Source organism: Urocitellus parryii, chromosome 10, assembly GCF_045843805.1.
Source record: "Urocitellus parryii isolate mUroPar1 chromosome 10, mUroPar1.hap1, whole genome shotgun sequence".
NCBI lineage: Eukaryota > Metazoa > Chordata > Mammalia > Rodentia > Sciuridae > Urocitellus > Urocitellus parryii.
Window position 1 is genome coordinate 8,607,353 of NC_135540.1, and position 72,089 is coordinate 8,679,441.

At 36.0% G+C, this 72,089-nt stretch overlaps 1 pseudogene; it reads right to left on the reverse strand.

Annotated features, from left to right (window-relative positions):
* Positions 1–5,116: 5,116 nt before the first annotated feature.
* On the reverse strand, positions 5,117–14,167 carry LOC113184259 (elongation factor 1-alpha 1 pseudogene; annotated as a pseudogene).
* Positions 14,168–72,089: the final 57,922 nt, after the last annotated feature.

Below are 72,089 nucleotides of genomic sequence, written 5' to 3' on the forward strand. Positions count from 1 at the left end.
TCGAGAATTTTCCTTGGTGATGCTCCTTTGTCTTCCTTTGCCATGGGTTTTTCTCTCCACCTCTCTTGAATGTGACTCTAAGTTCTAACTGTTCCTTTCCACCACTCTTGATGAAATTCAGCTCGCCCCTAAGTTGGCTGTTAATCTGCAAGTGCAATTCCCTGATTCCTACACCTTCCTTAACTCCTCCTTGCTAAAACCCTGAAAATATTCTACCTTTTCCCCAAGTTAGATGATTGCTCTGGAGTTTCTGATGCCTGGAATTAGTTTTGTCAGAGTTTTAACACCATGGGCTCCCGAGAAGTTCCCAGAAATCTCTAATACCTAATGCTTACATAAATCCTGGGACTGTGAGTGAAACACAGGAGGAGCAGGAATGAGACTGAGCACTGTGCAGCAGTGTCCGGCCAAGTCCACAGCGTCCAGCACATAGGACTGCTTTGGTGGTGGCTGGTGGCTGGTGCTATGCACATAGCCATGGATCTTGAAGGTCGGGAGTTTAAGAGAAGCTCAAGTGGTGTTTCTGTGTCTGCCTTAGGTTCCTGCTAAGGGAATGTCTTACTAAAGTCTGGTCTTTATTAGCCTTTTCTTGTTGCTGTTCCAGGAATTGAATTCACAAGTGCTTAACCACTGAGCCACATCCCAGTCCCTTTTTTAAAAAAAATTATTTTGAGACAGGGTCTTGCTGAGTTTCTTAGGGCCTCGCTAAGTTGCTGAGGCTGACCTGGTACTTGCCATCCTTCTGCCTCAGCCTCCTGAACTGCTGGGATCACATGTGCCACCATGCCTGGCTCTTGTTGGTCTCTGAGTATGTTCTAGAGAACAGGATTTTTATGGTGCCACTGTTTTCTTTATGTCTGCTCATCTGCTTTATATTTCTGGCTTATTCTTCCTTTCTTTTTTTAAGGTTCTTAGAGGTTGCCTGGGGGAAATGACACAGCTCTTTGCTTGCATAACAAATTGACTTGGAATAAAGCTAAGGTGGGATCTATATGATATTTCACTTCAGCTATCTGAGCAATTTTAATGATGCAGGATGGTTGCTGAATAATTGGATTAGCAGTGGCAATTAATATAAAAAATCATAGACCATGCTGTAGGGGATGTAAGGGCCTGTTTTGATTTAGTGGCCACGTATACATTTGACATTTATTGTAATGGTTTCCTCATAGCATCTTCTACCTTTCAACTCTGTCCCACTGCTTTTGATGTGATAAAGCCATCTCCTATTCAGTTATTTATGTGTGAACACAAGCTTTTCATTCAAATTGGGGCATTTTTATGAAAACAAGGAGGCTCTAGTCATAATTAGTCTGAACCAACAGATGTTAAACAGGATGAACCTGGGAACACAAGAACGGAGTGTCCTCTGACTGCCAACACATTCAAATCCTAATCCAGACCTTTGTTTAACCAGTTTAAGAGGCAGAAACTACAAGGCTGTTTCTAACAAGTGAAAATGTAATGTCATTAACTTCAAATTTAAAAAAAAAATGCTTTGTATTTAGGATAAGTAGCAGGGAGACTAACCACAGTCGAGGTGTGACGTCTTACACTGCAGGAAGGGCCAGAAGGGCCAGCCACCTGGTACAGGGTAGCAGTCTAGGTGAGAGTGGAAGGCTGTACTGGTCAAAGTTCCCTTTAAGTGAATAAAAAATTAATGGGCAGGTTCTGGCAGACTTTGTGTATTTCTAATAGGAACGTCAAATATGGGTAAAACTTGAGTGTGTCTGATAATCACCAACTAATATTAAACTGACCATTTAAATTATGTGAATACAAATAAATGGAGTCAGCATTCATAAAAGGCTAAAGGTGGAAATAAATGGTGACTACTTTGCTTGTTAGAGCATAGCTGGAATAACTGTTTCCATGAAAATGCAGAAACAGGTGTGACAGATGGGCCTCATTTTCTCACTTGCCTTCTACTTTTTCCCATTCTCTTTCCTTCCTTCCTTTATTTTTTCTTTTATTTATTTATTTATTAATTATTCTAATTTGTTACACAAGACAGCAGAATGCATTACAATTCATATTACACATACAGAACACAATTTTTCATATCTCTGGTTGTATACAAAGTATACACACACCATTCATGTCTTCACACATGTACTTAGGTAATGATGTCCAGCTCATTCCACCATCATTTCTACCCCCATGCACACTCCCTTCCCTCCCAACCCTTTTCCCTATCTATTTTGTTTGTCTATTCCTCCCATGCTCCCCCTCCCTACCCCACCATGTATCAGGCTCCTTATATCAGAGAAAACATTCGGCATTTGTTTTTGGGGGGGATTGGAATACTTCACTTAGCATTATCTTCTCCAACGCCATCCATTTACCTGCAAATGTCATGATTTTATTCTCTTTTAATGATGAATAAAATTCCATTGTGTATATATGCTGCATTTTTTTTAATCCATTCATCTACTGAAGGGCATCTAGGTTGGCTCCACAGTTTAGCTGTTGTGAATTGTGCTGCTATAAACATTGATGTGGCTGTGTCCCTGTAGCATGCTGTTTTTAAGTCCTTTGGGTATACACCAAGGAGAGGGATAGCTGGGTCAAATGGTGGTTCCATTCCCAGATTTCCAAGGAATCTCCATACTGCTTTCCATATTGGCTGCACCAATTTTCAGTCCCACCAGCAATGTATGAGTGTACCTTTTTCCCCACATCCTCACCAACACTTACTGTTGTTTGTGTTCTTAATAGCTGCCATTCTAACTGAAGTGAGATGAAATCTTAAAGTAGTTTTGATTTACATTTCTATAATTGCTGGAGATGTTGAACATTTTTTCATTTATTTGTTTATTGATTGTATATCATCTTCTGAGAGGTGTCTGTTCAGTTCCTTGGTGCACTTACTGATTGGGCTATTTATTGTTTTTGGTTTTTAGCTTTTTGAGTTCTTTATATACCCTACAGATTAGTGCTCTGATGTGTGAGTGATAAAAATTTGCTTCCAAGAGGTGTGTTCTCTTTTATTGTCAAAATGACCGTACTACCAAAAGCACTATACAGATTTAATACAATTAAATCAAAATCCCAATGACATTCCTCATAGAAATAGAAAAATCAGTCATGAAATTCATTTGGAAAAATAAGAGACCCAGAATAACTAAAGTAATCCTTAGCAAGAAGAGTGAAGCAGGTGACATCACTATGTCAGACCTTAAACTATACTACAGAGCAATAGTAACAAAAACAGCATGGTATTGACACCAAAATAGACTGGTAGACCAATGGTTCAGAATGGAGGACACAGAGACTAATCCACATAATTACAGTTATCTTATATTAGATAAAGGCACCAAAAACATACATTGGAGAAAAGACAGCATCTTCAACAAGTGTTGCTGGCAAAACTGAAAATCCATATGTAACAAAATGAAATTAAACCCCTATCTCTCACCATACACAAAACTCAACTCAAAGTGGATCAAAGATCTAGGAATTAAACCAGAGACACTGAGCCTATAAGAAGAAAAAGTAGGCCCTAATCTCAAACATGTTGGATTAGGCCCTAACTTCCTTAATGATACTCGTATAGCACAAGAATTTAAATCAAGAATCAATAAATGAGATGGATTCAAACCAAAAAGCTTCTTCTCAGCAAAATAAAAAATCAGTGAGGTGAATAGAGAGCCTACATCTTGGGAGCAATCCTTCTTTTCTTTTATTCTTTCCTTTTTTGTCATTTACCTCCCTAGTTGCATAAACTGACTGGGCAGAAAAACCACAAGTATTCCAAGAACAGTTCTTAGGAAATGGAGATCTGATAGTTCCTGTAGTTACTGCAGTTACTGAAACATCAAGCATGGGACATGATGGGCAAAAACCCCTCACCTGAGTTTCAGATGAATTCCAAATGTGTCACCTAAGCCACACCCACCAGCATATGAGCTGCTACCTGTGCCTAGAGAACCCTGACCCTGTTTCATCCTGGTCTTTCAGGTATCCCCAGATGCATATTAGCTTGCTAAAGCCTTTACCCTTCATTAATGACTGAGGTTCTGTTTTAAAACATTATGATAGGCTATCAGCCGTGTTTCCAATTAAACAGCTACTGGGACAGCCATTCTGAGATAGTGGAAGAAACTCCAACATTAATCTTTAGATGGGAACATCTGTTGAAGAGCACAGAGTTGATTTGTTTTTTACTCTACAGATTAAAAACAAGAGAAACATCATAGAGATAAAAGCTCAATTGTAAGGCTGATTGAATATAGAAATTTCTTTGGAAGCAGCCAACTTTCCTTTTCTGTGAATGTTGGAGATGAGGTTGAATGACTAATTTTCAAAAAATATTATTGAATTGCTGCATTAGGAATGAGACAAAGTTTTCATAGCCATCGACAGACTCATTTCTCGCCTATTATGTTCCTGTCATGTGATGAACGCAGGGTATTTTTTTTTTAAATAAGGACTTACTACTTCCTTTGAGAATGTTTACACACTTTTTCATTAATCAAGGAATAATTATTAAACATTTGCATGTATATAAATTTGGTGAGGAAGTTGTTCTCATTTACCACTAAAGAATTTTATAATGAGACACAAAACTCACAACTACATTCATTCTTGGGATATGATTTATGAATAAACATTACTTGAGGCACACAAAGACTGGTGACATCTGAGTCAGTGAAATTTTGTCTGTCTCTCCTTGTTTTTTGAGAGATGACAAAAGAGCAATCCTTTGGAGCTTTATAATGTTAAAAATTATCTAGACGTATTTTCCCCGGGGAACAACTGTGTTAGAACCCACTCTAATTCTCAGTCCTCGAAATCTATTTGCTCTTTTTTCAGGCTAGATGATTGTGCATCCCTGGTGGACTATTAACCTAGTAAAACAAATTACTGTAGATGAAACACTATGATTATTTCATTTAAGATTCCATATATATACTTTTTAATGAATTCCCATTCATTAGAAAACACTAATAACTCAAAACTGCCACAAACCAAAACAAATGGTCCACAAAGCATTTTCCTTTTCTTCTGAAGGTTTTACAATGCACTACAATCATTGACCAGTCTTTCTCTATTAAACTTAAGTGGCCAATTGAGATAAATCATTCTGAGTCTGTTCTTCTACCACTGATGAAGACTAGGGTGGCGGGGTTAGGGGTAATATCCCTTTAGCCTTCTGAGCTCTCTGGGCAGACTTGGGGACCTTGCCATCTCCAGCAACTCTACTGACCACTGCTTTGGTGACACCCACAGCAACTGTCTGCCTCATATCCTGACTCAGAGGATGGTGGACAGAGAAGCCCTCAACACACTTGAGCTTTTCTGGAACATATTGATGATGGCAGAATCACCAGATTTTAAGAATTTAGGACCATCTTCCAGCTTCTCACCAGAAGGGTGATTAGTTTTTTCTTTCGGCTCAGCAAACTTACGAGCAATGTGAGTTGTGTGACAACTCAGGACAGGGGCGTAGCCAGCACTGATATGGCCTGGGTGGGTCAGGATAATCACCTGAGCAGTGAGACCAGCTGCGTCCATTGATGGGTAATTTTTGCCATCACCAGCAACTTTGCCACGACAAACATCTTTGACGGATATGTTCTTGACATGGAAGCCCATGGTGTCGCCAGGAAGAGCTTCATGGTGCATTTCAACAGACTGTGCTTCAGTTGTAACATCAATGGAGCACAGGTGACCACCATGCCCATTGGCTTGAGAACACCAGTCTCCACTGGGTCCACAGGGACAGTACCAATGCCACCAATTTTGTAGATATCCTAGAGGAGCAGGTGCAAATGCTTGTCAGTTGGAGGAGTAGGTGGCAGGAAGCAATCTAAAGCTTTGGGCAGTGTGGTTCCACTGGACACTGCCATCTTTATGGGTGACTTTCCATCCGTTGACAAAAGGCACATTAGCACTTGGCTCCAACAGGTTGTCACCATTCCAACAAGAAAGTACATTTTTAAATTCTTGTTTTCACCCCATCCACCACTCCCCTTATATTTTAATAAAAGCTTAAAAGCATATGTGTGGTTTGAAATCAGGCTCTGTTCCCCATGGGGGACCAAGTTAATGTTGCAGCTAACATATCTGTCTCTTTGCACATACTCTTTTCCTCATCAAGAATGCCTGTTCTGGTCTTGCTTTGCCTTTTCTATTGCAGTTCATTTTCCACCCCTGAAGTTTTCTTAGACAATGTCACTGACCTTTTATGTCATATAATTTGTGATCTTTTTTTGCCCATTTAGCGTCATATCCTATGCTGGTAGGTTAGCTCTAGTGCTCCATGTTCTCTTTGCATTTGTACATTATTTCCTCTACTAAATGATAGGTTTGCTTGTTTTGTTGTTCCAGGGCCTATAGCTTTTATTTCAATGCATTTCCCCATAGGGATAAGTACCTGCCTTGACCATGTGAACACTGGGTAAGTGCTTGAAGACTAATTTATTTGAATATGATGGATAGGTCAAGTTGACTGAACTGGGAACAGGCAGGTTAGATGAGCCAGACTGAAATAATAAATTTGTATTGATAAATGAATGCACTGGATGGGTCAGATATTTGGCTGTGTTTTTGAGGAAATTCCCCTCCCCCTAGAGATCATTCGGGTCATACCACAGACATGTGCTCTTTCTGTCTACACGGCTGAATGAGCCCATGTGACTGGCACAGTCTATCTTTAGCTGAATCCGTATGTTATCTCCTCAATTCTAAATTATTAGTACTGTTAAGAGACACCAAAGATTGAAAAATATCTTTTGTGAGGAAGGAAGGTAAATAAAAAAGGGGAAAAAAGGAAGAGAGACATGATATATATGTAGTAATTTTAAATTAAAAAAAATGATTGTTGAACCCTATTAGTTGATATCTCCACAAATAGAACTCTAAAGTTTCCATCATAAATTATTACTATAGCTTATTTTCACTAGTAGTCCTTTCCTATATTAAAGTTTCCTAATTTTTAAATAAAAGAATTTATACTTTTCAGATAATAAAAATTTTCATTTTGAAAGTAGACATTAGAATCTGTACAGTATTTCCTCAGATTCAGCTATCATTTTGTCCAGGTTTAGAATTCTACATGACTTCAAAAGAGAAGAGAACTTCTTTATATTACTTACACTCTCCCTAGAGAGTCTATTTGTAGCATTTAACTTAGTAGGTCTTTTTAAAAAATATTCCCTTATAATCTATATTAATTTAAACAATCTCTCAAATAATGGTACAGTTATATATAAAACCTATGAAAACAGCCCTTCTGGCTGTCACAAATATTACTTTTAAGTTTTATGTTCTATAGAATATTATTTGAGCAAAATTTTCAGTTTTATACATAATGTGAAAAGAGGAGCTGGTCTGGTGTCACCACCGGGCACATGAGTCAGAAGGTGCAAACCCAGGCTTGCAAGACTTTATGAAGGCACTGACCCACTTACAAGGGCAGAGTCTTATTACCAAGACTTCCCACCCCATTCGTGGGGGATAAGTTCCCATCTATAAATTTCCAGAAAGGATATCTTCAATCACAGTAATGAATTTGCAAAATTTACCTCTAGTTCTATCTTTACATTTATCTATCTATCTATCTATCTATCTATCTATCTATCTATCTATCTATCTATCTATCTGTCTATCACCTATATAGATGCTTTCTGGACCTTAACAGTCAGGAACAACCTGATCTATCTCCCGCCCCTATTTTTGGACTTTTGGCTTTTGTATTCCAAAAGTCACATTTTTTTTTAGATTGTGTTCTTTGCTCTGTCATTAAGAAGTACAGGCTTGTTTGTAGTAGAGTTAAATCTACAACCTATATTTATCTTTAAAGATAACCATTGGTTTATCATCCTTAGCAACTTAGTGAGACCCTCAGAATCTAGTGAGACCCTGTTTCAAAATGAAAAATAAAATGGGCTGGGGATGTAGCTCAGTCATAAAGTTTCCCGGGGTTCAATCCCCAATACCAAAATTTATAAAATAAGTCAAAAAATAAAAGTAGATTAAAATAAAACAACCGTTGAAATATATTGCAACGTCTAAAGAAATCTTTATGTTCAAGATAACTTTCTGTAGTGATTTTTTTCTCTTTGTTATAGAGTTAATGCCATTTCTTGTTCCACTAGAAAAAAGTCTCAATCCATATATTTATTTTTCATATGTAAGAATTTTGCAATGACATATTACTAAACCAGGTTTCCTGACAGTGCAAAGAAAACGTGGTGTTTGATCATTACCAAGTGTGTTCTGAGGATCAATCTAGATTTAGGGCAGTGCCGCAGCAGAAAACAGATGTTCTTTTTATTACTCAACTTTATTAACAGAACTGTCCTACAGGTTTGTCTCTAAAACATTCGGATCTCTCTTTAATCAGCAAAACAAAATATCAATACTTTAGTCATTTGTCATAGAATTCAATATTGGATTGACTTTGAATCATTACTTGCCAAAGGCTTAACTGAGGCATTTGATGTCTGGGTCTGTCACACGTGTTAAGTACACATTTCTTTAGGCTCTGTACTGACTGAAAGCAGTAAGCAAAGTGAAGGGACTATTGGATTTAATTTCCACGAGAAATGTTTTAATCATCACACTGTCTAATACATATGCAAGTCAGATTAAAACTTGGGCCATTCCTGGGATGAGGAAAGAGGAAGGAGAGGTATTCTATGCTTTATACAATTATCTGCTAAATATCAAAAGGTCTCTTTGAGTCAGGTGTTAGTATGCTCATTTACAAAGGAGTCAATTAAGACTCTGAAATCTTTAAAACTTTAAACACACATTACAGTGAGCCATGATAGGCAGAAGGGCTCCTCACAGGTGCAAGTACCCAGAGCCCTGGAACCTGTGATTATATTACACAGCCAACGGGGCGCTGCAGATGTAATTGAGGTCACAGAACTTTAAAGAAGGAGATTAATCCAGAATTATTCTGGTAGGCACAATGTAGTGAACTCTTAAAAACAAAAGCTGTTCTCTGCCTGGAGACAAGAGAGATGTAACACATGGAGAAGACACTTCAAGTGTCACCACATCATGACACTCTTTTGTGCTTATTAATGGAATCCTGTATATTTTCTACTATACTATAACTTCTAGGTATCATGATTTTACCTTTATAAAATTAAAATGATTTAATTGAGAAGGGAGCACCTTATTTAAAACTTTATGATCTCTAGTGTTAGATAAATTTTCAGATAAAATGGATGCAAATATTTGTTAAAAATGTTACTGTTCTTGCTTTTGCTAAAAAAAAAAAATCATTAAAATAAATGGATTTTTAAAAATCCTAGCCATGATTTTGCAATAATTTACAAAAGATAATACTATTGATTAATAAGAGTTATATATGTGTGTGTATAGTACATATATAAACATATATACACATACACACATCTATTTATGTGTGTATTGACAGAGTGAAGGAGAGTTCAAAGAAACAATGCAGATTTCCTCACAAGATAGAAATTTTATCAGATACCCATGCTCTGAATCCTCTCAGGGTGACACAAAAGATGATCCTATTTCATTTGCCCACACACTTGGCTTATATCACAGGAAAGCAACCTCAAAAGTATGACACTGAGTGCTTACGTAGGGGCTGCTGGCAATCTGGCCCTCCTTCCCTCAGGTGAGACAGACTTACCTCACCATAAAGTTAACAAATCTTCTCCAGGGAGTGGAGGACAATGTCCTCCTTCTTATTTATTAGTATAATAATAATATGCAGCACATGTCACTGGGAAGATGCACTCCAAGTCTCTAACTTACCAGGCCTTGCGATCTAAACATCTTCCTCAGTTAAAAGGCTTGGACCATGTGTAATCATGAAATATTCAAGGAAATCATATTTCAACCCACAGTCATCTTGAAAATGAGTGAACATACCTGGTTATTTTAGCTGAACTCACTAATCAGATCTCCACAATTATTTATACCCCTGCAATATTGTTTATTCTGATTCAAGTCCTTTGCCAAATCTCTATGTCCAGGTTGATTATTGGCTTTAGATTTTTAGCAGGCCACTTTTTTTTTTTTTTTACAATACCACCATGATATAATTGGGTTTTCACTACTGTTAGATTTAGGGAAAGGCTTCAAAACCAGGTTGTTGGGTATTTTGAGGTCCTTCCTGCATTCCTGATTCAAATCTACCTTCCTTCCAGAAGCAGTGTGGTCACTTTCTGAAGTGGTATTTACTCCAATATAAATATGGGCATGGACTAAAAGATGATCAGAAATTCTACAAAGTGACTTCACAAATCTCCCGGCGGATTAATCCCTATGTTACTGTTATTGTTTGACTTTGTAAGACTGGGGGCAAAGAGGAACAATGATAAACAGAATCATCTCTAACATGTTTGAGATTTCATATTTACCTACCCATGAAAGTTTCCCTTGTATCCCAAACTTAAAGAAGTTAGGGAATTTAATCTGTTTGAGCTATATGGAGAAACAAATTACATATATGTGTATGTGTGTACATCCATGTGTACACCCATACACATATAGGGGTTATGTGTATATATATGCACATATATTTACAGATACATATATATTTCTCTAGCATATGTATAGAAAAATTTGTTTCAAAGAATTAGGTTGATAAACAGAATCATCTCCATCACCATGGAGGCTCAAAGGCTGGAAACTCTTTGGCATGAGATGAAGCCATAACCTTCAGGCAGAATTTCTTCTTCCTCATGGGAATCTAAGTTGTGTTCTTAAGACTTTTTTCAATTGATTGGATGAGGCCCATCTTCATTGCAAAGAGGATCTCCTTTACTTAAAGTCCACCAATTGCAAAACACAACATGGTAGCACCAGGATTAATGTTTGACTGGATAACTGAGTAGTTGCCTAGCCCAGATGATAGCTGAAAAGTATTAATCAGACCATGGCTTGGGATCTGGATAGAAGACCTGATTGATACACGATTTACTTTATGTCTAAATTCCTGGTACTGTGATATTATACAGCGTTTTTGTTGAGATTGCATGGTCTGTAGCATTAGAGTGCTGGAAGCAGGTGACCCTGTCTGTCCTTTCCCTTTTATTTTTGTTTCCACACTTAGGTTCCCAGATATCACCCCCCCCTGAAAAAAAATACCATGTCTGCTAAGTAAGAAGCTAACAATAGGAGATATTACCTTGTTAAGAAGTGAAAGTTCATTAGTCCTTATGTACCATATATTTTTTAAAAATAATTAAACTCCTTATTTTTTAGGATTTTCATTGATAAATTATAATTATACACAATGACTCACTGTGATACATTCGTATACACACACACAGCATAGTCTCTTTCATTCTCCTATACTCCCCTTTTCTCTTTCTTCTTCTCCCCCTGCCCAAACCCCTTTCCCTACTCTACTGGTCTCCGTTCTATTTTCACAAGTTCCCTTTCACCTCTTTTCTTTTTTTCTCTCTAGCTTCTGCATATGAGAGAGCTCAGGATGATAAACCACACGTTCAGAAAGGCTGTTCCACCTGTGTAGCAATTGGGGAGAAATGCACATATACCTAATGTTTCTGTGGTACAGTGAAGGTGAGTAAAAATCAGGAGACTAATCCTTACAAGAACACTATACCAGTTCTTAGACAACAATTTTATACTTAAAAAAAAAACATGTGACTCTTCTTTATTGACAGACAACATAATATTTAAAATGGAAAGATCAGAATCTCAAGAGTCCTTAAAAGCTTTGAACCCAGAAACCTACTATTAGAGATGACACAATATTTTTGTAGAATAAATGATTTCATATTATTTCTAGGATTCATATATTTAAATCACAAGAGAGGATAATTTTATTAGCATATACTCCATTTTACTTAATATTATGAATCACAGTATTTGTTCCAGACAAGAGTTGATGTAGCTCTATTTTATATATACTTATAGCTTTCCACTGTCCTTGTACTGCTAATTTTAATAATTCAAATATAATCTCTCCTTTATCACAGTCTTTTATTCTTTTAATATTATTCAATCTTAGAAGTAGTCATCTTTCCGAAATTTTAGTAACTTTATAATTTTATAATTTTATTGGAAGCTTGGTTATTGCTCATAAAATTCAGAATCTCTCATAAATAGTCCACAGCATGGCTAATATATATATTAAAAGAGGTGCACTCAGACTAGGAAACTTGTAATTTGTAACAATCCTATGAAAGCCAATAATTTATAAAGACATTTTATTACATGAAATAAACTTTAAAAATTCAAAAAAATAAATAAATAACTTTTTCAAAAAGTATACCTAAGGGCAATGTAAATGAAAAAAAAATTAAATATCAATTACCTTGTAATAAAAAGAGTAAAAGAGCTTTTTAAACACTAATCACTCCCAAAATGAAGTTATTTTTAAAATGCTGATGCAATTCACTTTTTTTTCTGATGTTGATGGGCTCCTGTCCTACTGGACCACATTCCTTCATGCTATTTAATATAGTCAAATGATTTAAAAAATTCAATCGACTGCAATGATGAAATGCCCATGGTTGATGCTTGGCCACTCCTTTTTGAGCTCTGAGAATCTTCTATCAGGCAGAAAATGGGGGGAAACCTACCCTTGGCATTTGAATTGTTATGTAATGGCAGTAAATATTTCACTAGCTATTTTCTTGTGATTGCTAATCTGTTATAGGAGAAAGCACTTGGGAATATAATAGAAAGACTATCTGTCCTATCATTAGGATGTGTTTTAAGGGGCTGGAATTATTAACCCATTGGCAAGTCTCTACTCAGGATTTGAGCCCTAATTTGCAGTCTAATGATGGACAAAATCCATTGAAGGGGGCTGGGATGGTCATAATACATTGAGGAGACAGAAAAATTAAGGCCTGCAAGACACACCAGGCTCCCCTCATATTTTTTTTTCTGAATGGCTTCAATATTTGTATTCCAGATACCTCAAATAAGTGCCATTTTTGTAATGTAGATGGTTAACGCTCTTTTCTCTCCCTAAAATCCTGAGAGTTACATAATTATCACATCTTTCAGAAGTGCTCCTGAGACAGAGATTCCTGTGTAAATAAGTGAATTATACAGGGATTTCTCCCAGATGTGCAGGTCATACGACAGGAAAATTAAAGCGAGAGTCTTGCATCAGTTAACACCTGTTGCCCAAACAGACAGAGCCAAAAGTCATGCCACAGTCTATCAATCTAAAACAAAGGTAACTTATTAGCCCATGATTGGGGCAGGGAGTGGGTAGTAGTTTCGTCTGGGCTCAGAGGAGTGGTTATTTTGCTGGGCTCCATCTTTTTCTGATTGGACTAGGGTGTGCTTACATGTTTGAAAGTCTTGTATATTGGCTGGTTGTCTGGACCAAGTGTCTCCAGCAAAGTAGTTCAGCTTTATTAAATGCACAGTGTTTGTAAGGTCCTCAGGAAGAACAGCAGAGGGCAGGTTTCTAAGCACAAGTATGTGATGTTTTCCAGTGCCCATGGATCACAGAAAGTTACATAACCAAGCCAGAGCCAGTGCGTATAGTGATTATTCAAGGTCATGGACACAAGGAGAAGCAAATCATTTAAGTTCATTATTGCTATAATCTACTGTATGTAAAACACAAAGAGCAGCAAAAAGTAGTTCCAACCTCAGCTAAAGAGAAACTTGGAAGTACAGGTTACAAATCAGAGGTGTCTGGTCCTTATGCAAGAGAATAGGTCTCTAGATTCCTGTGGCGGCTAAGCAATGGCCTAGGGGCTGGTCTCCTGGTTCCTGCATCTATCCTCTACAACCAGCAATACGAGTCCTGGGGTGCTGGCTCCTGGAAGAAAAAATGCACTTTAGATGCAGAGAGGGCTTTAAGAGGAGACAAAGGAGTAGGAGACACTAAGAGCAAAAAGGCAACTGCATGAATCTGGACTAAGCAACTACATTGTCTGCCACAGCATCCCTTGACATTGGTCAGACTCCATAATGTTTATCAGGTAATGGACTAGCTGACATGAAGTCTTTAAGATGTTGATTTTCTGAAAGAAGCACACAAAACACAAAGAAGGATTAGCAAGGATAAGTCCCATAAATGATTCTTAGCATAACTCATGTTCAGCATCTCATCCCTGTGCATCTCTTCCCCATGTTCAGCATCTCTTCCCCAGTCCGGAGTACCACTTCCTTTAGCTATCCATTCTGCAGGACCATATGTGTTGCCTACTGGCGTGACCCAGACATTCATTTCTGAGGAGTCTGTGATCCTCAGTATCGTTCTTCAGTCAGGGTATAATTGTTGTGATTCTTGCTTCAAACTAGGCATGATGATATTGAGAAAGGTCCTGAATGATGGACATATTCCTCCATTCTTCTGTTACACAGTTACAAGCCTATCCCATCAAGAGGATCAGTGTCAATCGTCTCACCCAGAACAAGTCTTCTCTTTGCCTTTTATTTTCTAAGCACCATATAACAAGGTGGCAGCTGTAACTTTTGACTTAGTGCAACTTATATAGTGTTTCCTGGTCAAAGTATCCTCCCTCTGTAAACCAAGATCTCTCAATATAAAGGACCAGAAGGTGTGAAACTAGAAATCACAAGTGCTTCTATGTCAGTCACTGGGAGTAGGGGGGAGCAGAGCCATTTATTTGCACTTTTGGTGTCCAAATCCCCTGTCCCACCTGCTGTTGATACAGGTCCTAGATGGTTGGCACAAGGTCCATGTCACATCTTGAAGGGCAGAACCTGATTCCCACACAGGAATATCTACAAACTGGTGCCTTTCAGCACTCTTTAGGGAATGTAGTTTCTAAAAATAGTGATGTTATAAATGAAGGTACCAATGAATCTTTGGTAATATGTCCATCATTTCTATTCTCTTGGTTTAAATTTCGTTAATTTTTTTTGAGAGATGCTCTGCAGGATGAATCTTTCAATAAACAAGAGTCTATGTCCACAGACATTGGTGTGGCAAAGATAGTGCGAGAAAAGCCATCGCGGAGGGTCCTGATGAAAGCTCAGGTTTTACCAAGATTCACGTGGGAAGGTTGATCTAGCTGCCATTCTGAACTGGCTGATAATTAGAGTAATGAAATTCTACCTTATCTCTGAATTAAATACGGCCACCTGTATTTCTGTCATCTTATTTTCACTTTAGACACTAGTGAGTCCAGTAGTGTTACAGTATCTCCTACAGTCATCACCACTCTAACAAAAATAGTCGTGACTGCTGTCTGATGAATTCTTTATCATCTTTGAAAGTAACGTGCCTTCTGGCTCTCTGCAGGATATAATCTTTGGGGTGGGGGTGGGTAGTGATTTTGAATCACTGTCAAATTCACCTCCATGAACCCCAGGGATACCTTCTCAATGCTGTGACAGGGCAAATACAACACCTCCACTTTATGTTATCTAAACCATATGCTATGGTTTGGATAGGAGGTGCCCCCAAAAGCTCATGTGAAGACAGTGCAAAAATTTTTGGAATGAGATAATTAGATTATGAGAATTGTAACCTAATTGGTAGATTAATCCACTGATTTGGATTAACTGGGTAGTTACTGTACGTAGGTAGGTACACTGGAGGGGGTGGATCACTAGGGTGTGCCTTGGGGTTCATATTTTGCCTTGGTGAGCAGAGCTCTCTCTCTCTCTCTCTCTCTCTCTCTCTCTCTCTCTCTCTCTCTCTCTCTCTCTCTCTCCCTCTCTCTCTCCCTTGTCCTCTCCATGTATTTCTGCCATGATTTTCTGCCTCACCTCAGGTACCAGAGTTTTGGAGTCAGTCAATCATGGACTGAATCTATGAAAACTTGAACCAAAGTAAACTTTTCTTCATCTACACTGTTCTTGCCAGGTCATTTTGTCACAGTGGTGAGAAAGCTGAGTAAAGCACTGGCACTGCCAGAGTTGGGGTGCCATCAGAGCAGTATAGTAAGACTTGATGTAGGTGCTACGTCCTAGCATTGCCCTGAGTTCACGGGAAGCCATCCCCAAACCCAGACGCTCTGCCCTCTCCAGATTCCTGGACTGTTTCTAGAAAACCAGTTCCCTCAAGGTCTGTCCTGGACATGATTCTGACAGGTGGCATTCAGGCATGAGCAACGGGACTTGAGCCATGGGAACATGAGACTGGGGGCATGTTGCCGTGGACTGGGCCTACTGTGCTCACCCCTACATGCTTTCTTTTGCAGGGCACATTGTCCAAGGCTGCTTTGGTCCTCTAGACTTAAGCCAATAGATGTAAGTTTCATTCCTAAGCAAACAACCTGTTACCTGCTAATTACTCCATAGAGTGTGGGGTGTTCTTTTCTGATGCTTACATGGATGATACTTAGGTACTCAGGGAGACAGGATAATTAGGGACAAAGCCCCCAATCATATAATCTGTAAGAACAAATTCTGAATTCCAATTCCAGTGGGTGAGCCAGAATTCCTTTGGAAGGTGCTGTTGAATTGGATGAGGGCTAGAAATTCACAGTAGGATAAAAATGGACTCTCATTCCCTAGTGTCTTATTGAATGGAACATCATTTTTATTACAAGTGGGAATTTAAAATCCACTTGCTCATATAAATGGTATTTTAATTATTTAAAAAATCGATCTAGTGCTACAATTGCCTATTCATATGACAAATGCATAATCTATTTGAAATATTTTATACCCTATTGAAAATTGTAAATTTTTGTAATAATGCTCTTTAATAATTTTAATGCATTGCAGATATTTCTGTTGATTGGTTCATTGCTTAACTGTGGTTTTTCAAAATTCTTTCAAAAGAAAATGTGTCTGAATGCCCAACAAATCGTTCATAAAGGAGTCTTATGAACGTCACCAATCCTGTTACATCTCTCTTGCTGTCAACAGAGAATTTGCCTCTTGTCCTTCATTGACTCCAGCCAGTGAATTTAAACAGTTGAAACAATAGATTCTGAATATCTTTCATTAATAAAATCTAATTTTTAATGAAACTTTGTAAGGTACCTTACATCTTGTTGATAAATATCTTTATGGAAGACATTAAGAAATTAAAAACTCAATTTGAGCATCCTAAAAACACTTATTTAATTTTTTATTCCCTATATTCAATATTAGTATTATCTAGGATGAATATAATAAGAGGACTTGATGATGTTCATGTTGCTAATACAAGGCAACACTTCTGGAAAGACACAAGAGCAGTGCCACCCAAGACAGACCATAACTGAAGAGTGTCCACTGCAGCAGGAGAGACCACGCACAGGCCTTGAGGTGAAACATCCAGTTGCTTACATCATTTGACCATATTTGCTCCATTACAAAGTAAATAATATGATACTATAGAATTGTGTAGAAGACTTAGTGGGTCTACATAAAGGACATGGTATGATAGCTCACAAGTAGAATAAACACCTTATGAAAGTTCTTGCTCTGCATGTAAGGTCCATACAAACTACACACTGCCACAAGCCATCCGTGGGCGTGTGTGTGAGCTATGTGCATTTGCGAGATATGAAGGGACTGGTGTGACATTGCTGCCTGATTGGGCTGTGTGAGGCACACGTGTACCTTTTCTCTTGCTCTGTCTGTGATCCCACATTGTACCTGAGATGGGTGTGGCTTTCGAAAATGTCAATCAACCTGCTGACCACAAGACATCACCAAGCAAGACTCCACCCCTTAAAACCCAATCCCTTGCCTTAGTTGGGTGGGATATTCTATGAATGGGTTTTCCCCAATAAATAGGGGAATTTCAGGTGTGCTTGCTCTTTTGCTTCTTGCCTCCCTTGCTCCCCTGACTTCCAGCGTGAGAGCTGACACCTGAAGTCTCAGAGCCGCCCCTGACCACCCCCAAAATAATTTCTGTGTTTGTGTGTGGTTTTTTAGTTGTCAGCCTGGCCCATTAGTGACAGCACACTACCTTGAACATATCAGTCCCTCTTCCGTGTGTGCTCACACACATACACACACAAACCCTATTCTCATACTACTACTACTAATAAAGCATATGGTCACACTGGCAAAGCTTTTAATTGTGTTGAGATATTGAAAAAAACAGGCTTTCATTTTTAAAATCACATATTGAGATATTTTTGTCACTATTCGTCTCGAAGAAAGAAGAAAGAAAATGTGACAATCTGAGGACTGTGTGATCTTGTGTCTCAGTATTACCCAGGTTGCAGCAATAAAGAAAACAGAGCTCTGTCATGGGTGGTCTGACATTGAACAAACCTCCCTGGCTTCTGTGTGTTTGCCTCTCAGTCTCTCTTATGTGTCTTGTACCTTATATGCATTTTTTTCTCTATTGTTATGTAAAAAACATGAGCCATAAACTTAGTGGGTTAATTAACAAGAATTTTTTTTTTTTTTTAATGGGCTCACGTTGTTTCTATAGTTTACAAGTCTAGATGGTGGGCTTGCACCAGGTTCTCTGGAATGGACTCAAATTAACTTTTCATACCCCATGTGTCCTTGGTCAAGCTATATTCCCACTGGACGGTCTGGGGAAGAAACTGCTTATAAACTAATTCTGATTGTTAGCATTCAACAATTTTATTATGCTATTTTTCATCGCCTGGAGACTTGAGTACTTGGGTTTTCTGTTTACTCGCTTGCTGACTACCTGGCCCACTCTAAGGTCCTCCTTGCATTTTTGAGAAATGGCTCCTCCAACTTCAAAACCAATAACCAGGGCTGGGGCTGTAGCTCAGCAGCAGGGCACTTACCTAGCATGCATGAGGCACTAGGTTCTATCCTCAGCATCACATAAAAATCAACAAATAAAATAAAGGAATTCTGTCCATCTACAACTACAAAAAGATAAAAAAAAAAAAAGACAAAAACCCAGCAACCAAACACCTCCCTCACTCCCTCATATTAGATCTCTCAAATGCAGCTAGCTCTCTGATTCCATATCATCCCTTTTTGATGTGATAAAATTCTGTGCAGTGGGCTTGTTCCCAAGAGATTTGGGGATATGGTGAGTAGAATATTGTATCAGTGAAAAATAAGATAAAATAAATTTGCAGTCATGCAGCCCAAGACTTGCATCCTGTATGAACCACAGTGGATAAGTCTTTGTGGTTCACTCAGTCACAAAAGTGGAAAAACGTTATCTTCCATCAAATCTGAGAGTAACATTTAATTTACCACCAAAAAAACAACAAAAAATAAAGAGAAAAAAAATAATCAGCAAAGCATAGCATTCTACAAATTTTAAATGCCTATGCTCTGGATCCATTCAATATTAGTTAAATAAGAAAATGTCTCCTCTGTCTTCCCGGCTTAAAGAATAACTTACATACCCTTTACAAATTAGTTAATGTTGTCGTTCTCACCCTGAACTTTGTGGAATTTGAGTTGTTAAGTATGATTGTTATGAGTCTGGTTGCTACTTTTTTGGGTCTAAGATCATTTTCCCAAGAAATCGGAAAAATACTCCAATTGATCCTCTTTTCAATTTGTGGTTGTTGAGACAACTTTTAAGATCCACTGGAGGCAGGTTCCTGCCATGACAGAGCAGTGAAAGGTAGTGAGGGCAGGCAGTGACACTGGCTGCTGCCTGGTGACTTCTCCACTGGTTCCCTGAACACGCGCCTCTTTTCACTTTAACAGGAAGGTCTGTGCGGCTCTATTCAGGCCACTAGATAGAAGCACTTTCCACAGCTGGGCAGGTGCCACCCCTCTGCTTCATCACAGTAAGCTCCCTGGAGTCAGGGCCATTGCCACAAAGGATTCACTCTCTTTGTGTGGAACAAATGGAGCTTCATTGTCTGATAGAGGCTAGGCCACGGGGGGTTTGAAGCATCGCTGTGTAATCTTTAGCATCTGCTTGGAATTAGTATGGTAAGCTTTATCAAAAACAAACCAGCTACGGAGTTGGAGGTCTATGTCACCAGAATCGATTGATGAGGAATTATAAGTAGTAGATATATAGCTCAATCAATGTCTAATTTCTCATTAATTTTTTTTTTGGGGGGGACGGCAGTGTTGTTGAACGGCAGATAAAAAATTAAATAAGTCAAACTTTGTTTCTTCTGTGCCTTTTAATTAAAAAAATAGAGAGACTTTGGTGCTTCACTCTGGGACTCTCATTACATCATGCAGATGTTACAGAGGTAGAACATTAACGTGATTGCACAGGAAATAAAAATGATAGGTATTAGCTTTATATTATAACTCTTAGCAATATTGAATTTCCTTCTCAATCTAAATATGTGGTCATGAGTTTTAAAACATTTGCCCTCCGTGTGAGTTCAGATGTACCTACTTTCCTGTAGGGGATATTAAGGAAAGTTCTACTCTTATTCTTTGAAAATGATTCAAATTATTTTTTAGAAGTGGGTTCACACAGGTGGCAGGGAGATGGGAATGCTAGCTATTATCTACATCACACTTAGATGTGGAGGATTCAGGGACAAATCGGGTACTCATCTTATTCAATGGAAAGATGCTTAAGCCAGAATATTATGGTCTTTTCCATCTTATTGAGCACAATTATGGGCTCCAGACCTCAAAAAACCTAATTTCCTTGATTTGTACCTCTTTGTACTGGGCCGTTCTGACACTTTTCTGGCAGTATTTGCTCTGGCTCTTTGGATTCGTGACTAAGACAAACCTGATGGTGCTTTTAAAGATGCTACTTACATTTCTCTCCCTGTGCCTCCCTTATAAAATACTGCATTTTCTTATTTATTGTCAGAAAGTTTAGCGCTGGCTGAATCTAATGTTAAAGTGTCCTTTAACATTTTTCACAAATGGTGAGTATTATATCATTTTTTTTTCCTTACTGACTTTCAGCTGAATTCAGATCCACAAAGTAAATTGCATCTAACTTTGCATGGAAGCAAATCAGATCGCTTCCTGTGGTTGCTCATTCTGCTTTGATCCCTTTCCTACCAAGAAAGCGCACTAAACTCACTTTTGACGGGCTTGGGGAAGAGCTTCACAAGTACTCAAGTTATATCAAAACAAAGAGAGTATTTTGCATACTGTGTGCTCTTTTAAATGAATTTGATCACACAAAATAAACCTGACAGGAAAACTTGTCAACAATTACCTCCAGCAAATCAATTACTATTAGGTAACTCATACATACTGCAAGTTCTTTTAACTCCATTAGAAATGGCTGCTTACACATCAGCCATCACTGATGATCTATTTCTTCTTTAGAGTATGCTTTTTCTTCTTAAAATTCTAGGAATAGTGAAGATGTGTTACTCACAATATTAGTATTTGTCCCGTAATTCTAAAATGACAATGGGCATCACTGAATTGAAGTTTATAAAGCAACATCTAACCTTCGGCACTTTTTATGCTATGGATTCTATATATTTTTTAAAGATTGTATTTTTTTAGATTCAGTATTTATCTGCCTATATTTATATGGCTTAGAGTGAAGAACTTTTATTGAGAAAACATTATATGCATTGACCTTCATTTGGGCTATCAAACACACAAGTCACTCAATTCAAAGGTATTCTATTGTTTCCGCAAAGATGTGCTCAGATACCATAGAAGGTAAATTACTAGGAAAAACATGTTGTGTATCCAAGAGCTTCGGGGAAATCTTGGTAATTGCGTTCATTGACAAGAAGATTTAAAATGTATCTAACAAGTTGATCCATGGAAGTTCCCACTTAATGGGACAAAGATGTTTTACTCATTTAAAAAATACCAAGCTAGGCATGGTAGCACACATCTGTAATCCCAGTTACTTGGAAGCTGAGGCTGGAGGATCACAAGTTGCAGGCCAGCCTGGGAAATTTACTGAAAGCTTCTCTCAAAATAAAATCTAATCAGAGCTGGGGATACAGTTCAGTTGTGGACTTCTTTTCTTGCATGTGCAAGGCCCTGGGTTTGTTCCTCATTATCAAAAATGTGTAAAAAGTCAATATACTTGAACAATGTTGAGCATTTTGTAGATATATGACTTCAACAACTATTCATATACCTTAATAAAAACATATTCTCTTCAAAACTCTTGGAATATCTCCTAAATCTAATGTAAATTTCCTAGACTGTTCCTAAATATTTCTTTACCTAGGAGAAAAACACATTGATGAAAATACATTTTTTACTCACAAAAGTTTATATCATGAATTTAAATTTAAATTTAAAGAGAAATTTAGGGCTCAGAAAGACCCATTACAAAAGAGAAAAAGATCAAGCCATTTTATAAACTAAATTGATATCATTAGCCAAAAGTCATTAAAGAGAGTTAAAGTTTAAAATTTCTTTAGAAATCATCTCATGCAATTAGATAAAAACAACTGAAAAAGAGCAAGAAAGTCCCCAGACTCGAGGTTTGCTAAAAATAGCAGCATCTGTGGGCTGCACACAGATGACTTGGGCTCTATGTATTTTCTTGTAATTTCAGCTAATACCATCCTCTACCAAATTAAAGCAGTACCCATTTATGATTTTTCTACTAAAATATCAAAAGAACACAAACAGTGTTACATCATTTAAGAAACTTCCATTTGGTTATTAGAAATAAAAAGGTATTTATTTTTAATTGTTTTATTTGAGAGATCATTATTGCACGTTCATGGGGTACAATGTAACAATTCCATACATGTATGTAACGTGTAATAGTCAAATCAGAATAATTTGCATTTTCTCCTCTTTATGGTGTCTTCATGACTCTTCTGGAACCTCATAAAATATAGAATCTGAGAATTTAGCAAAATAGAGCTGTACCTGGATTCACTCAAATGATCTTTGGGAAGCTAGAACTTACTCTAACTGTATTGTGGATGCTGTTTTTCAATCTCCTTCCACTCACCCTTTTCTAATATCTAGAAAAATATTGATTGACTCTCTTTTTTTTCCCGAGGTCAAATTTTTAGCTTTCACCTAAGAGTGAAAATACAGAGCATCTATCTTTCTGTGTCTGGTTTATTTTACTTAACATGATGTCTTGCAGTTTCTACAGTTCATTCTTCTTATGGCTGAATAATATTCCAGTGTTTTAACTGTGCCTGATACTGGAAGCTCCGAAAATAGCGAATGGAAGCGTTCGAGATGTTGTACAACATTATTTGCAACAAATTTGAGGACCACAACTGCAACCTATGTCAATTATAAAGTTATGACCAATTCTATGAACCTGTGAGATTTCTGGGCAAAACTATCATGAGGATATTGGTGATCATGTCTTCCTTTTCCAATTTATCTTTGAAATGAGCCGGTTACTTCCAAGTATACACTACTTTTAGAAACTGTGTGCTTTTAAGTTTCTGCATACTTAGGGCTTTCTGAAATTTTACTGGACTTGGTTTAAAACACAAGCCTTGGAAATTACTGAATAGATAGTAAGAGACCATCTGCAGAAACGCACCTGTTCAGAGATATTGGTTTACATTCCAATCAGGGAACACACCCGAGACAGAGTCAGCTTTGCAAACTGAGAAACTCCTCTTAACTTCCCTCTGGAAACATTTATTTGTATTTTAAAGGGTAACATAGCAGGATTATTTTCTCTTCTATTCATAAAAAGAAATTATTTCTATGAGGTTCCTGTCATTCTCTCAGAAGTGGAGGAGGGATGGCCAGCTCTATCTTGTAAATTCTCAGATTCTGCTTCCGGGATCCTCTCTTGTGGTGTGACCCACATTCCTGCAATGTTGTCCATCTGGCTCTCATCACATCACCCCAGAAATTGAACATTTAGGGCATGAGGAACTAATGTGGTTCTTACTCTAAGTAATAATTAATCTTTCTCTGTTCCAGATTTCTTATGCATACTTTCAGATTAATATGAATAAATATAGATGTAAAAAAAAAGCTGAGCTACTGCATTAGGACCAGCAATATAGCAGTGTCTGACCCACAGATGGAAATCTTTAAGGGATTTTTATGAATATGTTAACAATGGAATTGGGCTAATGGAGAGTTGAATGGAAAGATCCAGATGCCCAAGATTCATGCTTCATGCTATTCCACTCCTGCTTTCTGTCCACACACACACAATATAAGTAGAAGGAGCAGAATAAGACAAATCAGTGGAAGAGAACCATTGATAGCCCACAGACTAGCAAAAGCCAAGTGAAGGACAAAGCAAGCACCAGCATGCATACCCTCCTTCTACCTGGTGTGGTTGGAGCTGCGTCTCTGGGGTCTGCAACCCGCACAGGGGTTGCCCCAACAGAATGGTAGAAGGTGCGTTCATCAGTGATTTACTCATACAGTCAGCACAGAAATAGCACCCTACCTTGACTCTGCTAACTGAGACTGTTTTTCTTGCTTTTCAGGACAGAAAATATTCAACTGGTTAATTCACATTTGCAATAAATCTAAATCTAAACATCTTGCTCCTTAATTCCAGTTACACCTGGAAAAACAGGCATTCAAGTTTTGTGCAATGACTCACAATAACCTATGCTAGTACCCATCTCAAACACTCTCAAGGACCTATCCTTTAAACATGAGCAAATCTGAAAACTTCAAGAACTTTAAAATTTTGGACTGGAGTCAAAGAGAATGAGGGAAAAATGTCTATGTACATATAATTGCAAATACAAGAATTCACTTCAGCAAGATGATCTAACTCAAGTGTCGATAACCTGAAAATACATTTGAACATTTATTGAATATTGATGACAATGCAAAGGATATTTTTTAAGTGTTGTAAAATATTTGCAAAGTTACTTTTGGAATTTCATGGGAAAAAAAACACCTTAGAGGTAGTTTTTTTTTTTTTTGCTATTTTTGCAAACTTTATAAAACTGTTCAAATTCTTTTAAAAAGTAAAATTAAAAAATTCTCTCTTTTTTCATATGTGCCTTTTCTGTTTTATTATCAACAATTTATTCATTCAAAACTAGTTTATTGAGGGTACAGTGGTATTAGGTGTTGCCACAGGTTCTTTTACAAACATTAATATCAGTACTCATTTTTCTTTCCATTTACTCTTCCTATGAGTTAACATAATCTGGAAGTTGGCTGCTGGATATACTTATTAAATCTGAAACAAAAATTTCAAGTTTCATCAAATTCTTGGACAGTCTAATATTTCCCAATTAATTTGGTCCATCCCTTTTGAGGACTTCAAAATGGAGGAAGAGTGCCACTGGTTTAGTCCCATTGGCATTCTGGATGTAGATTATGGGTTATTGAGGAGGTAGTTGGCAGAATGTCTGGCCTCTAATCCAACTCTAATTTTCTTCCTGAAAACTTCTTGGTCAGAAGGGAGATTCAGGACTCGTAAGCAATTGCCTTCTGATATCTGATCCCTGTAGTCTGATCATTTTCACTGTGCGGTTCTCCTCTAAGATTTCTCACTGTAGAGGTTGGGCCATGAGAGTGTTTGTAGCAAGTCTTTACCATAAACTGTGCTGCACTGTCTTAATTCAGTGGTTTGAAAATAGATTTCTCCTCCATCATTTCAAGTCTTTCTTCATTTGGTAATGTACAATAGCAATCCAATACCACTTCAATTTGGACTTTGGGAACAGAGCAAAAGCTCAGAAGTGCAAACCCAACTACCACACAACTTGTTTTACATCTAAACGTGAGTACGAGTTCATTCTGCTACATAATTTCTGAAAAACAAAAAACATTTTTTTCCAGAGTTATTTAATTTAATGAGCTTACATTATGTAAAGCTTAAATTCATATCTGACTCACCTATTCCTGTATTATACTTCTGCTCATCTATTGTAATTTTGATCTAATCAATATCTTCCAAGTGCTGGTGGTTTTAAGACTGTGTTATTTAAAGTCTGATGAATAATGCTTCAAATTTTTTAATGAGTTTAAAACCCTAGCAGGGTAATTTGCTTAATTGTGGTTGGAGATTCTTCCCAGAAGAATCAAGGCACCATTTTCGCTCAGTCCTGGGGCTATGAGCACATCCAAGTTTCACTAACAGGTGTGGAGGTTGGAGCTGGGGGGCGGGGGATAAAAGGGCTCTTTTCTTTTTTGAATCAGCAGTGCTGGTGTGTATTCATATCCTTATGTCCCTGAATGCTTTCTGTAAGTTGTTTGTTGTTTAGGTTCTTAATCTGTAAAATGAAGCCAATGCTAAAGTTTGCTAATAGGGTTATTTAAAAGAATAAGTGAATTAATGCTTGTTAAGGTATTTAGTATTATGCCGGCACATTCCTAACACCTAATTATTATGATTTCAACAAAGTATGCAGTGTCAATGTTTACTTAGCATTTATTTTCTGATTTAAGACTTTTAGTTAACACTAAAAGTTAATTATTGTTAATAAACAATAGTCATAGAGATCTGTAATGCTAACTTTTGCCAAGATATCTCTATATTTAACCATTAGATGGATGTTTCCACTTGCACTGTTGTTTTTGTCAGCCTTGATTATTTTGTTTCCATGTGTGTTTATCTGTAAACACAGGTTTTTCCTCAGAATTTCCCAATTTTCACAAATTAGGCTGTGCTCTATACTTGATTATTCTGTGATAGTAATGAGAGATATCTTCACACAGTGAAAAGAACATGGCTTATTAAGTAAAAAGTGTGCAGGTGTGGGAAAGTCTACCTTTGTACCCACAAGGCAAGGAGACCAATTCTTCCTAACGGGTGATAAGACAGCATTTTGAACATTTTTGGGTGGAGGGATGGTTCAGGGGATTGAATACAGGGACACTTCACCAAAGAGCCACATCCCTAATCCTCTTTTTCTTTTGAGACTGGGTATTATTAAGTTGCTGAGGCTGGCCTCAAATTTGTGATCCTGTTGGGTGACTGAGATTATAGGTGTGCTCCATCATGCCTGGCTACATTAAGTATAATTTTAAAAATAAGTTTATATATCTTTCAGATTATATCTGTACATTACATTTTTATTACTTTTAGATAAAATCAGATACAATTCTTATTAGACACAGATCTCAAAATATATATTACTTCAGGAATGAATTTGACATTCAACTAAATTTAAATTTGTCAGTTTCATACAATACTATAAGGCACACTACTCCCTAAAAAAGAAAATAGTCTGCAGGCTATTTGTGTAAATAAAGTTTTATTGAAACATAGACAAGTTCATTAGTTTGCATATTGGTTATGGCTGCTTTTTCTCCATAATGTTATATTTAAGTCTTTATAACAGTGACTATGTGGCATATCTGTAGAAAATATTTATTCTCTGTTCTTAAAAATAATGTTACTGAATCATGTAATAGAAAACATATTCATTTTACAGGATGAGATTATAAGTGTATCTCTACCATATTTTTTGTTAGAGTCTGTAAACAAGTCTGGATGGCGCCTGGCAAAATACCAGAGGGAATGGTTTGTGAAGTAATGACAGCGAGCCATTAAGTGTGGAGATTTCTTATTGGTTGACTGCTGTATTGAGTTTATGTTAATTAAGATAAGCTGTGTGGAATGTATAAATACCCCTCCTGTCCTGCAACAAAGGGCTCCCCCTCCTGCTGTATCAACGTACACAAGTTGTTTGTGTCCCCCCCCCCCCCCGGCTATTTTGCAATTTTTAAAATGTTTAAATTGCTCACTTTAAATTATAAATAATTGATTTTTATTGTATAAAATTTCTGGTGTTTTTGTTAATTTTTTTTCTTTCCAAAGAATGAGAGTTGTTGCTATTTCAAATGAGTTTTTTGTGGTTGTCATATTTTTCCTTTTGGGCACCAGGGATTGAACTCAGGGGCACTTGACCACTGAGCCACATCTCCAGCCCTATTTTGTGTTTTATTTAAAGACAGGGTCTCACTGAGTTGCATAGCATCTTGCTGTTGCTGAGGCTGGCTTTGAACTCACTGTCCTCCTATTTCAGCCTCCTAGCTGTTGGGAATACAGGCATGTGCCACCACACCTGGCTCAAATGAGGCTTTGACAGAAAAGTTTACTTTGTTCCACATACAGTATGTGCTATAAAATTGTTTTTTGTACAAAATATCAAAAGTAAAAGAGAGGTTAAGTTTTTCAGTTATTCTATTTCATAGCATTATGAAGCTTTTATTTGAACATCAAAGTTTTGGATATGCATGTATATGTGGAATAATAGGCATATATACATAGGAGCCTATCATAGCTTTCATGCTGTTTTTGTGGTTTTGCATAGAGCACAGTAATGTGCACATGTGTATAAGAAGTACCCATTCCTTCTGCATGTGCCATTATATTAAAAGAAATTGTCTATCTTTAGTTATTATCTACTTATGAACCCTTGCTCATTTTTTTTTTAAATCATGTAATGTCATTGTAGAAAATACAATAGGAGATTTATGCCATATTTTGAGGTTGATTGTGACAATGTGGTTGTCTACCTAATATGCCTTCTTCCATGTTGTTGGCAATATTTGTGGAATCCCATTTTCACCCCTGGGAGGAAACAACACTCTGCTTGCCAGGGAGGTGAGCTCAGGTAACCAAGCTGACAGTTGCAGGCAGACATATTCCTGGACCAGGTGGCATGTTCAGAAGGGATGAGTCCATTTGAATGGATAGGCTAGGACAGGAGCTTTGCTGGCAGAACTAGAGGTAACGTTTCCCACTCCCCTGAAATAACTAGAAGAAGCTCACATTTAGCATCCTGGAAAGTTGTGGTCTGCAGAAGGAAAGCCAGAGAGGAAAGTGGACCTGGGAGGAAGTCCGTGTGGAATGTGGAGGGAGGTGCATTGGAGTCCCTGCTGACTTTACTAGATCCTGGATCAAACAAAACCAAACATCTTTCTGACTTTTCATCTTAAACGAGCCAACTAGAACTTATCAGTTTTGTCTTATTTATTTTGTTTTGTTTTGTAGTGCTGGAAATCCAACCCAGGGTCTTCCAGGTGCTCCGTAACCTCTCTGCACCCAAGCTACATCCTCAGCCCACACTATTGGTTTTAACATGTTTATCATAACTTCTGTTTTCCATTCAGATGTCCCAAAGTACTACCTACGATGTGCCTGATGATCTCATATTCAGATTTTTTTTAAAAAAAACAGTCTTTATCTGTTTTATTTCTTAAATTCCCCAAGCTTTGAAAAATAAACTTGAGATAAACTTAGACTTTGTCTGGTACATTGGTCCAAAATGCAAAGTTATAAATTAGAGATAAATTACAAATTCACTCATGTTTGCAGAAGCCTTTATTAATCCTGTATTATCATTAAGTCAATGTATCACTGAAGGGAATTCTTTAGAAAGGAAATAAGACTTTATTCATGAATGAAGTTCTCACCAGAACAAATGCCATTACTATGATTTGGATAAGTGTCCTCCAAGGTCCTCAAGCTAAAGGCCTTTTCCCCAGCCTGTGCTGTTAGTAAGAGGTGGTAGAACCTTTAAAAGGACGTCTTCCAGTCAAATAGGGGTGTGTGTTCTTGAAGAATATAGTGGGGTCCCTCCTCTTCCTGTTCTCAATTCCCAGCTATGGAAGGTGAATGCCTTGATCTTCCAGGTGTTCAACATGATGTACACCACAGGCCTAAGGCAATGGTCAGTTGGTCATGAACTGTGACCAAAATAAACATGTGCACATTACTGTGCTCTATGCACAAACACAAAAACAACATGAAAGCCATGATAGGCTCATATATATATATATATATATATATATATATATATATATATACATGCCAATTATTCCACATATACATGCATATCCAAAACTTTGATGTTCAAATAAAAGCTTCATAATGCTATGAAATAGAATAACAGAAAAACTTAACCTCTTTTTTACTTTTGATATTTGTGTTTTTGTACAATTTTATAGCACATACCTCACAGTAACATAAATCTAACGGAAATTTTGTACAATTGAGGAATAGGCAGATCAATGTTAGCATAGAGAGCAAGGGTTAGATCTGATTGGTTTGAGTTTCCTCCTGGTGCCATATGCAAAATGAGGAAAAAAAAATCTCCACCTCCATTTACTAACGAGAAACTTCAAGAATATAACTTATGTAAACTCTAAAGAAGCAGAATTAGTAATCCCGGTCTTTCTTATTGCATCTCACTTCTCCATTCCTGCTATCAGTAAGTTACTTCTAGTTAGAGGTCATCATGCCCTTCTGCTTACCAAAGTGTTAAATACTTTCCAGTTAAGGGCTTTCCAAAGCTACAGTATTTGCATTTTAATAAGGAACTATTGAAGATTGAAAAACCTTTAGAACTTTAAGGAAAACAATTCTAATACTGAAAGAAGAGGCTCTTGCAATTTAATTCACAGTAAAACAAAATTCAGGATGTGGTTAAGTGCATAATTTAACCTTGTGCAATGCCAATCCTGTGTGACTAAAAGGAAAATGAAGGACTTAGTAATACTTCCAAGTTGACTTTATTTCAGTCTCTTCCTAGATCAAGTTTTCAGAAAAATTTTCTTCCCCAAACCAGTTTATTAAAATTTTACTCCAGCCAAGTTCTTCAGACTAAATTATATATTTGTAGACACAGAAAATAACAATCATGTCTCCACCCAGAGCAAATCATGCTCTCGTTTTCTCTGCTGGTCGAGTGTGCAGAATACACGGTGCCCCGTCAGTGATCTGAACAAATATCACAATCAGTACCCTGGTGAAGGGCACCTGGCACTGACTTGTCTTTCAAATAGAGATTGCTAACTGTCTGAAAGGAGCACTCCCACCATCATCTTCTCCCAAAAATAATTCAAGTACTAAATAATTTAAATGTGAATGCCTTGCATATGTTTGGTCTTATCTTTAAAAAAAAAAAAAGAAAAGCTGTATAAATTCCATATAGGTTTTAAGGAAATGAATCAGATGACAAGATGTAAAGAGGTACTACAAACATCACAGAAAGAGAAATAGGATTCAAGTGAATGTTGGACTTTAAAAAGGAATAAAGATGGACAATAATAATAAAAATGGGTTCATGTAAACCAGGCAAACAGTGAAGTCTGCTTTGCAAAGTCTGCTCATAAACTGAAGAGGAAACTAAGTATAGAATAGAATGATTTTATAAGATATATAATTGAATCTCCTTTTTAAACATTAAAATGATTCTAAAAGGTGCTTAAATGAGAGCATCCAACTGTTATTTAGGGGATAGATTTCACTAATATAATACCCAGACAAGATCCAGATCCAATAGTAATTCAACATCACTTATTACTGTGAACAGCTTAGGGCTCTGTTGCTTAGAAATATTTAAATAAAGCAATTGCTTACAGGTTAAGAAACAAAATTTTTCTTAGTAACTGGCCAGAAACCACGAGGAAAACATAGCAGACAAGTTTGGTAAGACTGGCCTTATCTAAGTCACCAGGAATGAGATGACTTTAGCAAACTATTGGATCCTATCCATGTCCTTCCAGTGAACTAGACAATTATTTTTTTCATCTAAAGGTTTAAAGTAATTTTTGGTTGACAAATCATTTTCTACCCATACAAAGGAAATATCTAATTTTCAGAACATTATATAGAGCTGAAAGTGTTCAAACAGAGATCACTGGTCACATTCTAAGTTTGTCCATGTCACATACCTACCTTCTGCAATTGTAGAATCTTATTTTTCTTACTGCACTCTATGATTTTTTTTTTAAATTCCATAGTTAAATCTGAGGTTTTTAAGTATAGTTTGTTAACAATTCAAATAGTAAAAATCAGTTATGTCAATTAATTTAGTGTCAATTTTCTAGGAAAAACATCTTACTTTAAAAATATTTCTGGGGCTGGGGATGTGGCTCAAGCAGTAGCGCACTCGCCTGGCACGCACGGGACGCTGGGTTAGATGCTCATCACCACATAAAAATAAAATACCAATGTTGTGTCCACCGGAAACTAAAAAATAAATATTAAAAATTCTCTCTCCCCCCCTTCTCTCTCTCTCTCTTTAAAAATAATATATTTCTGATCCCCATCTGATTCAAAGGTATGATATGTCAAAGTCATTGTACTGTCATGTGTAACTAATTAAAACAAAAAAAATTTCTGATTATGTAGATGAGCTTGTCGATCAATCTGTATTATTTAAAGATTCTGATAAAAATAAAGATGAATAATAAACGGCCATACGTTTTGCTGTGGGCATTTATAGCAAGATTTTTTTATCCCAGTCTTTAGAATTATTTTCTTTTAAAAGGAAGCTGATTCCATTTTCACCTATATTCTTTCTAGGGATTTCTTTTTTATAAATCTTATATTGAATAGTATTTTCCAATTTTACTAGAGTAATACTATTGTGTCACAGGCAAGCTGTTACTTAAGTAAATTACAAAATAAAAATAATCCCTCATAGGCCATTTGAATTTAAAATTCTGAATTCAGTCATCATATTACTGACTCAATGACAGTATTCTGAGCCAATCCATTATTTAATTATGAATCTATTCTGGACAGAGCCTCTGTCAGTGCCTTCAGCACCCTGAGATTCTTGCGTAGTAGCCAAGTTGAGAAAGAGGACTTTCCATTAGATTTAGTATGTCACTGACCGAACTGGATTTTGATTGTTTAGGCATTTCCTTGAGTTCCTTGTAAAAGTCCAGTGTGCCAGCAACGATTTCTTCTTGTTCTCTAACAGATTCGTTATTCTTGGTACCAATGCTAAAACATAGTAGGTCTCTAAAAAATCTTTGTTAAATAAATGAACTAATTTTCCCCCAACAAGGTGAAAAATAGAGGAGTAAAAGGCAAACTCTGTAGTACAGAGCAGACATGTTCAATCACACCTATTCTAGACAGGTCAGGAGCAAAGAGAAAAAAGCAAAACCCAAGACACAGGCAAGAGAAAATACTGTATGATGTGTCACTTAATGGTGTCAGGAAGAAACAAAACCAACAATCCTCTCATTTTTAGAGGCTCTGGTGTGTGTGTGTGTGTGTGTGTGTGTGTGTGTGTGTGTGTGTGTCTGTGGCAGGGGTTGCTTGGGTAACTTAATCTGGGGTTTCCTACATGCTAAGCACGTGCTCTGTCCCTGAGCTCCATGTCTAGCTCAGAGTTAAAGATTAAAATTAGGACGGGAAAGATGCATATAGGCAGTTTTAGTGGTCAATAATCCTCAAGTCTTAATTGGATAGTAGGTTCATGATCAGTTTGCTATTTTTCAAAACTTGCATATATGCTTTATTTTGCATGTGCCAACCATTGCAGATAATAAACTATTCTTAAGAAATATATAAAGTATTCAAGTATCTTATGCCTTAAAAAGATTAATTAGATTGAGAGCATATACACAATGTATACCCCATGTCAACCTGAAACGTTTCTCATTAGGGAGAAAATCATTGTCAGAAGGTGGCAGTGTAGCACTTCCTTTCTTGAATGAAAAGAAAAAGCTGATTTATTATCAAAAGGTAGCCCCTTCCAGATGCAGGCCTCAAGGCCACATTCAGTCCTGAAGCTCACTTCTCATTGCTGGAGATGTCTCATTAGGAGATCAACTGTTTAAAATGCACTGCTAACGTGAAATTTTTAATTGAGAAATAATGTGCATATTAAATTAATCTTAGGAACATCTATCTAGAATTCCTCTTTCCACTTTATGATGTTTAGCATTGTTAACTATTGTAGACACTATTTCTGTCTGTAGATAATAAATTGTTTATAGAATACAAATGGCAATTTATATGTTAAGTATTTGTTAAATTCTGTTTAAGTATTCTTTGTTGTCATAATGTATAGTTTTAGGATAAACCAAATCTATATCCTTAGTCACTAATTATTAAATTAAATTAAAATCTTTGGCAAACTTTGAAACTAAATTGATTAGGGGAAAAATCCACAAGGAAGAGAACAGAGAAGTCAAGTTTGGTTTCCTAATTGGTAGAGAGTGGGGCATGTTTGGTGGTAACACTCATATGAACAACAATTGGCTCCTCTCTTTATCTTGTAAATCAACTTTGCACTTGCATTAACAGAAAAAAAAAAGGAAAATGCAAAATTTTATACTATCTCTTAATATTTATTAAAATAACTAGATTTGTTGAAAATACGATCACATAGACATGACTAGAGATTGCAATTTTAATTTATAAGAAAATAAATCACATTTTTATTGCATTTAATTACGGTATATGTATTCACACTTAAACAACTCTCCAATTGATACCTACACTAATTTTTAAAACTTCAAAAGCAAATTCAGTTTCAATATGGCATTAGACATTCTGGTCTCAAGAACATACAATTTATAGTGAAGTAATTATAATATATTGATATTAAAAATACACAATACATCATTAAATTTTTAATAACATGTATTTCTGTTTGTTAAAATTTAAAATGACAGAGGTTTTTACATAAATTGTTCTTAAGGCAAGTCATGAACATTTTTTAAAATGTAGATTGCATAGAGCATAAAATGGATTTGCCAAATATGCATATTGATCAAATTCTAATTATTCTTATATAATAGCCTTGTAATGAATGAAAATGGGAGGAATCCTTCTTTTATTTCGTTTGTTATTTTATTTCTTGTTAGAGTTCTACTAATGGGCCATTTTTATGGAGATGGTCAGAGAGAAAATATACTCCATGCCCTTTGAGAGTAATGCTTATGAAATAATTAAGAAACACAGTAAAACAAGAAATTATGCACTGGGTTTCCAATGGGGAATCAGGAGCAGTGGGGAAATGAATCAGGAAAGAAAGACATGTGTGTGAAGTATGCTTCCTCAGATCCAGTACGAGTCAAGTCTCTCACTAAGGCTTGATGACCACCTACACTTTGTTTTATTCTTATTTTGCTGAAGATCAGAGACACCACAAAGGAAAATTCATTTCCAGAAAGGAAAATGGGATGTGGACTTCAGGAGGCCAGCACTTTGTTTTCACTCTGCACTGCTCTTGTCTGATGTGGAGTTCTTCCTTTTTTTTTAAGCTAGCAGGACATGCTACATCAAATATGGGAACATTGATATGCAAGGTGCAGCCTAGCAGCTAGTGATACATGAAAAACAAGACAGCAAAGTTCCTCTTCCAAGAGGTTCTCTAAATTGGCCCAAGAGATTTTTCAAGTCTGAGATAGCCTTGTCTACTCTCCACCAGAAAACGTGCAAAATGATTCTTCTAACTTTTCTGTTCCACCTGCCACCTGTCAGTCATATTTCAAGAGTTTCATAAGTCATTTTTTTTCCACTGATACAGATTTGTGAAATCATTTTGCAGAAACACATGTAACAGCAGCACAGAACACTGGCTAGTTGAAAGGCAAATGCAAAGCTCAGCTTCAGCAGGGATGTGATGTTTAGTTTGTTCTTTTCCTTGACATTTGAAATATTGGTCTAAAGAAAATGAGGGGCGGGGGGGTTCTCTTAGCAAACAACAGCAATGTTAGAGAAAGATTTCATCTCTTGGTGATGAAAATATTATATTCATGCTTAATGCCATCTGTTCACAGTCTTATTTACTCAAAGCTCTCCAGAGGCAGCTCTGTATCTATAACATGTCCTTCAGTGCTGGATTTTGGTCGACTTTTTCAATTGCCAGCTTTGAGAAACCAGTCTGATGCAGCAGACACGGAGGAACATAAATTTGACGGATAAGGTTGATATTACTTATGCTCAAAATTTGGCCTACAATTCTCTACCGTGTGGATCCCACCGAAAATAGATGTTATAGACAGTTTTTTTGTGTGTCCCTCTAAAATCCACACCCCCAGTGTGACTGTATTGGGATATGGGGCCCTTGAGAGGCAATGAGGTCACAAGGCTGGAGCCCTCATGAATGGATTAGTGCCCTTGAAAGAGGACAACAAAGAGGTGACTCTGTCACGTGTGCATCCCAGGAGAATCTGACAGCCTGTGAGTAAGAGAGATCCCTCAGCAGAACTTGGCTCTGTTGGCACACTGGCCTGAGATCCAGAGTCCAGAACAGTGAGAAATAAATTTCTGGGGTTTGTAAGCCACAGCATCTATTGTCATCAACACAGTAGCCCCCAGTGACTGGGACAATAAAGTGTTCTCATGAATTTCGAGATTTTTCTCCAATAATATGCATAATTATAACATTAAGATGTCATAATAAAACTTTTTAGTAACTTTGAATCATGGCTGTGTTGTAATGTGGTTCAGTCACAGTCAATCAAGTATTTTTTTCTTCAGATAACTTTGAACTGTAAGATTCAGCATAAGTCACCCAGAATTTTAAAGGAGTGCTGTGATACTTTCATTTTGGTGTTGATTTGGTTTATAATAGCTAATGTGATGGTGGTGCATTTTACCAATTGTCCTATTAGATTGATTCATTTATTCATATTTCATTGCAGAAGAGATGACATCACTAATGATACTGAAAAAAAACAATGAAGATCACCTTCTTTCTTCTTATTTATTTCATAGACATTTGAAGATGAAGTTCTACCTTTTAAACCAATACATTACTATTGTGCACATACACACACCTCTCTTTCATATACCAATTCTTGTTTTGTTCTCTTCGTGATTATACATATTCTAGTTTCTGGCTTTTAAGAGATTATAAGGCAAGTAAGACCCATATTCCTTCTGAAAATATTTTTGTATGCAACTGCATTTCTGTAAATACTCTGTAATTTCCATGATTTTTCAAAATTGCTTTTGTATTGGGAAATGGCATTTTTGTACTGTTCTAAAACATTTAAATTTTCTGAGAAACTTTGAATGCTGACTTTGATTAAGTTATTGCTGAGATTGTTTTGTAATCATAGGGCATTTTAACCCAATTTTAAAATTATGGAACAATTTCAGTTTCAGTTGTATTTATGTAAAGTTTCAATCTTACACAAAGTCAGGACTGTCAAGGGTAGGTAGCATGATTCTGATCTCGAGTGGAGTCATGAGTTCCAAACTGAGGCTTAATGATCCCTGTGGTGGTCTGTCTATGACTTTGCAAAGATGTCCAAACCTTCATCCCCAGAAACCTGTGAATATATTATTTGATGTGGCAAGCAGGACTTTAAATACATGATTAAATTAAAAATCTTGAGACCCAGAGCTAATTCAAGTAGGGCCAATGTAATTGTGAGGGTCTCTGTAAGAGAGACCAGATAGTCAAAGTCAGAGCAGAAGGTAAGGTGACAGAAAGGGTTCCACAGTGATCCTGCTAGGAACATGCAATGCCGGTTCCTATAGAAGGTGGAAAAGATAAGGAAATGCTTCCTTCCTTAAAGCCTCCAGAAAGAACACACTCCTGGTACTTTAATTCAGGCCACCGAGACACATCAAAAACTCTACCCCTCCCGAGTCATAAGATTAAAAACTTCCTGTTGCTTTAAGTCAAAACATTTGCAGAAATTTGTTATACCAGCAACAGGAAACCAATATAATTACCTCCAAATTCAATCTACACATGGTTCATGAATGATGTTTAGCCATATAGAGCCCCTTTCTCTTTTCTCTTCCTGTACATATTTTATTCTAATTCTAAGCTTAAGAATAAATTTTTCTGTGATTGTTATGGCTGACAGCATCCTACACAAAATAACTCCTAAAATGCTACTTATTCATCAGATACAGAGTGAAAGAACAATTAAATGCCAATAGTCACTACTAACCATCTAAAATAAATAAGGTGGATTTACCTGTTACATTTGTAGATGGAATTCTTAGTTATTCAGTGTATTAAAAATACTTCTTATTAGCAGTGGAGAGGATGTAAGTAAATTTGTTCTTAACCTGACAATAGACTTTCTGAACTGGGAATTGAACCCAGAACCAGTTCACCACTGGGCAATACCCCTTGTCATTTTAATTAATTTATTTATTTTAAATTTTGAGACAGGGTCTCATTAAGTTGCTGGGGCTGGCCTCAAACTTTGTGATCTCAGTGCCCCAACCTTGAGTTTCTGGGATTACAGGTATAGGACATTGCACCTGTGAATATACTTGAAAAGTTTGAAAAGGTATGAAAAGCATGAAGAGCTCCCCGGGTACCACGTGTTCACTGTCTCTACAATACAATGTGAAGAACAAACACTTCCCTGGCTTGATTTAGAAATTATGAACTCTGTGATGATGTAAAAGGGATGTGCATTCAGTAGAAACCACACTGAGTTTTTAATTATGATGTTCTTGGCTAGTGATATGCAGGTTGTCACAATGTTGGGCGGTGGCAGGAAACCAATTACCTGGTGAGCCTAGAGACCTGAGGGCAAGGAAACAGCACTCCACAGTGCACTGTGGCTAGCAGGCCTTTGGAGACAGGCATTCAAAAAGTCACACAAGATACTCAACACTGCATTATAAAAGGGGTTTTGTCTCTTATGATTTTGAACAACTGTAGGCCAAGTGTTCTGAACATTTTGAGGTGGCCTAGGCTAAGCTGTGATGTTCTGTAGGTCAGATGCAATAAGTGCACTTTCCACTCGAGTTATTTTCAGCTTATGGTAGATTCATTGGGATATATCCCCAGGTAAGTCCTGTGTTGACTCTGTGAAGGCAATACTCCTCTACAGGGACTGTTTCTCTTATTGGAAGGTTCCTTCTCTCTCTCTTTTCATGAATACTGAGGTTTGGATCTGTTTTCCTTATAGAGGAAATCCAGAAAAGCAACATATATTGAGAAGAATATCTTTAAACATAGGATAGTACTTTCAAAGAAATTTCCCAGTAGTTTTTAAGTTTTTGCTTATTTTGTTTTTGTTTTGATTTTTGTTTTATTCTCATAATCCCTTCCTTTTTTTTTTTTTTGTTATTGGTGATTTAAGCCAGTAAGTCTTTACCAGTGAGCTATACATCCTCAGACATTTTTACTCTTATTCTATTATAATTATTATTTTTTATTTTGAGACAGGGTTTCACTAAGTTGCTTGAAGTTCCCCTTATAATACAGACATGGTTATCATAAGGTAAGACTGAGCTAATTTGGATATTGTTTCTTGCACTTTTAAATGACTCCTACTCTGAACTTTCTTAGTTATAAATAGTATAAAATATTGTGGTTACCACAGCCTCATTTACTTTAACACTTCATTCCTCGGACCCTACTGTCTCTGTGAAAATGTCCCCTGTCCCCGTACGAACAAACAAAACAGAAGTCTAAAATATACAAGGGAAAAGGCAAGTTTTTCATGCTACCTCTTTTGGTGTACACATGCTCTGGAATTTGGCCATACTGTGGACTAATTTCCAAGCTATACGTCTCCCTGTAGCTTTCTATCCACAGTCCTCAGTTCTCAATTGTCTTTGGAATAAGATTTTCATTGCATTTATGTTACTAAAATCAAGAACTAAAAACACACACACAAACACAAACACACGCAATGAGTTCACCCCAAACAACTTCCAAACAACATTCTGCTCTCGTGGTCTCTACATCTGTTAATGGCGTCTCATGGAGTTTGTATCTATCTTTCCTGTCCTCTGGAATGCATCTCATCCCTGGCTGTGTGCCATTCATTGTGTGTGTTTTTTTGTTTTGTTTTGTTTTGTTTTGTTTTGTTTTCCTCTTTCACAGAACACTTTTGATGTCTTTGGCCTGGATGTGTGTGCCTTAGGTGGTTTTCTAAAGTCTGATCATTCTAGGTGTTGAGGATAGTTTAATCTCAAGACCCTAGTGTTCTGATGAGCTCAGGTCACTACTTGGCATTTAGTTATATTTGGATTTTTAACAAATATGCCAAATAAAATATGATCAAAACACTGTATTTTTTTCGCAAGCTTGCTTCTTTTTCATTTTCTATCAGAATTAGTTACTAATATTCATGGAAGTACTCGAGTCAAAATTCTGATACTTATTGTTGATTCTTTCCTCTTACTAGACACTATGTCTGATCTATCTCCAAATTTTCTTGGCTTTCCCTGGTAGTTTATTTACTCCTCTCCACCTTTTCCCTTTCCCCCAGGGTTCATGCCACTATGGTCTCTTACCTAGATCATATTAAGAACCTCCTTTTCTGTGCTCCCTGCACACACCACTACCTTAAAAGTATTTATCCATACAGTAATCAGTACGATATTTAAAAAATCAAATCATATTATATCACACCTGTGATTACAAATCTGGTGAATTCTCATCATTCAAATACAAATTTAAAAGCCTACCATGGGCTGAAAGGATCTAGATGAACTGACTTCCATACACTTATCCAGAATAATTTCCTGTATCACTCTGTCTTTCACTCAGTTCTCTCTCTCTTCCAGTTTCTCATTTCCTCTGGGAAGGGTTTTGCTATTACTAATTCTTCTAGGAATCATCTTCTCCTTCTGATATTTACATGACATTTTCTTCTAGTTATAGGAATGAAACACATGTTGTCAAAGAAGTCATTCTCTATCACTCCATATGAAATATCTACTTCACTTTTATGCAATTTAGAATGCATTGAGTACAATCTGGCTTTCCTTCAAGGATGCATACCAGAGAAAGGCAGGTTCACCTCTGGTTCATGGTTCATCCTGAATTTCAGCACCTAGGACATTTCAATGCCTTAAAGGCACACAGGAGTTATTTAGTAAAAGAGAAAGAAAAATTATATTTAATTAATTGAGTAAGCATTAAATAATAATCAAATTTCTGTTATAGGCATAATAATACTGAATTATCGTCTGATTTTATTCTAATTTTCTTTCTGACTCTGAAATATGTTCTTTGAATGGAATAATTTAAAGGAGGAAGTGCTCTGAACAAAAATTACTCATTTAATTTGCTGGATATATAGTTTGTTTTGAATAAATGCATTCACATAAAAATCAGTATCTTGAGACGAAGGTCATTCATAGGTGCACTTATAAAATTAAGAATTTGAATACAGAGTTATAAAAAATTGTGCTGTGAATTATGATTGTAATGCATTCCACTATTGTCATGTATGTAAGAAAAAAAAAAAAAACTAATAGCGCATTGTACCCATGCCCTGAATTAAATAATTTGTGGTTAGGATTAAACCACTCAACACAAATTAATCACAGTTTGGTAAATGCTACATTTCTACTTCACATGCAGATAGGTGATCTTAAAGGAAGGTTAATGGCAAGAATGTGTCAGTTTCATCTCTGCTACTTGACACTATTGGACCAAAGTGTTAGATACAATTCTAGAAAACATTCATTGTATGTTGTATAATCCAAGCCAATATTTTAATGTAGCATTTGTATTTATGTATCTGCTTTCTTAACCCACAGGTTAGTGGTCCAATTGATAAAAGAAGGAAAAAAATAAATTCTTCATTAATTAAAATTAAAAGAATTTGGAATTGAAACATTGAGTATCAAATCTCAATTCGCTATTAAGAGTCTAGCCTAAATATCAAATTAGTTTGTCAGCACCAGAGACTTGAAGTAAGAGAAAAGTGTGTAGTCACAAGAATGGAAAAAGAGTGTAGTTACATGAATGAATGTCATGCATTTTGTTTTTCAATGTTGGTAAATATATATACTGTTCAAAGCTTAATGATTACCTGTGAGTAACTCTGAGTCAAACAAGATAATAATTTTGATCATAGAAAAAGAACTATTTTAACAGATGTTATTAAAAATAATCTATTTTATTTTATGTAGATATATAGATATACCTAAATATGAGAATATATATGGCAGATTACTTTACAGACACTGGTTAATTCAGAGTTGTATTTCTTGACTTATTTTTTGGCTTAGTTCTAATTCAGTTGAGCTGCAAATACTCAACTATTTATATTGATATTTTTAGTCACTTAATTAAAATAACAAGTGCAGAAAATTTAAATTAATGTCTCAAATCGATGAATGTTAAAATCTCCCAAAGTGAAAAAATTCATACATTCAACAGCTATACTAATGAATAATAATAAAATCAATTCTAAACAAAGAAATTGGATGTTAAAATTTTAATCATCATTGAAAATAGACTTAGCATGTATATTCTGTGAATATTCAGAATGCGCTACTCTCTAGAATCTATTAGAATGATTTAAGGTTAACTCAGACAAACATGTTCTACCTTATGATTTATAGGAACAACTTGTCCTATGTATTTCAATCTTCTCATCAACAAAATGTGGATACTGACTATACCCACTTCATGAAGTTATTATTGTTTTAATTAAAGAAGTCAGTGTGCCAATTTGTTTAAATAGTGCCTGGTATAGAGTATGTTTTTAATAGTTTTCTGCAAGAAATATATATTCCTCCCAGTCTATTAATTAAATATTTTCATTCCTAAGAATGATTAAAATGTTTGTCATTACCATGTTCACTAGTGTAATTTTTTTCATTTTTCACATTCCAAAGATTTATCCTGAAACTAGAGCTAAAGAAGTATAACATTTTCACTGAAATCTTTTTTGAGGGATCTGGGTTCTTTCATCAGGATGGGAACTGCATAGCTTCTTGTCACTGTGACCAACTTGAAGGATGAAAGATTTCTCACAATATCAGAGGTTTCAGTCCAGGTCAGCTGACTCTGTTGCCTGAGGTGAAGCACAATGCCACAGCAGAAAGGAGTGGTGGAGATCTGTTTAACTTACAGTAGTCAGAAAACAGAGGGGGGGAGGTGGAGACAAAGAGAGAGAGAGAGAAAGGCCAGAGACTAGAAAGACCCTTCCAGCCTTCCTCCAGCTAGTCCTGCATTCCAGGAGTCTGTTCAATCATGGATGCATTAATCCACTAATCAGGTCAGAGCTCTCATAATCCAATCACTTCCCCAAAGCCTATAATCTGAACATTGCTATATTGGAGACCAATCCTTTATTAGGGACATGAGCCTTTGGGGATACTTCATATCCACACTGTAACAGGGACTTTGCAAAAATCACCACACGGTATTTTCTAAGCATTGAATTGGGTATGTAACTATGTTAACATTTTCATAAGTTCCTCTCCATCTATTCTCCAAAGATTAAATGTGTAAAATCCAAGGAACATATGAATAGACCAAATATATTGGATCAAGGAAAGTGTAGAGAAAAAGACCGTAGTTTCAAATGCATATTATTTTTCCAGCAATATGAAATTAGGTTAAATGTAAAATGTAGATTCTAATGTTTATAGTCCAAAATCTAGTTAATATCTGCTTTAGTTCCCTTTGAAATCATTATATTCTAAATCCCATTTAGCTTTCTTAACATTTTCTTCTGGTTTCAGATCAATTCTGCATAGTTCATTTCTAATAACTTTTCCCCAGTATTATTGAATGAATGTTTTCTGAAGCACAGCTTTGTGCTCTGGTTATTCCAGACTTTGGCCTGTACCTCAAGGTGGCAATATGTGTCTTTTTGCATTTTCCCCATTTGTATGTCATTATATACAATGTATAAGACGCTTTTAAGTGACTCAGCATTTCTGCATTGTTATTTTGTATTGAATCAAATTAATCACACTTGAATAACTTTTAAAAACTATGCCTCAAGAGGTGTCAAACTACTAAATATTTTTCTATTATAAGGACTGAGAATTGTTCACTGCAGAGAATAAAGTACCACTTTTGCATATATTACACAAACATTTTATGCTTCGTAAAACCACAATAAATTTTCTTGCTGATTACTCATGTAATCTAAGGATCTCCTGCTGTTTTATAGAGAGTCTTATTAATTTCATTCAAGTAGTAAAATTAGCACCTGTAGAGAACCCTTTATGATTTCTTAACTTTTATCATGCTAGTAATAACCTACTTCATTTATCATGGAACAGCTGCTTTTCTTTATCTATCTAGCTTTGATGTTCTTTGCATTTTCTTGTTTTTTAAAGAAAGGAGTATTGCATGCAGAAACCTTAGCATTCCACTCAATCAGCTTTAAATAATCCGGGCTCTGAACTGAGCTAAGTATTCCAGATATTAAAAGAGAAAATCTTCTTTTCCTTTGATGGATAGCAGAGGTGGTTAAAACTTAACACACCTGTGGAAGGACTTACTAAATAGTAAACTCTTGGCTTGAACAAGTTAATGAACCCTTTTTTGCCAATGAGTGAAAGAAATGGAGGCAATAAATATCACTATTTAGTTTATTTAGCATGTCCCTTAGGAACATCTCATATTCAATTGGTTTGTGTGTATTGGTTGTGAACCTTTTTTGGAGTGAGCCAAAATATGCTCTGAGACATGTTTGTTGCTTATTTCATGCTGCATTCTAACCAAGCGCAGTAGCAAGGGTATGAGCATGGATTCCAGTCTTCAACCTGGATCTACAGGAGCACTGAGCAAAGGGTCCGTCAGCTGGATTTGGGTTTAGAATGGGCTGTAGGGCAAAGAAGGAGATGCAGAGTTACCAAAGGCTGTTACCAGACACACGCTAGAGTCTGCCAGCTAGTCGGGAGTCCAAGAGGGCAGTCCTTAGTTTGTTCAGCTTGACTTCCTTCAAGACAGAATTGAAACCCAAGGCTAAGGATAAGGCTAGTTTCTTTCCAACAAGAAGCATTTTATTTCTGCACAAGTGGAAGTTGCCTCAGAGAAACCAATGGAAATTCCATTTTTTTTGGTGGCCTTCCAAGTAAAGATTTGTTTTGTTTGCTTTTTTTCTCCTTGTTGCTTCCTCTGTATCTTCCTTTCTCTTTATATTTCTTTGAATTTTCTTTTGATTTCATTCAAACTGTGTCATTTCTTTAGGCTGCAGTGGTGAAGTGGTATGCATGTAGAACACACCTGAAAATTTCGTTGAAGAAAATTCATTCTGAGACTTGTTAAAGCAACAAAGATGGCTGTGTTGAAGACTGGACGGGGGAAAGCCACAGGCAATAGGGGAGAGAGGTGGGCTCCAGCTCCATTCACAGCAAGGAAACGGGCAGGTTCAGGACCAAACACAGCGGGGGAAGGGAGAAGGGTGGGTGGAAAACTGCTAAGAGGAAACATCAAGGATAGAAGGAACTTTGCTAAACCAATGTGTAAGGATTCTTGCTGACACAGGCCAGAGTGATCAGATAGGAAAGCTGGAGGACAAAGGTTTGATTGGACAGAGTTGATGAGATAGCAAGGATGGTGAATTATCAAAATCAAAATAGGATTTAGCAGGAGTTTTACTGCAGCAGGGTTATTCAGGCCCAGTAAGGATGAAAGCCAAAGCCAAGAATTTGTCAAAAGAGAGAGAGAGAGAGAGAGAGAGAGAGAGAGAGAGAGAGAGAGAGAAAAGAAGAAGAAGAAGAAGGAGGAGGAGGAGAGGAGGAGGAGGAGGAGGAGGAGGAGGAGGAGGAGGAGGAGGAAGAGGAGGAGGAGGAGAGAAAGAAAGAAAGAAAGAAAGAAAGAAAGAAAGAAAGAAAGAAAGAAAGAAAGAAAACAAGCTAGCTCTGAAAATTCCTTCCTAAAGGTTGTTCAAGGAGAAAGTCTTTGTCAATCAGCCTCCTTGTTCAAGGAAAGAAGACACATTGCATTTTTGAAGGTCTAGCTGAACCTTTTAGGATAATCAGGAAAGGTATAGAGGTGTAGATGTTCAAAGATTCCTAAGTAGTTGACAGAGCAGCAGCTCTGGGCCCAGAGATTACAATCTGTCCTCCACCATCAGCTTGCAGGCTTCTTTAGATCCTATGGGGAAAGCCTCCCAATAAGGATCTGGGCAGGACACCAAGTCAGGGAAGTGGGGAAACATGAAAATGCTTCTTGGGATTCATAGTGAGATATTGGGGAGAGCTACCAAAGTTGAAAATTTGGTAAGAACTGACAAAATATCTAAGATGGTAGTATCTAGCCCAATTACTTGAAGACAAAAGATAGCACTATAATGACAAAGGGTATGCTGTGGTTTTCCATTGAAGCATAACATTTCTTTCTATGGTCACCTCCTTTTTTGATAATCTGTTTTATAAACTAAGTATTGCATTATTAGGTTTGGCCTGTTTATATACATGCAGCAAAAATTGTTATTGATCCAATTAGCCTTTTAAAACTTGCTTTGCTGGAACTTTTCATAAAAAAATGGTTATACTTTAAGTGTCTCTTGAGGCTAGATACCAAGCCATGAACTTGCTACCAGTCTTCTGCAATAATAACAGATTTGGGCAAACTCTCCTGAAGTTTACTCAAATATCCTCAGTTCCCTAAACCTTCCAGGAAGTGAACTTTCTTACTCATGTATGAGGCCCAGAACTATGATAGGTAATAGACCAGTATATTCAAGGCTTTGTCAGCCTTATTTCTATATAGCCCATCTTATTTACTTATAAATCAACCAGTTACACCTGTTCTGTGTATATCATTCTCAAATATGACACACAGAGTCTGAGCCTTAGTTATATAATCAGTGTATCCAAAGATGTCTCATTATATTGGAAAGATTCTTATTGATCTGATGCAAGTAATTATGTTACCATGAAAATATGGAAACCTAGAAGTCCTAATTTTGGAAGAATTAATCAAGGAGATAAAGATTTGATTTATATTTACAAAAGTATAATTTACTAAGTTCCTGTAAACCAGGGTAGCTTAAGGATGAGAGAAAGGAATTTCTTAAATGTGGAAAAAAATCAGCAAGCGCAAGTCATGAGATGAGACAATCACTATTTGTCAGATTATACTTAATTCTTGTTTTGCTTGAACTTGGATAGCAGTTTAGTGAATACCTCAGTTTCTCCATTAATGTTCTGGACATACTTAGCCCAGTGATATAGTCTCAAAGCCACCTAAGCAATTCCATCAGAAGCCTGTATCACAGATACCTGTCATGGTCCTTTCCCTGTGTCTTAGAGACAGTCTTTTATATTAAAGATGAAGCACTCTGGCCTGGAACTGATTGCAAGTTCTTTCAGGGGGAAAAAAAAGAAAGAAAAAAGTAAAATAAAATTCATTTAGAATAATAGCTATAAAATAGCCATGGCAGAGATCTAATGAGAGTTTATTTAACAAGGAAATGTAGTTAACTCCTGAGGCACACAACATTTTAAATTATAGTTAGATTTGCTATCATTATCAGGAATATCATAGGTGGGTATTGGTAAATTTCTAGGAAGTTAGCACAATTTACAAAATATTTATACAGATTGTCATGTACTGCTTAACAACAGAATATGATCTGAAAAACACATTTGTAGGTGAGTCTACCATCGTGCCAACATCACAGAGGGCACTTACACAAGATAAAATGACCACAGCATCACTTGGTTGTACAATCTCATGGACCACCATCATATCTGTCCCAGTCACCAGAACAGTGGTATGCTGCATGACTGTATGAACAACAGTTATCCACTTCTGTGCTTGAAATGTGTCCCCCAAAGTGGATGTGTTGGAAACTTAATCCCAGTGTGACATTGTTGAGCTGTAGGGTTTATAAGAGGTGGGTAGATCTCATAAATGGATTGTCAGTATCAGAGGAGCTGTTTCTTTGTCATAGGAGTTTGTTCATTAGCATGAGTAGGCTTGTTACAAAAGCAAGTTTGACACTCCCTCTCGCATTCTCCCTTGTTTTCCCTTTCACTTTTAAATATGGGATGGTGTAGCACAAGGACTCTTGCCAGATGCCAGTGCCATGCTCCTGGGCTCCCAACCTCCAGAGCCATGGGCCAAATAAACCCCTCTTCTTCATAAATTAATCAGTCCTGTGTACTCTGTTATAGCAGCAGGACATGAACTAGTACACACACATACACATACACCCACCAACCCCCCCCTCATAGACACATATAAACTGTGAAAAGATGAAGCAGCTTTTCTTATTAGATAGTAATTTTAATACAATTGAACATATCAAATAAACCTAATTATTTTTTAACAATTTTGTTTTTACCAAGTGAAAGAACAAATTCCTTGAAATTTTAGGTGCCCTCTGGGAAATCTCAGTGTCAGTTCAGGATCAAGATTTTATTTGATTTGATGTTGAAAAGGCAGAGTTATTAAAACTGTCAAAAGCTTTCAACACTTGACAGAACAAATTCTTAGGTTATATGAAACAAAACTTTACTACTTATTTAACCAAATTGATGGAGGATGAATTCAAAAGTTACCATAAGAGGCATCAGAACTGTAAAATTCCTTAGCTTTTACTTTAAAATGTTAGAAGACTCATTCTCTTAAGTAATCAAAGATGTGGAAAGTTTAACATAAAGCAAAGGGAAATCTAAGACACGGAATCTTCATTTCCCAGGCAAATTCCTTCAAATTATTTGAATATCAGCAATATTTTCTTATATATTTCTTACATGTAAGAAAATAGTTTACAATATCTTAAAAGCAGACCAACAATTGAGCAAAATGTGACTTACAAAGAAAAACCAAACTCCAGTTTTATATGAATGTACTTTTTATATTAAAGTTCGTTTTAGGGACTGGGATGTAGATCACTGGTAGAACAGATACTTCACATATACCAGGCTCTGCATTCAATTCCTAAACCAGAAAAAAAAGCTATAAATTAATTGATCAATCAATCCAATATTTTTTTATCTTGTTTGTTTATTGAACAAATCACTGAATATACATTCGATACAGTTTGACCTTATTAGGTGACTGACATTATTACCTACAAAGGGGTCGTCAAGAATCCATCCAGTAATGGGACCTGGAAGCCAGAGGGTGAATTTCTGAGCTTTTTAGATATGCTGACCAGTCCCAAGCTGATGGTAACAACAGATGATTCTTTCTTCTTTTTTTTTAAATTTATATATGACAATGGAATACATTACACTTCTTATTACACATAAAGAGCGCCATTTTTCATATCTCTGGTTGTATACAAAGTATACTCACACCAATTCATGTCTTCATACCTGTACTTTGGATAATAATGATCATCACATTTCACCATCATTAATTACCCCATGCCCCTTCTTTACCCTCCCACCCCTCTGCCCTATCTAGAATGTGTCTATTCCTCCCATGCTTCTTCTCTCTATCCTAATATGAATCAGCTTCCTTATATCAAAGAAAACATTAGGCCTTTGGTTTTTTGGGATTGGCTAGCTTCACTTAGCATTATCTTCTCTAACTCCATCCATTTACCTGCAAATGCCATGACTTTATTCTCTTTTATTGATGAGTAATATTCCATTGTGTATATATGCTGCATTTTTTTTTTATCCACACATCCACAAAGAGCATCTAGGTTGGTTCCACAGTTTAGCTATTGTGAATTGTGCTGCTATAAACATCGATGTGGCTGTGTCCCTGTAGTATGCTGTTTTTAAGTCCTTTGGGTATAGACAGAGGAGAGGGATAGCTGGGTCAAATAGTGGTTTTATTCCCAATTTCCCAAGGAATCTCCATACTGCTTTCCATATTGGCTGTACCAATCTGCAGTCCCACCAGCAGTGTATGAGTGTGCCTTTTTCCCTACATCCTTGCTAACAATTATTGTTGTTTGTATGCATAATAGCTGCCATTCTGACTGGAGTGAGATGAAATGTTAGAAGTGGTTTTGATTCACATTTCTCTAATTGCTAGTGATGATGAACATTTTTTCATATATTTAATCATACATCCTCTTCTGAGAAGTGTCTGTTCAAGTCCTTGGCTCATTTATTGATTGAGTTATTTGTTTTTTTTTTTTTTTTGGTGTTCAGTTTTTTGAGTTCTTTATATACCCTAGAGACTAGTGCTCTATCTGATGTGTGAGGGGTCAAAATTTGTTCCCAAGATGTAGGCTATCTATTCACCTCACAGATTGTTTCTTTTGCTGAGAAGAAACCTTTTAGTTTGAGTCCATCCCATTTATTGATTCTTGATTTTAATTCTTGTGCCACAGGAGTTCTTATTAAGGAAGTTGGGGCCTAATCTCACACAATGGAGATTAGGGCCTATTTTTTCTTCTATTAGATGGAGGGTCTCTGTTTGTATTCCCAAATCCTTGATCCATTTTAAGTTGAGTTTTGTGCATAGTGAGAGATAGGGGTTTAATATCATTTTGTTGCATATGGATTTCCAGTTTTCCCAGAACCATTTGTTGAAGAAGCTATCTTTTCTCCAATACATGTTTTTAGCACCTTTGTCTAATATAAGATAATTGTAGTTTTGTGGGTTACCCAGTGGTACAGAATGGAGGACGCAGAAACTAAGCCAAAAAATGACAATCAATCCATTAATCTTAGTCAACTTTGAACACACAAGTTAAGATACCATTCCCAAGATCCATTTCTCCAAATTTCAACAATGATTTCTATTCAAAATTGTTCCATATGTCCTCTTATAGAACAATGTTCCATTTTACTTGAAGAAAAATCATTCTCTTTCCCCTTAACAAAATCACATCCTATAGAGTTTTCATGCAAAACAATTTCCCTTGTAGCCTTTTTATTTTAATAGTTTAATTTGTACACATTAATTATAGTTTTTAACTATTAGTAACATTCTTGCTATTTGTCTTTCACATATCAGAATTCTACATCAGACTAGAAAATTCAATGAAGATACTATTTTATGATTTTTATAGGGATATACTCTCTCAAAGTAAAATTTTTCAATGTGGCAGAAATAATATTCTTATTAACACACTTCAATGTATTTGGTCCCTTGTACTGTATAAACATAAGAAGCCAAAAGTATACAATCTTAAAATTATGCTTGGCAATTAATGCTTCAGTAGTTTATCTTACTTAGAAATCATTTTGAGGTTTAATGAATATCTATTACTTAATTTAGCATAAGCCTAGGGTTACAAGTTACAAAAATATTTTGGAAACTATTTTGAAGCAGAACATTTATAACATTTAAGAAAGCTAGCTATCATTTCAGTTTTTTCCCCCATATTTATAGCGCATCCTTATTAAGCAAGTAACACAAAGGCAAAAACCCAGACATAGGGTTATTTGTTTGCTGTTTATTCCTGCACTTGATATGCTGATATGCTGATATGCATAAGTGACTCTCTTATTAACTGCATCTTTACCTATATACTGCTTTTAGGTTGAATTTACATTTTTTATGATCTTGAACATGTGGTAGATGTAATGTTTGAATAGTAAACTCAAGTAGAATAAAATTGTTTGCTTTTATCACATTTGATGTTGATAATTCAAAAGATTTATCCAATTTTATTGAACCAATAATACTAAACTAGTTTTATTTTCCAAAAACATATGCAATTCATATGAATTTGAAGATCATTTGGGTGAGTTTCCATATTTCTGGGAGTTTTAGAAATATTTAATTTGTATAAATGCTGATTTATCTTTAAAGCAATTTGAATAGAGCTCCTACATGGGATTTTATGAATTAATGTGGTCATAGTATCCAGAAGTAGAACAACTCACATATGTATAGCATGTAAACTTGTATAACTTAGAAATAGACACAAATAGAGACTATATAGCTTCTACTCAGAAATATTAGCCATGAGTCACGTAATCAGAGTAATACAAAAGTCACTGAGTAAAAAAAAAATAGTTGACTATCATTTTAACTTGATTTTATATTTTTAAGTGAATTGTGTTTGTGATAGATAAAAAAATTAGATTATTTGCTCAATATGTGGGATAAGGCATTTTACTAATGTATGTGAAGAAGATATTTAGTGATTTCTTTTCCTCTGATATGTAGCTGCTTTTGGAATCCCTGATTCCCTTGAGAGCCACAGAAGAAGACAGGGGGCAAAGGTCAAGTGACTCTGGGGGGGCTGTTGGGCTAGAAGGAGAAGAGAAGCTCCCTGGGATCCAAGATGCCATACCTGAAAGTGTTCGGGAACTGAAGGGAAGGTCAAGGGGGAAGAAGACTACAGGAAAGGGAAGGCTGAGGTCTTGGAGGACCCAATTTGGGGGAGTTACTGAAGTTCCAAACTGCTATGGTCTGAACATTTGTTCAAAATTCACATGTTGGAATCTGGGTCTCCAAAACGAAGGTGTTAAAGTGGGATTCTGGAAAAATGATTAGAGCCTGAGATTAGTACCTATAAAGGAGGCCTAAGGAAACTTGCTCACTCCTTTCGCCTTGTGGGAATACAGCTGGAAGACACTGTCTATGAGGAACAGTCCCTTACCGTACTCCAAATCTGCCTGCAGCTTGACCTTGGATTTCCCGCTCTCCATAACTCTGAGAGATAATTTCCTGTTGTTTACAAGATATCTACTCCACAGTGTTTTATTATAGCAGCAGCTGGAAGAATAAGCCACAGATCATCCTAAGTAATGTCATGCTAATAAGAAAGGAAGCAGACAGAATTAGAGAAGCTTATAGCCTGTAGGAATTAGGAATCTTGAGGCTGAAAATCTGCCCTCACTGTGTTTCAGTGAATTGTCCTCCAGAGCAGGAGACCAGCTCACATGGGATCCAGGATCCACCAGGCTGAGTGAAGACGTGTCTTCAAAGGTGAACCTTTGGGGTCCTATGTGCAATGTTAGGGACCCTGTGAAAATGCTGGCACTATAACTGTAAAAGGAAAAAAATAAATTCTGACACTTTTAAAACAGTGAGGAAAACTTCATTCAGGGTCAGTGACTTAAGTGTCCAATGAATTGCAGCCAGGGGGCAGAACTGGACTCCACTCCACAGACCACAAGGATGAGTGGGGACATGTAGTGAGGAGGTCAGGGGATGGGAAATTACAAGAGGAAACAAGGGGTGGCAGAATTCTTGCTAAATTGGCCTAACAGATTTCTTGCTAACAGGAAAAATTATACTTGGATTTTTAATGAGATGGTATAATTGTGTGCTTTGTTTGCCATTTATTTGGGTATCAACAGTATCTGTAAAAATCAATTATTAAAAGTAACTTCCCAGATTACCATATTTTCAGTATAAATTTTAGAATGTAATCTATTTGTAATTTGATTGGATTTATAAATGCAAAAGCTTTATTATTGTACCATTATTATTTTATAACCATCAATGACGGGGTCCTAGTAGAATATATATTTTAGATGAGTCAAAGGATAAGGTGTTTTCCCATCTTTAATATTTACTAATTAAATGGATTTATAAACCTTGTTGAATCAAAATAATTTGAAGCTTTGCTTTAAGAAAAATGTTGGTTTCTTTTTTTCTTCTTGGAACAATTATTGAGTCTGTACTTTGCACCAGACATACATGAGTTAGACATGATATCTACTGTGTAAGTTCTCATAGTCTGTAAGTAAGCATACAGTAGTCACCATATAGTTTCTCCTAAAATATTTCACCATGAGTTACTTTTAAATAATATAGAAGAAAATATTATGTCTTTTCCAAATTAATTTCACATTTCTTTCTAGAAATAATAATATTTATAAGTACTGCTTAGCTACTTGATTTAAAGGAACAACATGGACCTGACTCAGACATAATTATGCACCTGCTGCTTGCTTTGGAGAAAGCAGAAGATGAGGGAACCAGCCACACGTGGGTCCAGTGAGGAGGCTAAAGTTCCACTTCCCTTTCATGGTGTGCATGATCTATATAGCATAATGATCTATCAATGACGTGAGTAATATGACATTCAATCCCCTTCCAGTTCTGTAGGTTTTATATATCATGCTCCTCTACCTTAGAAAAATACAAGTTTTGGATCCAAAAATCTCTGGTTTATCAGAAGTCAGGTGGGAAGGTTACATTTGGTAGCTACCCCCAAGTATATGAACAATTCAAATAGTATATATTTGATAACTTCATATATTTTTAAAATGTTTACATTTATAAGACACGATAATGCTTAATTTCCAGAAATTCCGTTTCAATTATTCTTTTTAAAATGAAGTATTGGAGTTTAAGTTCATGTCATTTCTAAACCAGTTTTATGGCTAACTTTTGAGTTGGGTTAGAGTTAGCTACAAATTTTCCAATCTCCAGAGAAATTAATGTAAAGAGTGAGTTCATGCACAGCATGAATGATCTGGAAACTGGATCAATTTCTCCTAGATTCTCCAGTGCCATGGTGAGATATGTGTTCATAATTGCTTTTGATGAAATTCAATAGTTTAGCAATGTACAATCCAGCAATTATGAAGGAAAGAACTGCTGAGAGAAACTTAGAATTTCTGTACACAATTAATGGACTTTTTGTCGTTGCATTTCACTTTCCCTGGGTCAAGCAAACCTGGTGAACTTCAGAGTCTATGACTTGGCAAAAAGCATTTCAAATACAGAATTGTTGTTTAATTGCCAGATGTGTTCAAGAATATAAGGACATGTTTCCAGAATACTAAATTTATCAGAATAGAAAATAAAATACATATGTATATGCAAATAATAAATTACCAGTACCTTTTAATTGAAAACTTTAAATGCTTTTATTTTGCATTATTTCTGTTTTAATTATTTTGGGTTATCTATTTTGCAAATTACAAAATTTATTTTGATGTTTGGAAAGTAGTCCTGTTTGTCTTTGCTTTCCATATAATGCATTATTTATGACTCAATGGAAATAAGTAAACACAACTTAATAAATTTATGAGTGAGCAAATTTACTCCATAATGTAGATTATTGTTTAGTTTAGAGAATAGCATGGGTAGCCAGTGAATTAATGCCTTTGCTAAATTCCTTTCTTGTGGTTCTGTTTGCTGCTCTGGAACTTTTACTTTGTTAGAGATTTAGATTGTCTTATTCCATATTGGTTAACATCCTGGTAATGAATGATAATCCAAAGTGTCAGCTGGATTTTGCTTTTACTGGTCTGTAAAGAAAATGGTGATCTATTTAGATTGTGCCATTATACAGAAAAATGCACTGGTCTTTTTTTTTTTTTTCAAGTTTTGCTAATATCCTCCTCTGTGGGAAAAAAGAGACAATATTAAATTGATTTCAGATGGTGTTCATAATGAACTTAAATATTACAAATGATATATATTTTAATTTAATATACAAAGCACAGAATTACAAGTGAAGATATTAAATACTTTCATTTACATTTCTGTTATTGGGATAAACAAAGCTATTGCTTTGAAAACATTGAAGTAGAAGTCAGAATTACCAACATGATCTTCAAAATATCTCTCTCTTCTAATGAACTTATTAATGAATATTTTCAGGATCCTTTTAAAGTAGTGAGGAATGTGTAATTCTTTTTATTTATTTATTTATTTATTTTAACTTTTCATGCATGACAGCAGAATGCATTTCAATTCATAGTACTAATATACAGCACAATTTTTCATTTCTCTGGTTGTACACAAAGTAAAGTTATACCATTTGTGTCTACATTTATGTACTAGGGTTATGATGTACATATAATTTCACCATCTTTCTTACCCCCGTGCCCCCTCAATTCATTTCCCTCCCCTTTGCCCTGTACAAAGTTCCTCCATTCCTCCCGTGCTCTCCCCTCACCCCCATTATTATGGATCAGCATCCACAAATCTGAAAAAAACATTCAGCCTTTGTTTTGGGGGTGATATTGGCTTACTTCATTTAGCATGATATTCTCCAACTACATCCATTTACCTGCAAATGCCATCATTTTTTTTCTCTTTTAATTCTTAGTAGTATTCCATTGTGTACATATATACATTACAGTTTCTTCATCCATTCATCTATTGAAGGGCATCTAGGTTGGTTCCACAGTTTAGCTATTGTGAATTGTGATGATATAAACATTGATGTGGCTGTGTCACTGTACTATGCTGTTTTTAAGTCCTTTGGGTATAAACTGAGGAGTGGGATAGCTGGGTCAAATGATATTTTAATTTAACATACAAAGCAGAGAATGGTTACATTCCAAGTTTTCTAAAGGAATCTCTATACTGCTTTCCAGATTGGTTGCACCAATTTGCAGTCCCACCAGCAATGTATGAGTTTCCCTTTTCCCCCATGTTTTCTCCAGTACTTACTGTTGTTTGTGTTTTTAATAGCTGCCATTCAGACTAGAGTGACATGAAATTTTAGAGTAGTTTTGCTTTGCATTTCTCTAATTGCTACAGATGTTGAACATTTTTCACATATTTGGATCAATGGTATATCATCTTCTGCGAAGTGTTTGTTCAATTCCTTAGCCCATTTATTGATTGGGTTATCTTTTTTTTTTGCTGCTAAATTTGAGTTCCTTATATGTCCTAGAGATTAGTGCTCCAGCTGATGTGCCAGTGGTAAAAATTTACTCCCAAGATTTAGGCTTTCTATTCACCTCACTGATTGTTGAAGAGGCTGTCTTTTCCCTTATGTATTCTTTTTGGTGCCTTTGTCTAATAAGAGATAACTGTATTTATGTGGGTTTGTCTCTGTGTCCTCTATTCTCTACCATTGGTCTAAAAGTCTGTTTTGGTGCCAGTATCATGCTGGTTTTGTTACTATTGCTCTGTAGTGTAGTTTAATGTCTGGTATAGTGATGCCACCCGCTTCATTCTTCTTGCTAAGAATTACTTTAGCTATTCTGGGTCTCTTATTTTTCCAGATGAGTTTTGTGACTGTTTTTTCTACTTCTATTAAGAATATCATTGGGATTTTGATTATAATTGCATTAAATCTGTATAGTGATTTTGGTAGCATGGTCTTTTTGACAATATTATTTCTACCTATCCAAGAACAAGGGAGATTTTTCCATCTTCTAAGGTCTTCTTTAATTTCTTCCCATAGTGTTTTGTAGTTTTCATTGTAGAGATCTTTCACCTCTTTCATTGATTTCCAAGCTTCTTTTTTAAAGGCTATTTTAAATTGCATAGTTTTCCTCATTTCTCTTTTGGAGGATTTTTCACTGATATACAGAAATGCCTTTGATTTATGGGTGTTGATTTTGTATCCTGCTACTTTGCTGAATTCATTTATTAGTTATAGAAGTTTTCTGGTGGAATTTTTAGGATCCATGTGCTGCTGAGAAGAAAGTGTATTCACTAATTGATGGATGAAGTATTCTATATATGTCTGGTAAATCTAAGTTATTGATTGTATTATTGAGTTCTATAGTTTCCTTGTTTAGTTTTTGCTTGGAAGATCTATCTAGTGGTGAAATAGGTGTGTGAAAGTCACCCAATATTATTGTGTTGTGGTCTCTTTGACTCTTGAAATTTAGGAGAGTTTTATGAATATAGTTGTTAAATTGTTTGGAGAATATATATTTATAATTGTATGTCTTCCAGAGGTATGATTCCCTTAAGCAGTGTAAAATATACTTCTTTATCCCTTTTGATTAGCTTTTGCTTGAAATCTACTTTATTTGATATGAGGATAGAAACTCCTGCTTGTTTCCACAGTCCATATGAGTGGGATAGTTTTTCCCAATCTTTCATCTTCAGTTTTTACCCTATAGGGTTATAGTGTACCTGAAGAATTCTAATACCTCTCCTTTACTGAGGAGAACAATATTAAACAGATCCTACTGCAAACAATATACAGCCTTAAACCAAATAGCTGCTCTTAAGACATTTACAGTTTTGTCACAATATACAGAAATGGTGAGTTCAATTATTATCTACAATATAAACAGTGTGTTTGCAAGAGGGTCTACAGTTTCTGATGGTAAACAAAGAGAGGACTGGGGCTGGGGTGTAGGATGAGCTGTTGAGAAGGCTGGAGGTGAGGCTATAGAGTTATTAGATCTTAGGACATGTGAAAGAGAAATGTAAAGAAGTTGCCTAGTAGCAGGAGAAAAGAGAAAAAGAGATTTGGGAGAGACAAGTAAGTGGGAAGACAATAGGGAGAGTGCAACAAACAAACATACAAATTAAGAAAAATTAAAAAATGTAAAAACAGAAGATAAAAGAATACAATTCCAATACAACTGGAATATACTGTCCAGACATCCCAGTCTTCTGTAGCCTAATCTATGAATAGTACTTATTTTCACAAATGTTAGGAAAGTTAGGGTGGGAGAAGAAAGAGAGAGAAAAGAAAAAAAAATCTCAAGGGAAAATACAAGGATTATTTTAGTTGGAGATCAGTATCTTTCCTGCTTCCCTTCTCCTCCAATAGGTGGGGATGTGTGTTGTTTGCTGCTATCTCCATCCTCAGGATGGTGAAGGTTATTAGAGTGGGAGGGTTAGTCTGGGGGGCGAAGCTCCTGGAGGTGGGGTATATATAGCACTTGCCTTTCCCAATAGGATACTGTACCCCGAGGATCTCCTTTGGGGTCCACTCATGTGATGTGGGTGCCAGGTTTTATCTCCTTATCCTGTAGACCTCACAATTTCTGGTCTCTAATTTAGTCTCTAAACTGTATCCCACACACCTGTTTCCCTTTCTACTTCCCAATCAGGAACCTCTCTCTCCAGAGGACCTGTGGACTGTGCACCTGTTGTGGAGAGCAGTTTGGGGCAGTTCTGGACCAGGTACTGGGAATTACAGACCAGGTGCATAGCCACAAGCACTGTGCAGTGTTCATGGCTGCAGGGGAGATGGGGAGGTGGGGACTAAAGATACCTTGATGTTGCTTCTAAGCCCCAGCCCATGTCCCAAGCTTGGAGTTGCCCCAACTAAAGATGACAACAAAGGTGTCCCAAGATAGAGGCAGTTGCTTTCAGAGATAGGGTGTGGGGTCAGATGGGGCCAGGTGGTGGTGTTGGGCATCGTGTTCAGAGATGCAGCTCTGTGGAGTGGCATCTGTCTCCAGACCCTGTCCAGTGTCCCCAGATCAGGCTACTGTGTGTAGGGGATTACAGCAGTAGTTTTAGTGTCCCAAGATGGAGGCTACCGGGGGAGCCTCTTGTCAGTCGATGGGGGTCCACATGTGAGTGGCAGCCAGAGTCATGCCCCTGGGTAGCAGCTGGGTGTTCTTCATGAGAGCAGCAGCTGGGATACTTGCACAGATGGGCAGACAGGGGTCCTGCGCTGACACTGAGGCCTAGGGACCTGCATAGGTCTGGCTGCTGGGAGTCCAGGGCAGGAGTAGCTGTTGGGTGTCCTCTAATAACCTGAAGAGAAAAAGTATTCCTACTGCTTGAATCCCAGGTCATGGAGCAACACAGAACGTAGCCTCCCTCAAGCCTGCCATCTTGGATCTCTTTAGGAATGTGTAATTATACACCCTAAAAATAAAATTCATTTACCATTACAAATCTGACACTACTCATTTTTTCTTCAGATGTAATAAAATGGCACATTGAAATATATTTTATTTATCTCAAATTTATATTTAGTACATATTTAAAATTTTAATTGCATACAATTTTATAGACTATTAGAACATTGGAGAATTGGGTGTGATGACTCTAATCTCAGAGACTCTGGAGGTGGAGGCTGGAGGATCACAAGTTCTAAGCCAGTCTCAGCAACTTTGCAAGACACTAAGCAACTTATTGAGGTGCTAAGCCACTTAGTGAGACATCACCTCAAATAAAAAGTAAAATGTGCTGGGGATATAGCTGGGAGATAGAGTACCTCTGGGTTCAATCTCCAGTACCAAATATAATAGAGGTCACCCACTCTTGTCCTTCACTAAAACTTCTTGCTATGCTGAACCTCCCCAAAGTATCTATAATTTCCTTAGATTGTTAAATGATAAAATTAATTTACATGCTTAAAAAAATACAAGATTCATTCTTTGAAACTTTTTTTTCTAATTTTAATTTTAATCTTTATATTTACTTAAAATACCATTAAGAAGATAAAATTGTTTTTGCTAAAGTCAAGGGGGAGGAGGGTGTTATTTTAAAATGAAGACTCAACTGGTATTGGGTATTTTGGTTTTCCTTTCAACATTAATTATTCTTTGCTTTATAAACTTGTCAGATCTCAAGGTGAACAATCGGACATAGTGCCGTGTTGGAACTGGCATTAGTGGGAAAAAAACTCGAAGAGGAGTTAAAGAAAAATAGAAATAAAAAGAAGAAGGAGAAGGAAGTGAGACAGGGAGGAAAATCATGGAGATATCCAAACTCTTCTTTGGCTTTCTGAGGACATGATCTCAATAAATAATGAGATCATTATTTGGTGGCTTAAGATGATACTGAAATGGTGCTTGGCTTTCCTTTCATGTGTGCTCTTTGATATGGTTTCTAAGCCGGCACCTGTCTTTGGCATGTTCATTGTGAAAAAAAAAGCTTATTTAGAATAATAGGGGAATATTTATTCTATTTTTTGTGACTACACATGATCATTTTATAGAATGTGCATCTGTTCTGTATTTTATGGAAGCTCAGCGATGGCTCTGGGAATCCGGTGACATGCAGGATGACTCCTTCTTTTCTCTTCACCTGGAGCTGTGCCTGCTCCAGCTCATGGTCTTTTCAACCATCACTCACCAAAAATTCTCACAGATCTTGGTGTCATGTTAGGACGTTTCAAAAAAAAACAATCAACATTCAAGGCAATTTATCCAACAGTTACCAAAATATTCTTAAATAAAATTCGGAGTCAGATGCACTTTATTGTAAAGCCTTCTTTGCTAGTTTATGGATTCTGTTTAAAAATTAGCATAGTTGTGGGGTGAAAGCAGTGAGGTTAGTGAGTAATAGTCACTCAAATCCTCATGAAGTTTCCTCTAAGCCTTGGTGATAGACAACAAAACCCATCTCTGGACAGTGGTTCACATGTGCCGAATCTAGAACAGCCTACACATGCGCTGCTGTAACATGTATCTGGGGCACATAGTCAGTCAAATCAATACAATTGTTTCTAAATCCTTAGAAAAACCAGATATTGATTATTGATTATATATTAAAACTGGGTAGCTCTGAGCATCAAAAGCAAATTGCAAAAAAAGAAAAATTATGCCAGAAAAATATTCTCCTTAACAGTTCAAACACAATTTGTTAAAAGGTTGTAGAAAATGTTAGCACAAAGATTTATACTTCAATCATTATAATTCATTCCTGGTATGAATCATTTGCTAAAATTAATTTATTAATTACAACAGTTAAATGTAATTATTCTACCTATTCAAGATTTTTATTATTTTTAACACCAAGATAAATTCAGTAGAGGATAATTAACGTAACAATAATTCTGCACACATTTTCCGATCTGCGTGGTAATACAATATGTTCTCCACAGAGTCCCTGCTTCCTATTAATCAGTCATTCAGGAACTCACTTCCCTATGCACTGAGCCCTACCAGAAGCAATTTAAAGGAGAATAATTTTTTTCCCAAGAGGAATTGGCAGAGAAAAGGTCGTTGTCCTGATTACTCTTTTGGTTTTAATAAAAGTATGACATAAATTAAGGGACAAATATCAGAATAGCACAGGAAAAAAAGTTCATCTCACAGTTCTGGATACAAAACACACATCCACAAAATACAAGTCAAACATCTGTATTAGAAAAAACTCAGAAATCATATATCTTTCTAAGCAGGGAGCCTCAAGTAAAAGGTAGATACCTTTATTACACATCTTTTCCTACAAATGTCAGTGCACCACAGAGAACTTCACATCCAATTAACACTGGGCTGGGCACCCCGCTATCACACAGTGACCCCTGAAGCAAGAGCTGGGGGAAGCACATCATGGTTGTGTTTGCCTTCTTGCTAGAGACCGTCTGCTCATAGCCATATATTATATGTGAGCTTGTGGAAAGTCCAGCACAGGACCTCAAAATGCCTTCTATGTGTTCCGCCTTCAGTCCAGCTGGATTTCTAATAAGTAAAAATGGATGATGCTTGCAATATTTTAAAGGTTGTGTAAGTTAGAATGCACTTATGTTATACAAATGGAAATCTCTCTGGAGAGGAATTTCTTTAATATTTGAGGGTTATAACTAACCTAAACTTAATAAATCAATGGAATCTGGCCCTGAAAATGTGTTATATCCAAAAAATATTTGGATTTATTTGATGCAGATTATAGCACAATCATTTATCTAGATATGATAAGATTCATGCTCTATCATTTTTATAGATCAAAATATTTTGCGAGCATAGTTAGTGATAAAGACAAAGAGAAAATGTTGACATCAGCCTCTTTCACTGAGTTAAAAGTTGTTAATATCTTGTATGAAGTACATTATTTTCCTATATAATTCAAATTCAATGATAAGATAAAGTCACTGCACCTGCACCCTAGGATATGCATAGCTCCTTTAATCCATGCCCCAGGCCACTGAAATCACAACATACGAAACAGACTTAGTGCATGTCCTAAATTTCCACAACCACTGTTAGATGCATTACCAGAGGCATTTTTTATACTCTATTCTGATTCTTTCCTAACACTCATCTTTTGCTCTTGTTGTGAATTATCTGGATGAAATTTTGCTTCTTATGTAAAGGTAATATGAAAACTATCTTAAAATGATTCAGGGGAATTAGCATATATAATACTGTCTTGAAAAAACCTACTTGGTTTTTAAATCCAACCAAATAAGTGATGAATAAAATAAATAATTCAGGAGCTGAGGAAACTAACTAAGCATTAAAAATTCTTTTCTGCTTGGTACCGAATCCATTTATATATAGAAATAAGACTAAACAGATGCACATATTAAATATTAAGAAATGAAACTAGATATTAAAATTTTTGAGAGGAGAAGAAAAGATGAGTGGAAATGTTGGGTACTAACAATTCCAAAAATATCATATAGCAAAGGGCCATCAAAATCATTTAAAATGGAAAAATTAAGAAGTAGAGATCTGGAAAGAATCTCTGCATTTACAAAGAAAGCATCAGAACACATAAATATCAGAAGGAAGGAAACAAAGAATTCAAAAATATAAAAGCATTCATAGATCATAACGTAAAAGATAAAGGAAATAGTATGGTGGTATGGATTGAATGTTTGTGTCTCCCCAAAATTGGTATACTGAAATGTAATGCTCAATGTGTAGGTCTGATCTGGAGTCAAACCCTTGGAAAGTCCACAAGCTCTAAAGGAGGAGGCCTCATGAATAGGATTGGAGCTGGCTATCTCTTTCCACCTTTGAATCTAGCCCAGCATTAAGAGTAAGCAGGTGCTACAGACTTCAACAGATGCTTTATGCCCCTCCTTTCCTGTTTAATACTTGCAATCAAAATTTCCTTTTATTCTGTGGCTATTGTTTGTAAGCCACTCAGTCTATGATACCTTCCTTTTGTACTATTTGTGCCTTATCATATGCTTGTGTGTGTGCATGTGGGTGACTATGAGTGTGTGTTTTGTATGTGTATTTTTATGACTAATAAGCACATATTCCTTAACACACACCTATTCCTGTGGTGTTTATTTTATATTTTATTTTATTTTTTGTTTTGTTTTGTTCATGGTCTGCAATGCTGGGGATTAAACCCAGGGCCTCATGCATACCAGACAAGTGCCTTACCACTGAGCTGCTTCCCTAGTCCCTGAACATATTTTTGATAGATGGCTTAATTATGATAGATGGCACTTTGTTATGGTGGCATAAGCTGGATGAGCCCATTTACTGTTTTCTGTGATGGGAGATAATGCAGGGCACCAGCTCAAGGGGATTCAAGCAGCATCTCAATTTGGTGGCCCATGTCTTGTTATTTTCAGAAATATTCTCAGATAATATTCCTTCCAGTTGATTGTCTCATTGTCTTTTTATCCTTCTATGACTCCAATTATACATTTTTTAGAACTTTCTCCATGTCTTGTTAGTCTCACTTTGGCTTGTGGTTTTCCATTTTTCTCCCTTTTTGCGGTTGCCTGGATATTTTCCTTTGCTCTATCTCTCAGTTTACCGATCATCCTTCCTAGTGTGTCTAGTCTGCTGTCAGTACTACATACTGGATTTTATGTTTACTTTTAATATATATGCATATATTTCTAGAATTTTTCTTTGACTTCTTGACAGTCTCTGCTAAAATTCACTATTACCTTTCTCCTTCTGTGTTATATTATTATGGTCATCTTAAAGGAATTGTCTGGGAAAACGTATCTATTTTTATACTAATATCTAATTTAACTATAGTGGTACTTCTGCTTTCTTTGTTATTTTTTTTTGGGAGGGAGGGGCTACTAGGGATTTTACTCAAGGGCTCTCAACCATTGAACTACATCCCCCTATTTTGTATTTTATTTAGAGATAGGGTCTCACTGAATTGTTTAGCATCTCATATCTCATTTTTGCTAAGGCTGGCTTTGAACTTGTGATCCTCCTATCTCAGCCTCCCAAGCCGTGGGGATTACAGGCATGTGTCACCATGCCCAGCTATTTCTGCTTTCTTTTTAACCTTTGTTTTAGTTTTTAAAATTTGGGCAAATATTTTCAACATGCCTCATAAGTTTTGACTGAATGCTGCACATCAACTATGACAACTTATATTGGGTCTAGATAATGTTATTCTCCACAGAACATTAAGTGCATCTGTTTGTTTATTTGTTCTGCCAAACAGAAAGATTAAATGTGGAGCAGTTTGACAGAGTCTAGGTTTGCATTAAACTTTCTTAGGGCTATCATATGTCATCTTTGGCTTTATGCCCATGGTACGGCACTTCCACATAATGTGGAGATTTTAGGATTTTAATGGAAAGCCAAGGTTGTTCACAAAGGTCCTCTATTTTGATGGATCTTGGATAATATCCCCTGCCTCACTTGCATCACATAGCAGCAAACATGCTTGTCCAGTTCTTCAGCTTTCTAGAGCATCGTTTCAGCTGGGTTTCTCCAACATCCACCTGTATAGGAACAGGTGTTGTCTCTCAAGTCCCAAGTCTCAGGTACTTTGGGTCTCACTGGTGTCAAACGAACTCCAGCAATTGATGAGGTTCTCTCAAACCAACTGTTGAGACCATCTCATCAGTTGCTGGAATTAGGTTGGTGTGAGTGGTACCCAAAGTCATCACTTTCTGCTTAAATTCTACTCTCTCTTGCAGTGAACTACAAAATGCTTTCTAGGGTGAGGGTGAGGAACAGAATATGTGAGACTTTCAAACCATTACTGCCTCCCTTATAAATTATAGTCCCTTAAACTTTATATACGTTGCTTTCTCTCAAAAGATATAAAATAATTTTTACTTACATTCTGAAACAAAAATCTCAGTTTTTCATTGGTTTCTTTCCTTCAATGTATCAGGTTTTTCTTTTTTCATCTTGCCAATTAAAAACTTCATGCATTTACATATTTTACCATTTGGAATACTAATAAAATTGTTAAAAACAAATTTTTTTTTCTAAACACGAGTCCCAGAATGATAGGATTTGTGTATCATTGCTGTTATGCTTAGTATTCTCTGGAACCTCTAAAATTGGAATTAATGACAATTGTTCCATCCATCTAGCAATTACAGAGGGAAGCTGCATATGGAGGATAATACAGTTCCTTTCTTTCATTGTTCACCTCTAGAAGGTTACATGAGAGAAAAATAGGTAGACTCATTTAAGCTTCTGTATTTGAGGACCTCTGTTACAGTCATGCAAGTCTTTATGCATTATTTTATCTGCTCTCCTGCCTATTTCTACCACTAGTAATTTAGAGCACTGGGGACATGAAATTGATTTAATATTTATCTTTCCATCTTCTTGCACATTATACTAAATAGAGAAGTTATAGTGTGGTAATGTACATTGGCAGAACATATATTCATGTTATGTTGTTGAGATGGAAGAATAGATTTATTCTTGCATGCTCAGATATCAGTCTTCACATATTGGACATAGATAGAGACACATAGATTCAATATTAAGGACTAGGTAGGTATTTTGAGAGCTGATTGAATTATTTGTGAAAATAGAGAAATACAAAATGTCAGCAGTAATATTGCAACACATTTATTTCTGTAAACTGTTTTTGAGTTTAGAAAATTGAAACAAATGCAGCTTTGCAAATGTAGTGGAAAGAACTGATATTTTCAATGCTATGGGTAAATGTACAATTAAAGTTATTTAGTTGCTTACAATGTAGTAAAATTTATAAACAATATCATATAAGAATCAGGAATATATTTGTAAACCACAATTAGTAATTTCTAATCACGACTGAAATAACTTTCTTAATTAAAAATGTGCATTTGTCAATATTTTTATGTTTGTATATATTTGCTAGCTTTTTCATTGTTTTCTATGCTTGGACATAGGTGCTGACTAAAGAAACCAAAGAAGATTGAATTATAGTGGTTTAAATTCTAAAAGTGTGCACTAACTTTATTTTCAATGTAGTCAGCCAAGGATATATGCTAATTATAATGCACTAATCATTTTACCCAAGGAAATGAAGTTGTTAAAATATTCAAAATGACAAAAAAAATAAAGAAAAGAAAAGAAAGGATTTTATTTGCACTGTTTTTTTTTTTTTTTTACCAAGAGAAATTTGACAGAAGAACATATTCTAAGCAATCAATCATAGTTGTCTACAATGGTATTAATCACCTCATGGGCCAGGTTGTTTGTCTTCTTATCATCTTCGAGGCTAAGATATTTAAAAACGTTCTGCTGAGATGCTCTTCATGTAAATGAACCATATGCCAGAAGTTTATTGTGTTGGCAAGGTGTTGTTAAGACTCGTTCAAGGTAGAAAGTTGCCTTCATTATGCTCGTATTTATAACTGAGAAAAAGTTGCTCTAAATAAGTCCCTTACTGGATAGTTCAAGCATTCAAAGTTTGGAAAGTAAAAATATTATTAATATTTCATTGCCATAGCTTTTTTCCCTCACATATGTTTAGTTAGGTCATTAAGGTGCCAAACAATGATTTTATTGGGATTTTCTTCTGTGGTTCTCAGAGGTAATAGCTATGTCAAGGAATATCTGTGTTGCATATTTCTATTGGGCAAGTCTGATATTTATTCAGTAGTTATCATTAAAGAACTTAATATTATGTTATCATTATGAAGTTATTGTGTTCCTGAACTATTTATTATATGTTTCATTATTTATTTTAAATTTAAGTATTATATTATTTTGATATATTTCCAAAATAGTATGGGATCCTTTTCTTACAAAATGGTCAACAACCACCATTCAGCTCTGATAACTACAGGGCATATTAAATCCTGTACATCCCAGAGAAAATTGTGACTGAAAATCAGCAATTATTCATTTATTTATCATATTTGTAAAGAGGAGCTGTTTTAGGTTATGCAAAGTTGATAATATAAAATATGTGGTTCAATTAATGGTAAATTAACTAAATATAAGTTAGAACATATATGTTAATTCATAACTGTGAACAAAATAATATTACCATATATAATTTCTGAAAAATGAATATATATATATATATATATATAAAACTTCATAAGAAGGTATTTGATTAAAAAGCACACACGTTTATTCCAAGTTTAGATTTCATAATCTTCTAACAGAAAATAGGATATAGGTAGATAGACTAATGATGATATCTACATATACTGATATGTAGAAATTATATCTGTATTATCTATTGTATCTGACTGTGTTTATGAAGTTGACTACACTGTAATTGTTTTGTTTGTTTTGCATGCTTTTGCCTAGTTTTCAAAACAAAGTAATGCTAACTTTACAATAAGTTGAAAAATATCTGTTTCTGCTCAAAGTTTAGAAAGGGTTTGTATAGGATTGATATAAATTTCTCCCTTAAAATTTTGATGTGGCTAACCAGTGGATACATAGGGACTGGAATTTTCTTTGTGGGAAGATATTTTTAATTAGATAAGCAATTTCTCTTTAAATGTAATGCAATTCAGATTTTTCTACTCATTATTTTGGGAATATGTATGATATGAACTTAGTAAGTAACCTATACTTTCCATCAAGATTATAGTATTTATTGGCATAGCATTGTCTAACATATCACTATGTTAACCTTTTAGTATTTGTGGAATCAGAGGCCATATTCCCTCTTTCATTTATAATTTTGGTAATTTTATTGTCTCTTATTTTTAGTAGTCTATGAAGATATTAGTCAATTTTAGATCCTTTTAAAAAACTAAATTTTTATCTTATAGAATTTCTGTATTACTAACAAAATTTCTATTTCATTTGGAATGCTCTTTCTTTAATGTTTGCACTGGATTATTTGGCCAATCAAATCTTAACAAATTTGGTAAGTCTGGGGCCATAATTAAGCTAAATATTTTATGTAACTCCTTCCAAGATTTTTTAAAATAAATCTTAGTGTTTAGAGAATGAGTGAAATGGATGAATTAAAAAAAACTCAGATGTTTTGAAAATAATAACTGGAAAAGAATGTGTTAGGATTCTCCTAGAATAATTAAGGGATGAACATGACTACATAGCTCCTGGTCTGCCGGGGTCTGGCTGCAGCAGAATAGCTGGGGGGTGACGAATAACTTGTGCACGTTGATACAGCAGGAATGGGAGCCGTTTATTGTAGGGCAACAGAGCTATTTATACATTCCACACAGCTTATCTTAATTAGCATAAACTAGATACATCAATCAACCAATAAGGAATCTCCACACTTAATGGCTCGCTTTTGTTACTTCTCAAACCACTCCCTCTGACATTTTGCCAGGCACCATCCAGACTTGTTTACGAACTCTAACATTTCTCTGGCAAAATACCAGGTGTTATTTTTGACTTATTTACAGACCTTAACACTGGTCTGGGGAAATTTAGTGGGAACAGAGCATGGATGTGACTTGGATAACAGTAACAATGGTGAGGAGGACTTCCACTTGTGCAGTTGTGTGCCTTCAGGTGGTGGTGTTACGTGATGATATTATTTTGGAGTGAATTCTGTTCCTTTGTATTTTCCTGGAGAACTTTCCAGGAATTGAAGAGTCCAGGCTGGAACTCGGAAAGCAAGTAAAGATTGGGGAGGTGCATCAAAGTATTCTGAACGGTCTGGATCGGCAGGGAGAGGAGCGTTGATTACAGTTCCTCTATTTCCTACTTCATTCATGTCAATCACTCTTTGTATTTGCTATGAACCAATCCAAATGTCGTTTTAAAATTATATAAAAATTTCTAAGAATGAAGAATATTTGGAGCATAAAATATTTGGCCAGTCAAATCCTGAGACCTGTTTTTATTGAAATATGAAATCTCTTCTATTCCATACATACAATAAAGAAGAAAGGTAATTCTAGCTTAAAGAAAATCAACATGCTCTTTATATCCCTTATGCCAAGGTCTCCTAAGCATGCTAACCCTGGAAGCACTATCTGTTTTTCTTTTCCTCTGTTGGCTTTATTCTGTCTTGGTCTTTCTACACCTTTTCATTTCCTTGGTATACTCAAACACATTGTTTAGTTAGAATAGATTTGTGAAGAATTTGTTTCCAGTGAACCTATTGCTCAGAGAAAAGTTGAGATTTGGAAAAGACAATGTGAACTTTTTTAAGCCCAGTTTGACAGGTCTATTAAATTTCACATTTAATAGAAGGGATTCACAAGTTTCCTCAAATTCTCAGAACTAGCCTATCTGCTTAGCAGAAATGGCCACACAGCTTCAGGGTAGCAATTTGATGATGGGATATTTTTAATGTACTGAAATTTTAAGTTATGAAAACAATAAGCACAAGCCACTGTTGTTACTATGGCCACCCTACTTAATAATGACCAAGTTAACTGTTGCAAGCTTACTGCATAAGAATCAATGCCACAACCACATTTCCTGTATAAACTCATGTAAACCATAGGAAATGAATACCAAACACATACCTATTTTAAACATGAAGAAAGTGAGGAGTAGCTTTTGCTTTTTCAGGTTACTACTATGTAATATCTATAAATTCCAAGAGAAATACTCATAAATATGTGACAATACTCAAATTTTCAATCCATATTTCTGATTATTAATCTAAACAACATATGATATTAAGTTCGACATGCCTTATTTGAGGCTGTGATATCTAACTCCTTGTATAACTTCTATAATTTCTTGAATGACCTTTTTATGAGAAGTATAAATTTATAATTTTCTTGCATAACTGCATATTTATGGGTATATATAAGATTTAGTTTGTCAATACATTTTATAGGGAAGCATTTTTTCATTTGTTTCTCTGGCAAAATAATGGATATTGTGTTGTTTAGTACTAAAAAAAAAGTAGTGAATGATTAACTTTAAATATAAGTTGGACCTTATTTACTTCTTAATTGTGTTGAACTTTGTTATCTGGTCCAAGGACTATGAATCATTTAACCTAAACTTGGGACATACAACCAAGTATTTATCTTATTTGAAAGAAAGCTATTTGGACAAATCCTTACATATTATACATATTTAGTGTTTTAAAATATCATATTGTATATTAAACCATTGATTGGCTACAAAATAAACATAGCAAAAAAATTATAATTTTCTATAGGAAATTACATGACTGTGTTAATAAAATGCTTTTTAAAATCCTCTGCTACTGGTGACTGGCTATACAGCTGAATGGTAAAGTGCTTATCTTGCATGCACAACTCTTAGGTTTGATCCCCAGCTTAGCTCAATTTTTAGTGAGGCTGGTAGTTAGATATTATCTGCAGACACCAAAGTAAATGTGTCTGCATTTACCCATTGACACAGAACATCATTTCTAAAGCATTATATGCTCTCTCCTACATCACAGGGGTTAGAAGTCTCTGAACTACATTTCCTAGATCCCTTGGTTATCTCTGTTCAGTGTAACTTCCTCCAGTGGGAGACCTGCATGTGAGATATGGCAGGCAGATCAGAAGTGTTCCACAGGCTGAGAAAGGCCGCTCTCTGGGCAGGCCTTGGTATAGTGTAACATTGCAATCACTTCTGAGAACTATCTCTAGAAAGTTCTTGCAGGAGTACTGAAGGCAGCGTGACCATCTACTAAAAGTTCCCTGCATTTTTGGAATGAATAGTAGCAAAACTGAAAACCAGTTTCCACAGTCTCTGGCTTTCGTGCTGTTGACACTTTCATTATTGTGTAAGATTTTCATATTTGTGTTTAAGATTTTCTGGATTCCAATATTGGACTGGTTTCTGATTATCAGATACAATCCTGACTAATGCAGAAATGTTAGAAGGGATTCTAAGAGAAATACATCCACAAACCTGTAAACCTGATATTTCTTACCAATTTTGCTTATTGTTGAAGGCAGTGATGACTATATCACTAGACAAAAATTTATTTTTAGTTTCTGTAATTTAGTGAAATTGTAATGTGTGTTTCTCTGCAATGGCATATTTATTTATGTGCATATAGGTATACATAAATTTATATATATGTAGACATATATAATTTATAATTTTAACTGGGTATATGCAACTTTAAACATTTTATAAAGTATACAGACTTCACAGCAGACTATAGTTATGTTATCATAGCCATCTAACAATTTATTGAGTATAATAAACATTTCTTCTCTTTTGATATGCATGTAATTTCTCAATTATACATAGTAAGGGTTACCATGATCTAGGGGCTCCAAAATTGAGTATACAATAGGATTAATGATTCCTAGCATTAGGGGGAAGATTGTTTCATACTGTACACAAGAAAGCTTATGTAGAAAGTGATACATCCAGGGCTTTACATCTGAAGCTAAAAAGCATGTCCAGAAAAAGACAGAGATTTTAAGTCAACTATAAAATAATCCTTTGTCATTTTTGGCCCAGGGACTGACATCCTACCATGACACAAATTAGATTTTTCAGATTGCAAAATTACCACTCAAGTTGAACTTATAGCCTCGGCGGCATGTCTCTGTATGGATATTATGTTATTGATAGGGAAAGAGTGGCACCTGGAAAATTGAAAAGAGGACCATTTGGATGGATTCAGATAAGATCAAGGTACTTAAAATGCCAAAGTCTGTGGAGTGTACTTTCTCATAAATAACCATCATTCCTTATCTGGAAGAGAAACAAGCTAGAATCCCTTTGCTTAAAGAGTTGTTAATGACTTGAAGGCAGACACCAACTTTTATTTGTATGCTGATTCTAATCAAATTAACTATACCTCCTTTTATGTATCTAGACCTAAGATTAGAGTAGATATGGCTATAGTCCAGGATAAAGAGTGCAATGATTGAATATGAAGAAGACAGTATGTACATACAGACTCATGGGAAGAAATGAATAAAAATGGCTTCTAAGATACAACAGAGGAAGAAATGGGAAGCCAAATGTATCAATATGGGTATCCTGCTAAGGCTGCTGTGTTTACTATTTAACCCACAGATTAGAGATTGACTCTTATAGGTGACACAGTTGATTAGCTAATTTTAATGGTGACCTAGGTTAAACAAAGTCTGAATCCCAGAATTTTTAAAAACATAATATAGAAATAAATATCCAAAGGGTTAGGAAGGGGAAAACTTTGAAATAGATTTTTCCTGACTCAAGAATTCACTTCCTTATTATGAATCCCTGTGTCTAAGAAGTAGTAAGTAGGACGACTTTCATCAGAAATGAAAAGATCCATTGGTAAGATTAATACCAGAATTCATAAAGAACTTCATCGTTTTCATTTTCTGTAGCCTGAAAGAAGCCACCATTAAGATGGGTCCCTCTGTTTCATGAGTATGATGAGATGTCTGAGCGGCAGTAGTTGTGACGTTCTTAAACACGGAAGGCAGGACAAGCATGGTAATCCAAAGGCCCACCGAGGCTCAGTGGTACTAGGAATAGCTTAACCAGTAGGGGGTCTTCCTGATGTCCCAAAGACTGAAATACACTGACAGTTTAGTAAAGTCCTAGTGAATCCTTATAGTTTAAGAGAAAGCAAGGCAGAACACAAATGAATAAAACTGTAAGGGTCTACTGAACTACCTCCCTGCGTTCTGTGTGGTGGAAGTTTACCCAGTCCTCTGCTCTCCCAGAACTGAGCTAGCTCATGAAATCACAGTGCCTTGAACTCTAAACCACAAGTAAGAAAGAAGTTCTGTAG